The sequence below is a fragment of the Eriocheir sinensis genome, chromosome 38 (assembly GCF_024679095.1).
Source record: "Eriocheir sinensis breed Jianghai 21 chromosome 38, ASM2467909v1, whole genome shotgun sequence".
In the NCBI taxonomy this organism is placed as follows: Eukaryota; Metazoa; Arthropoda; class Malacostraca; order Decapoda; family Varunidae; genus Eriocheir; species Eriocheir sinensis.
Window position 1 is genome coordinate 1,463,677 of NC_066546.1, and position 70,000 is coordinate 1,533,676.

At 44.9% G+C, this 70,000-nt stretch overlaps 1 protein-coding gene and 1 long non-coding RNA gene across 2 annotated transcripts; both read right to left on the reverse strand.

Annotated features, from left to right (window-relative positions):
• Window positions 1-36,187: 36,187 nt before the first annotated feature.
• On the reverse strand, window positions 36,188-41,121 carry LOC127008526 (uncharacterized). The gene is made up of 2 exons (XR_007761125.1): window positions 39,653-41,121; window positions 36,188-39,594 (listed from the first exon to the last, which is right to left on the reverse strand). It is a non-coding gene; the product is annotated as an uncharacterized LOC127008526 (long non-coding RNA).
• Window positions 41,122-41,291: 170 nt separating this feature from the next.
• On the reverse strand, window positions 41,292-46,927 carry LOC127008525 (acyl-CoA Delta-9 desaturase-like). Its single transcript, XM_050880689.1, has one exon. The coding sequence runs from the start codon at window positions 46,731-46,733 to the stop codon at window positions 45,690-45,692; it is 1,044 nt and encodes a 347-aa protein (XP_050736646.1). The 5' UTR covers window positions 46,734-46,927; the 3' UTR covers window positions 41,292-45,689.
• Between the last annotated feature and the right edge of the window lie 23,073 nt (window positions 46,928-70,000).

Below are 70,000 nucleotides of genomic sequence, written 5' to 3' on the forward strand. Positions count from 1 at the left end.
ATAGTGACGGGGCTTTGGTAGAGGCTGTGTTAGTAATTTCATGGGCAGTGTTATGAGTCTTGTGATAGTGACGGGGCTTTGGTAGAGGCTGTGTTAGTAATTTCATGGGCAGTGTTATGAGCCTTGTGATAGTGACGGGGCTTTGGTAGAGGCTGTGTTAGTAATTTCATGGGCAGTGTTATGAGCCTTGTGATAGTGACGGGGCTTTGGTAGAGGATGTGCTAGTAATTTCATGGGCAGTGTTATAAGCCTAGTAATAGTTTGATAATGGCTTATTAGAGATTGCGTTAGTATTTCCATGGTTAGTTTTGTGAGCCTAATGATACCATGAGAAGGCTTTGGGCTAGTATTTCCATAGACAGTTTTATGAGCCTAGTGGTAGTCTGACAAGGCTCCTGCACCATGAACGCTAAAACACTCATGAAAACCCAACTACTCTCCTTTGTGGCCTTTGTAAATAGTTATCGTGAGAGCCGAAAGCGTCTGAGAATACGAGTTTTACGCACCCACATTGGATAAGGCACTACTAGGGGTTGCATTAGTATGTCCATGGACAATTTGTTGAGCCTAGTGGTAGTTAGCAAGAATTCTTCACCGTGAACGTGAAGAACACTCAAGAGAACCCGACTACTCTCCTTTGTGGCCTTTGTAAATATATGCTGTGAGAGCAGAAAGCGTATGAGGAATCAGGCATGATTAAGACTCGTGTGAAGTGAACTTGAATCTACATCAACATGAAAAGGACGGGAGGCTGAGTCAAGCCCTCTGCAGCACGTCGGACAGTGTGAACCTCAAGGTAAAGAGAATTATCTTTACCTTGGGCATTAACATTGCAATCCGGCCTGCGAAACCCCAGGAAAAAAAATGCCAAACATCTGCTGGCAAATAAGTACTGTTTGGCAAGTCTGCGCTCATCACAGCACCCTGCGAGAGTTGCCAGGTCTGTCCTTTTAACGATAGCCTCTCCTTTTTTTGAGATCTGGTTGTACTATTTAATTTAAACAAACAGAACAGGCTGAAACCGTCTTTTTGTGGGGCCGTGCTGTCCCGTATATGCGACCTGCAGTAGGAGATCGCCACTTTCCTCCGTCAGAAAAATCTTCCCCACGCTCATCACTTGACCCGCCATGGCTCGCTCGCCATGGCTCACGGACAGCGCTGCGCATCTGAACGCTCTTAATGTGAAGCTGCAAGTTAAGGACATTCTCCTGACAGGCATGCACGGGCACATCAGTGCCTTTAAGGTTGAGGTTTAGGTGTGATCAGTTGTCTGATGTTAAGTTTGAATATTTTCCTTGCCTTGCTGCATCTACTCTTTTGAGCTGCTCTTCTCCAAAATGAAGGACACGAAGTTTCGACTTAGCTCCCAACTCTCAGGCCTCCACCTCAATGACATTATTCTGCTGTCTACCTCATCCACCGAGTCAGGTATTGAAACACTTCATGGCAAGTAGCACCAATTGTCTCACTGATCTGTGTGTGTGTTTGTCTTTTAACTTTTTTTTATTTTGGTGTTCTCGTTCTGCACTCCGGCCCGCGGCCTGCTCCAGAAAGTTTCATCTGGCCCTCCCTTCGAAAAGTTGCCCACCCTTGCTATAACTGATAAGAAATATTGATAACTGATAAGATAATAGATTAAAGTAGATGCCACATAAAAGACAAATAAAAATCAAGAAATAACAATGGTCAGGACACATGAGCAGGAGAGAACAACAGACGGACAAAGAGCGACAGACTTGGAAATGGCTGACGTGAAAAGGTCGAGGCTGTTTTTTTATTCCTCGCTAAATTGTGTTATTTTCCGTTTTTAAGTTTCCTTGTTTATTTTAGTTTTGGTTTGGCATTATAATTCCTCTTCCTTAGCCTGCTGAGAGCATTTCTTCGTCTGATTATAAAGAAAACGACAAACCGTTCACTTGCGATCATCTGTTTTAACATTTGGTTTATTTTCAAGATTTTTTCGTGAACTTCCATTGAAGTGAAGGTGTCCTCCGTCTGTATGCTCTCAAATTATTGTGGCCATTTGTCCTTCTCGTGACGCATCACACGTTGTACTTAATCACTTCTCTACGGTGTTTAAAAATTCACCTTTTGAAATAAAACATTTGCTCAAATAAATGTTTACATACATAATACAATTCTAATATTCCGCTGGTCAGGAGTTATTTGTTACTCTGAATGGCTCTCTTGACACCAGCAAACGGCTAAATTATCATTCATTTACGACATCTCTCCCTTGCTGGATATACCATTTTTTCCGTATGACAGGAACTGAAGGAATGTCGCGAAGAGCTTTGTCTCGTACGTTGCCGAGGAAATAGTTGCCTTACGCTTCACAGCCGCTTCCAGGCTCCAGTAAGCTCCTTGGTCGCAGTGCTCGAGGACCCTCAGCACCACCGCCAGAAAGAGGAGGGTCCCCAGCACCGCGACGGGGGGTCCATTGGTGGTGGCGGTGGTGGGTGTTGCGTGACCCGTGCGGCGGCGGTGTTCTTTCCTGCGCCGGGGTGGAGGGTGGAGGCGCCGGGAGGGGCGTGGACGCGTGGTGGTGCTTATTGTGCCCGGCGTGTGTGCAGGGCGGGACTGTTTGGCGGGCCCTGACTGGTGACGGCGGGAACTGTGTGTGAGGGAGGGGGGGCTGGAGGACCTCCTGAAGGGGTGTGTTGCTGTGAGGGTGGTTCGCCGCCCAGCGTGCTGAGCAGCCTGAGGTCCTCTTCGTCCAGCTCGTCGTCCCTTCTGATCCAGGGGCCGGGGGCCGGCCACCTGTCGTCGTTGTGGACGGTGTAGCGGCCGATGGTGTTCAAGGGCACCACCCAGCCCAGTCTCGCCCCGGCGAAGCAGACGGCCATCAGCAGAGTCAGGCGGGGCAAGGCCGGCAGGTGGTTCAGGAAGGCCCCGAGCCTCCGGGACAAGCGGGAATGGTCCGCCCGGTGATGCGACCAAACCGTCACCGTCACCACCAAGTCCTCCTCCAGGTGCCGGAACTTGCCGAGGTTCACGGCCACACAGTCCGAGTACTGCTCGAACCAGTCGTCCCTGGGGTGCCTGCTCCAGGCGCTGTTCCTCGGGAACCTGAGGGTGACGATGGTCCTCCGCCGGGAGAAGCAAGCTAGGGAAGTAGGTGAGGGGCTCCATCACGGAGAGGTACAGCTTGGACAAGTGCTCGAGCATGCCCGTGGCGGGCACGCGTGCCAAGCACTGCATGAAAACTACGTCTTGGGGAGCGGCCATTTCCGTATGGCAGATACAGTTACAGGGTGCGGCTCTGGCACGTGACCTCGTATTAAGTCGACGAAGCTAGATGCAGCTTGGAGATGACAATGCAACCTTCGGAGTCTAGAGCTGATGTGTTCCCGACCAAAGAAAAAAATATAACAGAAGTAATGGATGAAGCAAGGAAAAAGAGAAGGAAGGAGAGAAAGAAAAGATTATGAATGGAAGAAAACAAGTAAAGAATGAAGTAATGAAATAGGAAAGAAAGGAAGAGAGGAATAATAAAAGGAGGGACGAACGGAAAGATTAAATGAAGGAAGAAACAGAGAGTGAACTACTTGAATGGAGCAAGAAGGAAAGGCAGGAAGAGAAAGAAAGAAAGAAAGAAAGAGAAGAAAAGAAAAAGGAAAAGAAAGAAAGGGAAGGAAAGAAATGAAAAATAAAGGAAAAAGTGAAGAAAAAATCAAAACAGCCAGAAAGGAAAGAAGGAAAACAAGGAAGACAAATGTTCTTAAAAAAAAATAGTAATAATTGAACGAGTAAGTGAATGAGTGTAAAATATAAATAAATAAATAGACCGATAAATAAATGAATAAACAATAAACAAACAAAACAACTGACTGAATAACCTTAACTTGCGTCCGTCCCAACCTTCGAACACACACACACACACACACACACACACACACACACACAGGGACCAGGACAGGAGGACAAGAGAGAAGAAGTAGAAATGATATGATTGATGGAGGAAGAGGAGGAGGAGGAGGAGGAGGATGAGGAGGAGGAGGAAGAAAGAGGGTGAGAGGAAGAGGAAACGGAGACTGTTTGGAACACTTCATTGTTTGTGATGTGTGTGTGTGTGTGTGTGTGTGTGTGTGTGTCTGTGTGTGTGTGCAGGTCACGTGCCACATACTTGCATATTGACGTCAGTTATGCAGTGGGTTACGTGACTATACTTTTTTTGCCTGTCACGAGAGAGAGAGAGAGAGAGAGAGAGAGAGAGAGAGAGAGAGAGAGAGAGAGAGAGAGAGAGAGAGAGAGAGAGAGAGAGAGAGAGAGAGAGAGAGAGAGAGAGATTAGCTGATTGACTGAGATCAAGGTGTTTTGTGTGTGTGTGTGTGTGTGTGTCTGTGTGTGTGTGTGATGCGGTAGTTCAGTGTAACGCTTTCCGTAGCTAGATTTCAATTCAATAGTAGTAGAAGTAGTAGTAGTAGTAATAATAGTAGTAGAAGTAAAAGTAGTAGTAGTAGTAGTAGTAGTAGTAGTAGTAGTAGTAGTAGAAGTAGAAGTAGTAGTAGTAGTAGTAGTAGTAGTAGTAGTAGTAGTAGTAGTAGTAGTAGTAGTAGAAGTAGTAGTAGTAGTAGTAGTAGTAGTAGTACAGGTAGCGCGGACAGCGGGCGTTCATGGACATCCGCATATTTGACCCGATGGCTGCCTGTCACCGTGAGCTGCCCCTGCAAGCCGCCCGACACAGGAACGAGCAGGAGAAGACAAGGGCATACGGTGAAAGAATCCAACATGTGGATCAGGGCAGCTTCACCCCCCTCGTCTTCACCACATCCGGCGGGATGGGTCCCAGGGCCCAATGCTTCTACGCACGCCTCGCGGAACTAATCTCAGAAAAGAAGCATCAGCCAAGGAGCCACGTTGTCGCCTGGATGAGGTGTCGCCTCTCGTTCTCCCTGCTCAGGTCGGCCATCCTATGTCTCAGGGGCACCAGACACTCTTGCCCAAAAGCCACCAACATCTCCAATATGGACTATGAAGCCACAGTAGTGGAGAGTGACATTAGGGTGGGTCGGGAGTGACTTGAGTAGGGAAGGAAAGGGGGATCTGGACGTAATAGGTGATAGGTGAGTTGGTGCTAGGTAGTATTAGTGATATGGTTGGATGCCACAGTCATTAGCGAAAAGAGTTGGGGCTAATGACCTCCAAGCTATGGAGCCCTCCATGATTATGTGTCGAGAAAATAAACATGGGTGGAGGTATCATGTAGTAGAAAAAAAAGTAGTAGTAGTAGTAGTAGTAGTAGTAGTAGTAGTAGTAAAAGTAGTAGTAGTAATAATAATAATAATAATAATAATAATAATAATAATAATAATAATAATAATAATAATAATAATAATAATAATAATAATAATAATAATAATAATAATAATAACGAAAATAATAAGAATGATAACACACACACACACACACACACACACACACACACACACACACACACACACACACACACACACATATACTTCCTGGAAGCAGCGTCCCCCCGGCTGGTCATCTCTTCCGGCGAAGACTTGAGGCGTAGAAGGGTAAGAAAAGGAGAAAGAAAAAAGATGCAACATAACAATAAAAAGTATGAGGCAAAAATTACAGGACACACACACACACACACACACGTGACCGTTCGAAATGTGTGTGTGTGTGTGTGTGTGTGTGTGTGTGTGTGTGTGTGTGTGTGTATTAGTGTGTGTGTAATTCACCACCATGGCCTAATCACGTATTGGACTCGTAATCGCCAGCAGATACCCTCCTGACATGAGCAAGTGCTCTTTATCGTCGATCTCTGGGTACTGCCAGGACCTCACACACCACACATCCCATCCCCCTTGCTCAAGGGGGGACAGTAACCACTCCTAGTCAACGGAAAGAATCCGGCCTGAGCGGGCTCGAACCGCTGCCTTATCAGGCCGTGAAGACTGGCATCGCAGCGCTCTAACCAGTTGCGGCACGGAGTATGTGTGTGTGTGTGTGTGTGTGTGTGTGTGTGTGTGTGTGTGTGCTATGTGGAGGTCGCTCCCACTCTCAGCACGGCCGCGCACTCTGAGTACACTCCAAGCCGCAGTAAATCCTCTCATGCCTCGCTCCAAGATTTCTCTTCGTTCCTACATACGTGGAGGTTTGCCTCTCACGCCACGCCTCAGCAACATTTATCCGCTGGACACTGTTGGTCACATTCCTAAACATTTCGCCGTCCAAGCACACACATTTGGCAAGGCTTTCGTAAGGGTTTCAGGCATTTCTAGGGATAGTTTTAGGACTCTGGCAGTAGTTTAACCCTTCGTCTGCACATTGATCGCGAAAAAAAAATATAGAACCTCGATTAATCTCCTTTTTGACCTTTGGAAATAGTTGGTGTGAGAGGTGGAGGCGCTGAGAATGCCCGACCTCTACCCCTCTCTTCTGGGCCCAAATCGTACACTCAAGCAGTTTAATAAAGACGAAGAAACTAGGAAACGTAAGTGTGTGAGAGGCAATGATGCTCCGACAATAAGAGAAGAAATAGAATAAGGTTGATCACAGAAAAGGAAGGTTGGGGAAGGTAATGGTGGTGGTGATCGTGATGGTGGAGGTTGTTAGGGTCATATTGTAAAACAGTTCGGCGCCCAAGCTCATCTATTTGACAAGGCTTTCGTAGGAGTCTTGAGCATTTCCAGGGGTGGCTTTATGACTCTGGTGGTGGTCTTATCCTTCTTCTGTACTATGAACCTAAAAAATATAATTAAAATCCTATTGAACTCATATTTTTGGCTTTTGGAAATAGTTTGATGTGCGAGGCAGAAGCGACTGACAAAAGCGCCCTAATTTGTGACATATTTCCAAACAATTCGTCGCCCCAGCTCACATATCTGACAAGGCTTTCGTAGGAGTCTTGGCCATTTCCAGAGGTAGTTTTATGACTGGTGGTGGTCTGATCCTTCTTCTGTACCATGAACCTAAAAATAACGTTAAAATCCTATTGGTCTCCTTTTTTTGGCCTTTGAAAATAGTTTGATGTGCGAGCTAAAGAAGCGTCTGACAATACCGCCCTTAGTTGTGTCATATTCTTTAAAAAAAAAATGAAACCAAAAACAATACCCCCCCCCCCAAAAAAAAAAGACAAGAAAAAAAACGGGAGACAAAAAAAATAAAATACTACTGCTAAACAATTCGGCACCCTAGCTCACAAGGCCTTCGTAAGAGTCTTGGGAATTTCCACGAGCAGTTTATGACCCTGGTGGTAGTTTGACCCTTCCTCTGTGCCATCAGCTTAAAATTATACCCATTGGACCTTGACTGATCTCCTTTTCGCCCTTGGAAAATACTTGATGCTTGAGGCGGAGGCGACTGAGAATATCTATACTTAGTCACTTCCTCTGTCCCTCGCTGTCCGCCTCTCCGTTGTGAAAGCCGTCTCTAGACACCCTACCCAGTGCCTTGATAACGATGGCAAAATAAGGGTGATAAATATGCTTCTTTGGCCAGTCACTTCCTTTCTGTCCTCCATATCCGCTTCTCTGTTGTGTAAAGGGGCTATTACACTGGGCAAATATTCCGTGGACCCTCAGTAAAACCACGATTTCCGCTGGCGTGGTTCTCATTTCCGTGGTTTTCTGGCGTGTCCACGGTCTTCCGTAGCTACGGTAGATCTCACCGAAGGACGACGGTATTCATACTCATCATCATCAGCAATAACAAGAAAAGAGAAGAAGAGGATGCTACACCTTACTGTACCTATACATTCGCTCAGCTATGAGTGTTTTTGCCTGGACCAGGGCCTCCGAGGTCACTTTAATTGAGAAAATACGGGACATGCCTTCCTCGTCTTCTAGACGTAATTTTTGCAGAAGCTGCAAAAGCTGCCCTCCTCTCTTCTTGCAAGCCATTGCCGCCTCCACATTCTTTTCTATTTCCGTTGCTTGTATGAATTGAGTGTCACTTTGAGTGAAAACGGGGGTGCAAACAGGGACGTCAGGCGTCAGTCTTACTTGTTGTTAGAATGTGTCGGTCAAGAGTCAAGACCACGGAACGCCGAGAGCGTGGGGCAAGTGTGATTGGAAGACGACGGTAGTGTGTCCACGTAGGCAAAAATCGAAGATTTATGACTGAAGATCCACGGGAAATTTGCCCAGTGTAATAGCCCCTTTAAGCGCCTCTGGACTCCATGTCTAATGCCTTGATAACGCCAGCAAAACAAGGGTGATAAATATGCTTCTTTGGCCAGTCATTTTCCTTCTGTCCTTGGCTGTCCGCTTCTCTATTGTGTAAGGCCCCTGTGGACTCCCTGCCTAATGCCTTGATAACGATGGCAAAACAAGGGTGATAAATATGCTTTTTTGGCTAGTCACTTCCTTTCTGCAAGCCCATATTCTCAAACCTTTCGGCGCCCAAGCACACATGTTTGACAAGGCTTTCGTAGGCATTTTGGGCATTTCCATGGGTAGTTTAATGACTCTGGTGGTAGTGTGACCCTTCTTCTGTACCATGAATGTGAAAAAACCCTCAAGAAAACCCAATTAATCTCCTTTTCGGCCTTTGGAAATAGTTGATGTGGGAAGTGGAAGCGTGAGAATACCGCCCCTGTCCTCGCCGTCCGCTACTCCGTTGTGTAAGTCCTGGACTCCCTACCGCATTATTTTATACACGGATCCTCGACGTTTTATGGAGAGGGAAAAAAAATATAGATACGTAAAAGAAACACAGCGAGGTCATTTTTTTTTTCTCTCGCACAAGGTTAGATTTTTTTATATACTTTTTCTTTCCGACTCCGAATGGCATTGGCGGTGCGGGTACACACACACACACACACACACACACACACACGACATAATATAAGTTCTTTTCTCTCTCTCTCTCTCTCTCTCTCTCTCTCTCTCTCTCTCTCTCTCTCTCTCTCTCTCTCTCTCTCCTCATTTTTTATCGATATATTTTTTTCTTTCAATTTTTTCTCGGTTATTGCAACACACGTCCAGAAATCATTACCTGTTTTCTTTATTACGGCTGAGGGCAAGTTTTTTCTTTCTTTTTCTTTTCACGCTCGAGTGCAAAAAGAGGGTATAAGAAAATATTAATCTTGCATCACGCCGCTCCACATAAAAGAAGACAGAGGAGAAGCCGAAAAAACACCTTTAGATACCCTTCTTAAGATGCCTAGGTTTGGTTCTCCCCTCTTGAAAGCGTTTAAGTCCTAGGAAGGTGAACATATCATAGGATTGAACCCTTTGCCCGAGTCTGCCAGGGAAAGGGATGAGAGGAGGCGAATGGGAACAGAGTGAAGAGAAAAAGTAAAGGAAGGGAAGGAAAAGGGAGGCAGAGAAAAAGAAAGTAAGGGAGTAAGCAGAATAAAAAGGATAATTGAAGTAAATGCAGAGAAGAAGGGAGTGAAAGGAAGCTGCAAAGTAGAAGAAAAAGAGAAGGAAGAGAAAAAAAAGGAAGAGAAAAAGAAAATGAGGGACGAATGGAGTAAACAGAAGAAAAAAATGATAAAGATATGATGTGCAGAGAAGAATAGAGTGAAGGGAATGAATGAAGGAGGACAAAAAGAGAAGGGAAGGAAAAAGAAGGGAGAGGAAAAGAAACTAAGGGACGAAGGGAGTAAGCAGAGTAAAGAGGATGGGGAAAGGAAGGTGCAAAGAAGAAGAAAAAGAGAAGACAAAAAAAAGGAGGGAAAGAAAAAGAAAATGAGGGAGTAAAGAATAAAAAAAAGATAAAAGAAGGAAGTGCAGAGAGGGAAAGCAAAGAGTAAGGCAGGAAAGAGAGAGGAGAGGAGCATAAACTGAAGGAGCGAAGGAAGCAAACAAAAATAAAAATGATCAAGGAAGGAGGTGCGGAGAGGGAAGAAAGATACCTGTTGACTCTTCCATTAGGGTAGACCGGCAGAGGGATGAGTCTGAGAGGAAAGTCTTGTGCAGGGGGCCGCGGGAGAGGAGCCATACACTTCCTTCGTTATGAGACATAAGAGCTGAAAATAGCGAATAAAAGACACTTTTTTTTTTTTTATCAAGGGTATAGTACGAAGAGGAAGTGGGTTAGTGGTGAGGTACAGGTGGGGAATATGAAAGACGGTAGGAGTGTACAGTTGTGTGGTGTAGGTTCTCAAAAATTGGGGAGGCGGTGGCTGAATGGATAGCGTGACGGCGCCGCGTTCAGGACGACGCGAGTTCAATCCCCGCCCGGTGCCACCAAGCTGGGATTTTTCAGCCGCCGCCGAGTGGTTCAAAACTACCCACATGCTGTCCAGAAGACCACCTATCAACCCGGACTCTTGATTCTAGGATTAAAGATGAGCTCCGGGAGGGTAGCATGAGCCAATGCAAGATGGCGCCACTATAAACACTCGCCTGCGCCAGAACGGGCTGGGGCTTGGGCCGACCGTTAGGATCCACCGGGAAGAAGCCTACCGGCGCAATAGGCCACGACGTAGAAAGAAAAAAAAAAAGAGGACTGAAGGGGCTGAAAATTGGCTGTAAGAGGAGTTAAGACTATTGGCATTTGACCCTTGTGAGGTTTGTACCCATGGCAAGGTTGTACCCATGGCAAGATTGTACCCATGGCAAGATTGTGCATATGGCAAGATTGTACATATAGCAAGATTGTACCCGTGACAAGATTGTACCCATGGCAAGATTGTACCCATGGCAAGATAATGCAAAATTGTACTCATGGCAAGTTTGTATCCATGCCAAGATTGTGCATAGGGCAAGATTGTACCCGTGGCAAGATTGTACCCATGGTAAGATCGTACATATGGCAAGATTGTACCCATGGTAAGATTGTACATATGGCAAGAATGTAGGCTACCCATGGCAAGTTTGTATTCATGGCAAGATTGTACATAGGGCATTATTGTACATATGGCAAAATTGTATCCATGGCAAGTTTGTATCCATGGCAAGATTGTATATGGGGCAAATTTGCACCCATGGCAAGTTTGTATCCATGGCAAGATTGTACATAGGGCAAGATTGTATTCGTGGCAAGATTGTACATGTTGCAAGACTGTACATATGGCAAGATTGTACCCATGGCAAGATTGTACATATGGCAAGTTTGTATCCGTGGCAAGTTTGTACATATGGCAAGATTGTACATATGGCAAGATTGTACACATGGCAATATTGTACACATGGCAATATTATACCCATGGCAAGATTGTACATATGGCAAGATTGTACCCATGGCAAGATTGTACACATGGCAATATTATACCCATGGCAAGATTGTACATATGGCAAGTTTATACATATGGCAATATTGTGCATATGGTAAGTTTGTACATATGACAAGTTTGTACATATGACAAGTTTTTACGTATGGTAAGAATGTACATATGACAAGTTTGTACATATGGCAATACTGTACATATGGCAAGATTGTACATATGGCAATATTGTACATAGGGCAAGATTGTACACATGGCAAGTTTGTACTTATGGCAAGATTGTACGTATGGCAAGATTGTACATATAGCAATAATGTAGGTATGGAAAAATCGTACATATGGCAAAATTGTACAAATGGCAAGATTGTACCCATGGCAAGTTTGTACCCATGCCAAATGTATGTGTGTCAACCTTGAATGGCAAGTTTCAGGGAGAAGAAGGGTGGCCGAATCAAAGGTCGAGGGAGTGCTGGCCTGTGCTCGAGATATCAAAGCTCTGCACCAACTCAGAACAAAGAATGAAAAAAAAGAACGAAGGCAGAGGAGGAAGAGTCTCTGTTTTGCTTTTCAAGTGAAAACATTCCTTTGTTTACTGGAACACACACACACACACACACACACACACACACACACACACACTCCGGTAGCTCAGTCGGCTAGAGCGCCGCGCTGCAAGGCTTCACGGCCAAACGGGCGGCGGTTCGAGCCCCGCTCAGGCCGGATTCTTTCCGTTGACTAAGAAGGGTTACTGTCCCCCCTTAAGCAGGGGGAGGTTGGGACGTGTTGTATGTGAGGTCCTGGCAGTACCCAGAGATCGACGATAATGAGCGTGCACTTGCTCGTGTCGGGAGGGATCCTGCTGGCGAAAGCGAGTCCAACTCGTCATCAGGCCATGGTGAATTACACACACACATATACACACACACACGGACGCACGCTCCCACGCACACGCAAATGACGATAATAATAATAATAATAATAATAATAATAATAATAATAATAATAATAATAATAATAATAATAATAATAATAATAATAATAATAATAATAGTAATAATAATAATAATAATAATAATAATAATAATAATAATAATAATAATAATAATGATAATAATAATAATAATAATAATAATAATAACAATATGGCTACATGTAACAAGGAAAAACTAAACGTCATGGAAAGGGAATATACAAAGGAGGAATATATTTTAGCAACCACTGAGAGCACGAAATGGACTTTGCCAGGTTATACCACGCCTAGAAATAGTAACTGATGAACACCCACAGTAACAGAGTGACCATTAGGGAACTCTTGAAGTCAGACGGAACACCGATAGAGAGTTGAAATAAGAGCCTTTGCCGGAGGATGAGGGAGTACATAAACACCAATGGAGAGATGAAATTAATACCTTAGCCGGGATATAATAGAGTACACCAACAACAGACAGAGAACCAGGCGGAGAAATTAAATTAGAACCTTAGACGGGATAGAATGGAGTACACTAACACCAGACAAAGAACCAGGTGGAGAGATGAAATAAGAACCTTTGGAGGGGTAGGATGGAGCACACTAACACCAGACAGAGAACAAGGTGGAAAGATGAAGTTAGAACCTTTGCCGGGGTAGGATGGAGTACACTAACACCAGACAGAGGGAGGCGGAGGGCGAATGGGAAAGCCTTAGTTCTGTAACACTAATAATGGTAGATGATGGTCGTGACTAATAACTGGGGTACGAACTTAACTCTTTTTTTTTTTTATTCTCATGATGTAAAGAAAGAGAGAAAAAAGTCATTGCAAGGAAAATTGAGATCACTGAAGAAAAAAGCTAAATTGCCGGATAAAGAAAAACATATTTTGAAGGGTTATTTTCTGGTCACAGTGAATTGGAAAAAAGTGAAAACAAGAAAATAATGAAAATTGAAAAAGAAAAAACTCGTCTTTCTGGCGCCGCAAGAACAAGCAAAAAAATAAAAAAAAATATATAAAACCACCAGTACCAAGAGATGAAGAAAATGACAAAGAAGAAAAAGAAAGTAAAGAGCAAACAACAACAACAACAACAACAACAACAACAACAACAACAATATTGGAGGAACGAGGAGGAGGAGGAGGAGGAGGAACCATGGAGAGTATGGAAATGCAGGCAACAGAAAGCCTATTGGCTCATTACGAGGTTGCCCGCTCTGGTGATTTAATCTGCTCGACAGGCACTTGGTGCCCGCAGAGCAGATGAAAACATCTCGGTATTTAATTTACTCCTGTCACAATTGAATGATGGTCGATTTGATTTTTAAAGGAGTTGATGGTATTCGCATTTACTCCTTCTGAGGGAAGGTTGTTCTAATAGCGGATGACTCGGTCTGAGAAGAAACTCCTAATGTCTGTATTACATCGTCTCGCTAGAATACGTATGTAGACCGTTATTTCTAGTTCTTAAGTTAGTTTGAAGCCCAAAAAACTTGGAGTGGTCGACGTTACTGAAGTTCTTCAGGGAGTAGGTAAGGAGCCACCTACCGAAACGGGCGCAAGCCACTCCCGGTGAGGTATATACGGGAAGCGAGGAGGGTGCTGCAAGCCCTCCAAAGACCCTTTCCATGTCCTCACTTTCCGTTTCCCTATTGTCTCATCTACAACAAAGAGTAGTTCAACATGCTCTCTAAAGCCAAACCCTCTTACTTTCCACACGACACTGCATACACGCAACACACACACTACTTCCCCAAAATTTTTAAAAAATTCAAAATAGCTATCCAAAAACTTGCCTCGCAGTCCCCGTCTGGGAGGGGGACCACAAATGCCCCCAGAACAGACTCCACTGTCGGCCTTCGAACTAGGAGGTGTCTTGATACCTCCTTCAACTTTCTTTTTATTAACTTCTGCAACATTCGCGGTCTTCGCTCTAATTTTCATTCTGTGGAACACCATCTCTCCTCCTCTTAACCTCACCTTCTCTTCCTCACCGAAACACCGGTTTCTGAGGCTACTTACAGCAATCTCTACTCTGTTCCCTCCTACTATTTCTATCCTAAATTCTAATCCAAAGCTGGATGTTGCGCCTAAGTGCGCAACGACATCACTTGCTCTCGTGCCCACGACTTTGACTCTTCAGAGTTTTGCACTATCTGGCTAAGACTTCATTGTCATTCTATTACTAAATACAGCTGTGCTGTGTATCTCTCATCTAACTCTACTAACTATGTAAAATTCTTTGACTACTTGAACTCTAAAGTGGAGCACATCTTGACCCACTCTCCTTTCGCTGAAATCTCCATCTTAGGAGATTTCAATGTTCACCACCAGGTTTGGCTTTCATCCTCTTTCACTGACCAGCCTGGTGAACAAGCCTACAACTTTGCTATCCTCAATGATCTTGAGCAGTTGGTTCAGCACCCTACACGTATTCCCGACCGTCTTGGAGACAGGCCCAACATACAAGAAATGTATAACCGTTTCACTGCACAAATCTCAGTGAGCGTAAATAAATTCATCCCATTTAAGCCACGAAGGACAGAGAACCACAAGTCGTTGTGGATGACTATTTCCCTATAGAAAATCATCGTCGAAAAAAGAAAACTGTATAAGAAATATAAACTGGCACACAATTCACAGGATCATACTAATTATATTAATATCAAGAGAGAGTGCGAAAGGAAAATCAGAAAACAGAAACACGAGTATGAGATGAAAATATCACTTGAGGTTAAGAAAAATCCCAGGTTATTTTTCAGTTACATTAGAAAAAAAAATGTTAAGAATAATATCGGCCCACTATTAGAAAATGGCAAAACCGTTAGCGACGATAAAGGTATGGCGTCGGTCCTAAATTCAACCTTTAGTAGCGTATTCACAAAAGAGATCATGACATCGATCCCCGCCCCGAGGAATATTTTTCAAGGCCCTGAAGAACATAAGCTTGCGTTGACCGAAATTGATATCAGTGAAGTGCGTGCGCACCTGCAAAAAATAGATCCAAATAAATCTCCGGCACCCGACAATTTATCTCTTAGCGTGTTAAGAGAATGCAGTCAACAGCTAGAGTTACCCATAACGTCAATGTTCAACAAGTCATTAGCACAGGCAAGCGTGCCCCTTGCGTGGAAAAGATCCAATGTTACCCCGATTTTTAAAAAAGGAGATAAAAACAAGCCAGCAATTATTGTCCTATCAGCCTTACGTCTCTCATAAAGTTATCACGTTCCTCGAAACAAATGATTTGATAACTGATAATCAGCACGGATTTCGTAGTAATCGATCTTGCCTTACCAACTTATTAACTTTTTCAACGACGTTTATTCAAGTTGGGACGCCCGAGCTCCATATGACGTAATCTACCTAGACTTTCAGAAAGCGTTTGATAAAGTTCCCTACGTTAGGCTTATTTCAAAACTGCGTTCCCACGGTATAAATGACCATCTGTGCGCGTGGATTCATGACTGGCTCACAGACTGAGAACAGCGTGTAGTTTTTAATGGTGAAGCATCCGATTGGCAACCCGTAACCAGTGGCGTGCCCCAAGGATCGGTCCTGGGGCCAACACTATTCATAATTTACGTGAACGATTTAGAGACTGATATCCTATCAAAAGTAGCCAAATTCGCCGACAACACCAAATTAGGAGATTTAATAAGACTTGCCGACTGGAGCGAAAAATGGCAAATGTGTTTCAACGTAGATAAATGTAAAGTAATGCACATAGGTGAAAAGAACCCTAACTTTAAATATCAGATTCAAGGACATGAGCTCAGCGAAGTAAAACAAGAAAAGATCTTGGTGTCATTATCAGTAACACTCTTAAAATGAGCGATCAATGTACTGCGGCGAGTAAAAAAAGACAATATGATGTTAGAATTAATCTAAAGAAACTTTGATTATAAATCACCCGAACTTATGAAAAGATTATATTCAGCATTTGTAAGACCACACCTAGAATTCGCTGTTCAGTTCTGGTCACCGAATTATATCAAAGATCAAGTTTTGTTAGAAAAAATACAGCGACGAGCAACCAAACAAATTCCAGCGCTCCGTAACTTGCCGTATGACGAGCGTTTAAAGCGATTAGATATGTTTTCCTTAAAAAAGCGAAGGGTAAGAGGGGACTTAAATCGAAGTGTTCAAAATCCTTAACAGATTCGAAAATATTAACCCAGATAGTCTATTTCAGAGACACCCCAACACAATAACACGCAGCAACGGTATGAAGTTAAAGGGAAACAGATGTAGCACATTGGTGCGCAGAAGTTATTTCAATAATAGAGTCGTCGATCACTGGAATAGACTCCCACCGTCAGTAGTTAGCGCACAGAGTTTCAATAGCTTTAAGTCTTCATTGGATAAGTACTTCAGGGATAAAAGATTTTACTGACCCTTTTTCGTATGTTTCAGGCACACTGCAGCCAGGCTACAACCTGAGGACTTTGTTAATAATTTCCCCCACAGCTTAAGTCACCAGTAGCGTAAGTTAAGGGTAGTAATTTCCTTTTATTTCTCTCTGTACGGTAAAATTTCCATGTCCCTTTCTTCCTTAAATTAGTACCTTTGTTATCCTATGGAAATTTCGAGCTGATCAGATGAAATGAAAAATTAAGAATTATTTTTTGTTGTTTTTATGAAAAATTTGAATTAATTTTTCTCAGACATTTTTTAACTGACTTTCTTGTGACATGCACATCTGATAATTCATTGTTATTCTAACAATTTGTCAAGCTGATTTTTTGAAAACTGTTTTTGTCAATCTGTAATAATTATTTTTTTTATTTGTTTTGGGAACATTTTCCCATATATTGAAACTATGCCGTTTTTCAAAAAAACATCTTGACAAATTTTACTACGATATATGATCTTGTATGTCCTAAAGTTCCATGAAAATTGTGCAGAAAGTAAAACCAAAAAATAATTTTATGTTCATTTTTTACTAGTTTTGAGAAAAACGCGATTATAGTTTTGCTAAACTTCGGCCCAGTGAAAGTACTACACTTTCAATGCTACTTTCATATGAGTTTTATGGGATCAGTAATCACATATCGGTGAGTGCAAAAAAGGATCAGGCCCCTTGTCCCCCCCTTATAAAGATATTAATCACTGAAAGGCAAGGGTGTCAGGGAGCGCCACGCCCCTCAGTGTTGCAAGGTTCGATCAGTACTCTCCAGGTGCATAGTTATTGGTTGGAATTCCTTTGTCTGTCTTCCTCTTCTTCTTTATTGTCTTCTTCGGTATAATTCTTCTCTTTTCTTTCATTTCAAATCTTTTTTCTATGTATTCACTTGTTCCAAACATTTTTGTGAGCAGGTTGCACTTTTCATATGGTATTCGGCCCCAGCCCGTCATGGCGCAGGCAAGTGTTTTATAGTGGCGCCATCTTTCCTTGACTCATGCTCTCCCAGAGCTCGTTCTTGATTTACTTAGACGATTTCCTCTAGAGTCCGGGTTGATGGGTGGTCTTCAGGGCAGCATGTGAGTAGTTTCAAGCCTCTCGGCATGGGTTACAAACTTCACCCTGAAGATTGCTGCATGTTTGGTTTTTCAACATTTATTCCATACTTTGGCATACTGCGGCTAATGCGCCGCAGTCAGCGTGCCACGCCCACGCAGTAGCCATTTAAATCTCCTCGCTATTGGCATTTAAATCTATGTCTGACTTTAAAAAAATCTCCCATTCGAAAGCCAAAGGAAAGGATGTTGCCATAGACCATATAACTCAATTTCGTATTTCTTGAAAATTATTTTTATAATATTTTCACGGAGGACTCTTCCCTTAAAGGCACATGGTGTTCTCTTCTAACTATTTCCTGCCGGCTCGTTGCCGGAAGGAGAGATGGGTGGGGAGGAGCCTTCATCTATTCTATCCTGTCCTACCACACGTAGATTACTAGTAGTAACGGTAGTAAACAGACACCCTCGCCATAGACCGCCAGGTCTTCTGGTGTCTGTTCTCCCTATGTATTCCTATGTATTCCTCCTCCTCCTCCTCCTCCTCCTCCTCCTCCTCCTCCCCCTCCTCCTCCTCCTCCTTCTCTTAATTGTGTCTGCACCTGTTTTAATCATCTTTTTTGTCCTCGTCCTCCTCCTCCTCCTCCTCCTCCTCCTCTCCATCACCACCACTATCGCCTCCTCATGCTCCACCACCACCACCATAACCACATCCTCCTCCTCCTCCTCCTCCTCCTCCTGTTCTCTCCCCTTTAAAACAAAACTGGCTCGGTCTGGTAATGTATCAGACGCGCACACACTCACACACACACACACACACACACACACACACACGCCTATATCCTTGAAGGTAATGTAGAATGCTGGAAAAACCAACAACAGACGAGGATGCAGCCTTCCGTCAAACCAGACGGCCAAAGTGACGTCCAACCCCTGGTTTGTTTCGGATGTAGTAGTAGTAGTAGTGGCAGCAGTAGTAGTAGTAGTAGTAGTAGTAGTAGTAGTAGAGTGTCCAGCGCATCACAGAGGTGATTGTCTCTGGAATGGAGGCACACATTCCACGTACTTTCTCTACTCCTCATGCTAAAAAGCCTTGGTTTAATCACGCTTGTTCTCGTGCTATCAAAGAAAGAGAGGCAGCTCACAAAAAGTACCAGAACCTTTGCACTCCTGCTAACCAAGATCTTTATATTTCTGCCCGGAATCGTGCCAAATCTATTCTTTGACTTACCAAAAGCTCTTTCATTAATAAGAAATATCAAAACCTTGCTTTTTCTAATTCTTCCCGGGACTTCCGGCATCTAGCCAAAAATTTCTCTAATTTCATTTCTTCATCTTTCCCTCCTCTCCTTACCCCGGCGGCAGCACCGCCGTCTCATCTATCTCTAAGGCTGAACTCTTCTCTCAGACTTTCTGTAAAAACTCCACTCTGGACGATTCTGAGCTTATTCCTCCTACTCATCCCCCCTCTGACTCCTTTATGCCTGTTATTAAAATTCTTAAGAACGATGTTTTCTATGCCCTCTCTGGCCTCAACTCTCGGAAGGCTTATGGACCTGATGGAGTGCCTCCGATTGTTCTTAAAAACAGTGCTTCCGTGCTGACACCCTGCCTGGTCAAACTTTTTTCCTCTCTGCCTATCAACATCTACCTTCCCTTCCTACTTTTCCTTCCTGCCTTCATACAGCCTGTGCCTAAGAAGGGTGACCGTTCCAATCCCTCAAACTACCGCCCTATAGCTTTACTTTCCTGTCTATCTAAATCTTTTGAATCAATCCTTAACCTCCTCGTGACGTAACAGAGGGTATAAAAGCAGCAGAGCGGGGCAGCGAGTTGGCAACTTCATCAGGCACACTCACACGGGATGTTATCCTCTCGCTGTCTTTTAACTGCTCTCGTTCCCCCACATTCTCTCTCTCTCTCTCTGTCTCTCTCTCTCTCTCTCTGTGTGTGGGGGGGTGTGTGTGTGTGTGTGTGTGTGTGTGTGTGTGGAGAGAGAGAGAGAGAGAGAGAGAGAGAGAGAGAGAGAGAGAGAGAGAGAGAGAGAGAGAGAGAGAGAGTGTGAGCAACCCCTCTGAGGAGAGTGATGGAGTGATGTGGCAGAAGCGGTCTCCCTAAGCCGTGCCTAAATGCTCAAGTTAGAGTCGATACAGTATAGCAGTTGTCGGTTTGGGGATAAGGCTTTGCAGCGAGCAATCAATAAAATCTATGGCTCTTTAGGTAACAGCATGGCACCTGTGATGAAGCTGGCCAAACTCTTCTATTTTGCTCGTGACGTCACTGCCGCGTCAAAACTTTTGGACGTGAACTAGACTCCTAAAGGCTTTATAACATTTTTTCTACATTACACAGGACCCAGTGAAACTCTAGGAAGACATCCAACACTAGCTCAATCGTACCAGGACAACAAGGTGGACATTACAGAAGAACTATCCAGCCGCCACAGGTGGGATTTTTCAGGCACCGAAGAGTTTTTCTGTAATGTCCACCTTGTTGTCCTGGTGTGGTTGAGCTAGTGTTGGGTGACTTTCTCTAGTTTTACTGGATCCTGTGTAATGTAACAAAAATGTTATAAGGCCTCTAGTTCATGTCCAAGAGTTTTGACGCGGCAGTGAAGTCACGAGCAAAATAGAAGAGTTTGTGCTTCATCACAGGCGCCATGCTGTTACCTAAAGAGCCATAGATTATTGACTGTTCGATTACTGTGTCTGTGAGGGTCTAGGACAGGGCCACTCAACTATTAGGAGCAAAGGTCAAGTTAGACCAGTGGCTCCCAAACTTTTTTACATGATGCCCCCTATTAATTTCTAAGAAAACCTCACGCCCCCCATCCTTTGTTTATATATATATATATATATATATATATATATATATATATATATATATATATATATATATATATATATATATATATATATATATATTGAACCTCATGCGAGGATGATTCAAACAGTGTTACTCCTTCACGTGTGTGTGTGTGTGTGTGTAATTCACCTCTTGGTCTGCTGCGGGTCTCTCTCGAGACAGCCAGCCGTTCCCCTACGGAAGAGCACAGAGCTCGTAGTACCGATCTCTGGGTAGGACTGAGACCACTCACACACAACAACGAGGTCACAACTCCTTGCCTGACGTCGCGTAATTTCTCACTGCTAGGTGAACAGGGGCTACACGTGAAAGAAGATAAACCCAACTTATCTTCACCCGGCCGGGGAATTGAACCCTGGTCCTTCTGGTTGTGAGCCAGACGCTCAACCCCTGAGCTACCGGGCGTGGTGTGTGCGTATGTGTGTTTATTTCTTGCAAAACTGCAATTTTTGGCAGACGGGATGACGCCCCCCCAGTTTGGGAACCACTGACTTAGACAAATGTATGCATCGGTCCGGATATCCTAGCTGGACCCCAAGCTCCAGTAGTAGAAAAAAATTCGTACATAACATGAAGGTCCTGGCAATGTATTCTTGCAAGAGTTTCCTCAACTGACTGTTGCCTCTACAGTCAGGTGAAGGCGATGCCGGGACACAGGAGAAAGAGAGAAGGAAAAGAAAGAGAGTCGTGTCGTGATAATCTCCCCCGCCGTTGTGACTCGTATTTCGTTTTTTTTTCTTTTCATGCAATCATAAGAAAGCGTTTAACCTTTTTCCTTCCCTTTATAGATATTGATGTGAGCAGAAAGCGACTAAGAGTACCGGCCTGTGTCTCCCCCCTTCACTGTTTCCCATCTAAGGAACAGCTGCAAGTTTTCTCTACTTCCTTCCCTTGGGTTTCTTCCTCCCTTCTGCTGGCCATAAAAATGTCCATGAATGTTCCCGCTTCCCTTACTCATGGCTGTCCCGCCTTCTCACTCAAACCGTGTCCCTTTCCCTCAGTGTTTCTCATCCTAGGACAGCTGGTAGTTTTCTCCCTCTTCCTTTCCTCATGTTCCTCCTCCCTTCTACTGGCGACGAAAACAAACATGGCACGCGACCGGAGGCGGAGAGAAATAAAACTGGCAACAGGGCGCCGGAGAAGCGATGAAGGCCGCGCCGAACTGGAGCTGTGGCCGCAGGGAGCAAGAAAGGCGGGAAAAGGTACTGGAAACAAAGATGAGTGCTTTTAGGGGAAGCCGAATTCTGGCTACAAGAAAAGTGATAAATAGATGAATAGATAGATAAATAGATAGATATAGGTAGGTAAGCAAGTAGATAGAGACAGAAAATTAGATAGCTTAGCAGATGGATAAATAAATAGATAGGTAGATATATACATTTTTTTCTTATGTTTGGGCAGTAGCGCTGATAGACTTTCATGACGGAGCCTGTTGGTCGGCCCCAGCCCGTTAGTGTCGCAGGCAAGTATTTAGAGTGGCGCCATCTTACTTGACTCATGCCGCCCCCCCGGAGCTCCACTTGATCAAGAGAGAGAGAGAGAGAGAGAGAGAGAGAGAGAGAGAGAGAGAGAGAGAATATGGACATGCATCTCTTCCTTGAGATCTTGAGTGGCGGGAGACAGAGGAGGAGGAGGAGGAGGTGGAGGAGAAGGAGGAGGAGAAGGAGAAGGAGGAGGAGGAGGAGAAATGTGAAGAGCAGGTTACGAGCAAAAAGAGGAGGAAGAGAAAGAGGAAGAGGAGGAGGAAGAGGAGGAGGAGGAGGAGGAGGTGGAGGAGGAGGAGGAGGAAAAAGTACAGAAGTTATTAAAGAAAAGAAAGAAAAGTAGTGAGTTAAGGGTGGAGACGCTAAGGAGGAGGAGGAGGAAAAAGTAGAGAAGTTATTAAAGAAAAGAAAGAAAAGTAGTGAGTTAAGGATGGAGACGCTAAGGAGGAGGAGGAGGAGAAGGAGGATACGTGTCAACAGAGTAAATCAACTTATTAACAACGTGTCTAGGAAGAAGAAGAAGAAAAAAGAAAGAAGAAGAAAAAGAAGAAGAAAAAGAAGAAGAAGAAGAAGAAGAAGAAGAAGAAGAAGAAGAAGAAGAAGAAGAAGAAGAAGGAGGAGGAGGAGGAGGAGGAGAAAGAAGAGAAGATATTTGATTCTGAGAGAGAAAAATGAAGCAGAAGAGAGAGAAATCTTTTTTAGCCAAACCCTTCCCTTCTTTCCTTTCTCTATCCTTCCCTTTCTTTCCCTTTTTTTTTTTTTCCTTTCCTTTCCAATCTTTTCCTTCTCTTATCATATTTTCTCTTTCTTTTTCTTTCTTTCCCTTCTCCTTTTCTTATTTCCCTTACCATGTCTTTTCTTCCCTTCCTTTCCCTTCCCTTCCCTTCCTTTCCCTGCCGTTCCCTTCCTTTCCACTTCCATTCCCTCTCCTCCATTCCTTCAATATTCTTTCTTTCTCTTCCCATCCATTCCTTTCCTTCCTTTCCTTCCCTTCCCTGCCCTTCCTTCCTTTCCTGCCGTTCCTTCCTTCCTTCCTTCCTTCCTTTCCCTGCCGTTCCTTCCTTTCCACTTCCATTCCTCTCCTCCATTCCTTCTATATTCTTTCTTTCTCTTCCCATCCTTTCCTTTCCCTTCCCTTCCTTTCCCTTCCCTTCCCTTCCCTTCCCTTCCTTTCCCTGCCGTTCCCTTCCTTTCCACTTCCATTCCCTCTCCTCCATTCCTTCAATATTCTTTCTTTCTCTTCCCATCCTTTCCTTTCCCTTCCCTTCCTTTCCCTTCCCTTCCCTTCCCTTCCCTTCCTTTCCCTGCCGTTCCCTTCCTTTCCACTTCCATTCCCTCTCCTCCATTCCTTCAATATTCTTTCTTTCTCTTCCCTTCCTTTCCTTTCCCTTCCCTTCCTTTCCTTTCCTTTCCCTTCCCTTCCCTTCCCTTCCTTTCCCTGCCGTTCCCTTCCTTTCCACTTCCATTCCCTCTCCTCCTTTCCTTCAATATTCTTTCTTTCTCTTCCCTTCCTTTCCTTTCCCTTCCCTTCCTCTCCCTTCCCTTCCTTTCCCTTCCCTTCCCTTCCTTTCCCTGCCGTTCCCTTCCTTTCCACTTCCATTCCCTCTCCTCCTTTCCTTCAATATTCTTTCTTTCTCTTCCCTTCCTTTCCTTTCCCTTCCCTTCCTTTCCCTTCCCTTCCCTTCCCTTCCCTTCCCTTCCCTTCCTTTCCCTGCCGTTCCCTTCCTTTCCACTTCCATTCCCTCTCCTCCTTTCCTTCAATATTCTTTCTTTCTCTTCCCTTCCTTTCCTTTCCCTTCCCTTCCTTTCCCTTCCCTTCCCTTCCCTTCCTTTCCCTTCCCTTCCCTTCCTTTCCCTGCCGTTCCCTTCCTTTCCACTTCCATTCCCTCTCCTCCATTCCTTCAATATTCTTTCTTTCTCTTCCCTTCCTTTCCTTTCCCTTCCCTTCCTTTCCATTCCCTTCCCTTCCCTTCCCTTCCCTTCCTTTCCCTGCCGTTCCCTTCCTTTCCACTTCCATTCCCTCTCCTCCTTTCCTTCAATATTCTTTCTTTCTCTTCCCTTCCTTTCCTTTCCCTTCCTTCCTTTCCTTCCTTCCCTTCCTTCCCTTCCTTCCTTTCCCTGCCGTTCCCTTCCTTTCCACTTCCATTCCCTCTCCTCCATTCCTTCAATATTCTTTCTTTCTCTTCCTTCCTTTCCTTTCCTTCCTTCCTTTCCCTTCCTTCCCTTCCTTCCCTTCCTTTCCTGCCCTTCCTTCCTTTCTACTTCCTTCCCTCTCCTCCTTTCCTTCAATATTATTTCTTTCTCTTCCCTTCCTTTCCTTTCCCTTAACTTCCTTTCCCTTCCCTTCCCTTCCTTTCCCTGCCCTTCCTTCCCTTCCTTCCTTTCCCTGCCCTTCCCTTCCCTCTCCTCCTTTCCTTCAATATTATTTCTTTCCCTTCCCTTCCTTTCCTTTCCCTTCCCTTCCCTTTCCTTCCCTTCCCTTCCCTTCCCTTCCTTTCCCTGCCCTTCCCTTCCTTTCTACTTCCCTTCCCTCTCCTCCTTTCCTTTAATATTCTTTCTTTCTCTTCCCTTCCTTTCCCTTCCCTTCCTTTCCCTTCCCTTCCTTTCCCTGCCCTTCCCTTCCTTTCTACTTCCCTTCCCTCTCCTCCTTTCCTTCAATATTCTTTCTTTCCCTTCCCTTCCTTTCCTTTCCCTTCCCTTCCTTTCCCTGCCCTTCCCTTCCTTTCTACTTCCCTTCCCTCTCCTCCTTTCCTTCAATATTCTTTCTTTCCCTTCCCTTCCTTTCCTTTCCCTTTACTTCCTTTCCCTTCCCTTCCTTTCCCTGCCCTTCCCTTCCTTTCTACTTCCCTTCCCTCTCCTCCTTTCCTTCAATATTATTTATTTTCCTTCCCTTCCCTTCCTTTCCCTTCCCTTCCCTTCCCTTCCCTTCCCTTCCCTGCCCTTCCCTTCCTTTCTACTTCCCTTCCCTCTCCTCCTTTCCTTTAATATTATTTCTTTCCCTTCCTTTCCCTTCCCTTCCCTTCCCTTCCCTTCCTTTCCCTTCCCTTCCCTTCATTTCTACTTCACTACCATCCCCTCCTTTCCTTCAATATTATTACTTTCCCTTCCCTTCACTTCCCTTCCTCCCTTCCCTGCCCTTCCCTTCCTTCTACTTCCTTCCCTCTCCTCCTTTCCTTCAATATTATTCCTTTCCCTTCCCTTCCCTTCCTTTCCTTTCCCTCCCCTTTCTTTCCTCCTCTCCCTTCCCATGTCTTTCTTTCTCTTCCTTTCTTTTTCATTTCCCTTCTCTTCCCTTCCCTCTTCATCCTTTTCCCTCTCCTGGCAATCCCTTCCGTTTCCTTCGCTTCTCTTTCCTTCCCTTCCTTACCCTCTCCGTCATTTCCCTTCCCATCTCTTCCCTTCATTTATCTCGTTTTAGCTTCCCTTCCTTTTCCTTTCTTTCCCTTCCTGCCCTTCCCTTTCATTATTTTCCTTACTCACTTTCGTTCCTTTCTCTTCCCTTTGCTTCCTTTTACTTCTCTCTTTTCCCTTCCATTCCTTTTTCTTTTCCCCTTCCCCCTTCTTCTTTTTTTTCTTTTCCTCTCTTCTCTTTCTTTCCCTTCCCTTCACTTCCATTCTCTTTTCTTTCTTTTCTTTCCCTTATCTCCCCTCCCTTTCCCTTCTTTTCCATTACCTTCCCTTCCCTTCCTTTCCTTCACTTCCATCCTTTATTTTTTTTCCCTTCCCTTCTCTTTCATTTCCTTCCCTCCCCTCCTATTCCCTTCTCTTCTAATCCCCCTCCTCCCTCCCCTCCCCCCCCCTTCACCATGCCACAATCTCACACGGGTCGATAGCTTTGGGTGAGGGAAGGTTCTGGGCGTGGTGAAGGGAAGGGAAGGAAAGGGAAGGGAGGGGAAGAGAAGGGAAGGGAGGGGATGGAAGAGGAAGGGAAAGGATGGGATGGAATGGGGTGGGATGCGATGGGATGGAATGGAAAGGGAAGGGAAGAAAAGATTGGGGAAAAGAAGGGATGGGAAAGAAAAAGGGGGAATGAAGGAGAAAGACAAAGGAGGAAAGGAAGGGAAAGGAAGGAAGGGAAAGGAAGGAAGGAAGGAAGGAAAGAGGAAGAAGGGAAGGAAGGAAGAAAGGGAAAGGAATGGATGGGATAAGGGAGGAAGGAAGAGGAAGGAAGAGGAAGGGAAGGAGGAAGAGGGAGGAAAGAAGAGAGGAGAGAGGAGAGAGAGAGAGAGAGGAGGAGAGAGAGGAGAGAAGAGAGAGGGAGAGAGAGAGGAAGAGGAAGAGAGGAGGAAGAGAGAGGGGAGAAGAGGGAGAGAGGAAGAGGAGAAGAGAGAGAAGGGAGAGAGGAAGAGAGAGAGAGAAGAGAGGGAGAGGAGAATAAAGAATAAAGAGAGAAGAGGGAGAGGGAGAGGGAGAGAAGAGAGGGAGGGAGAGAATGAATAAAGAGAGAGAGAAGAGGGAGAGGGAGAGGGAGAGAAGAGAGGGAGGGAGAGAATGAATAAAGAGAGAGAGAAGAGGGAGAGGGAGAGGGAGAGAAGAGAGGGAGGGAGAGAATGAATAAAGAGAGAGAAGAGGGAGAGTGAGAGGGAGAGAAGAGAGGGAGGGAGAGAATGAATACAGAGAGAGCGAAGAGGGAGAGGGAGAGAAGAGAGGGAGGGAGAGAATGAATAAAGAGAGAGAGAAGAGGGAGAGGGAGAGGGAGAGAAGAGAGGGAGGGAGAGAATGAATAAAGAGAGAGAGAGAGAGAGAGGAGAGGAGAAGAGAGGGAGGAGAGAATGAATAAAGAGAGAGAAGAGGGAGAGGAGGAGAGAAGAGAGGGAGGGAGAGAATGAATAAAGAGAGAGAGAAGAGGGAGAGGGAGAGGGAGAGAAGAGAGGGAGGGAGAGAATGAATAAAGGAGAGACAAGAAGAACGAGAAAAAAATAATCCCTCCATCTTCTTCTTCTTCTTCTTCTTCTTCTTCTTCTTCTTCTTCGTCTTCTTCTTCTTCTTCTTCGTCTTCTTCTTCTCCCTCTTCACCCTCCACCACCAGCACCGCCATCACCCCCGCCCCCTCCCCCACCCATCCCACCATCACCACCACCTACTCTTCCTCCTCCCCTTCCTCTTCCTCACTCTTCTCTTCCGCCCCTTCCTCCTCCTCCAACTCTGCCCCCTCCTCCACATCATCAACATCCTCCTCCTCTACTCCCCCAGCCAACCCCTTCTTCCTCCTCCTCCGCCTCTGCCGCCTCCTCATACATTTCTTCTCCCCTCCTCCACATCCTCCTCCTCTCCTCCCCAGTCAACCCCTACTGCCCTTCCTCCTCCTCCGCCTCTGCCCCCTCCTCCACATCCTCAACATCCTCCTCCTCTACTCCTCCCCAGTCAACCCCTTCCTCCCCTTCCTCCTCCTCCGCCTCTGCCCCCTCCTCCACATCCTCAACATCCTCCTCCTCTGCTCCCCTGCAGTCAACCCCTTCCGCCTCTTCCTCATCTTCCCTTGGCTCCCCCTTGTCCCTCTCCTCTACCAGCCCTCCTAACGCCTCCACGTCCAGTCGCCACCACACTCCCCCGCCTCACTACTCATCCATTAGACGCCACAAGACCATTCTTCCTGCTGTGGTCTGCGTAGATCAGACACAGTTTCGGGGCACAGACAAGCTGAAAACATCTGTTAGACTTGTAGGGGACTCGCTGGTTAGAGGTCAACTAACGGAATTCTGCGGCAGGAATACAGAGACGCGGAGGCGTTATTGTATTCCGGGAGCCAAACTGGACGACATTACTTCAGCTGTCGATGCTGTCACGGAACTCGCGAAGGAAGACACAGTTTATTTGATTCACGCGGGGACAAATGACGTTCAGTCTACTCAAACTCAGGCCCTACTATCAAAATACCGTCAGGTCATTCGGCGTTACAAGACCAAGTCCCTCACGTCATTGTCTCTGGAATTCTACCCAGAATCAGCGCTTACGCCGGCTTCAACAGCAAAGCGAGCAACATCAATACTAGTCTGAAGGAAATTTGTGACGACGAAGGCGTGGCGTTTACAAACGCCTGGCACCACTTTCTTGAGCGCCCAGACTTGTTTTGGAACGATGGACTACATCTGAATGAGGTTGGATCGGCGCGTTTCGGGAGGCTTCTGGACGAGGCAGTGAAAAGCTTTTCGAAAAGCCTTTCAAAAAACGGCGGGCGAGGACGGGGCAAAGGCAGCCCTTGATCAACCAACCCGTAGCGTCAGTGCGACTCACAAGAAACTGTGTAACTAACCACGCCTCCGACAAGCGAACTGGTACAACTCGTCACGGCCACATTTCTATCATGTACACAAATGCACGTAGTTTAATACCCAAAAGGACGAAATTAGGGCGTATATTGCAACAGAGAAACCAGATGTGGTAGCCATCACAGAGACTTGGGCCAACTCTACTCATCTAGAATCCGAAATGTCATTCCCTGGGTGCGAAAGCTTCCACAAAGTCGAAAGCACAAGAAAGGAGGAGGAGTTTGCTACGTAAAAAGTACACTCACTGACATAAAAATAGACAAACAGGACGCAGAGAAATACGATTCTGTCTATGTGGAAATAACCGCAAATAACAAGAAACTAACACTTGCAACCGTATACAGGCCTCCGAAACAACAGGCAGCCGATGACACTGCCCTCTACGAAGAGATTCACTCTCTAACACAAAGCAAGGAAGCAATTATAATTGGGGACTTTAATTGCCCTAACATTGACTGGGGACTGATGACTGGAGATCAAGAGGGTAACAGGCTTTTTAGAAATGGTGGAGGATTCGTTCCTCACTCAAGTTGTAACTCAACCAACAAGAGAAAACAATCTGCTGGATCTGGTATTAGTAAGCGACCCCGACCTCATTCGCGACTGTACAGTTGGTGAGAAACTTAATGGGTGCGATCACCACTTAATCCGTTTTAATATCAACATATGTCACAAACTCGTAGATAATCCATCAGTGATACCAGATTACAAAAAGGAAATTTCAACTTAGCCCGTGCACTGCTTTCCCCTCCGACCTGGGACCAACTTGGCATCACCGACAATACAATCGACAACGCGTGGAACGTCTTCAAAGATAAGCTGTTGCAAGTAGAGAAGGCTACAGTGCCTACGAAATCCAGGCGAGTAAATGGGGCCGTAGATCCACCGTGGATGACCAGAGAAATAAAAGGGCAGTAAACCTAAAAAAGGAATTATAATTTGATGAAAGAGAATGCTACGGCCGAAGCCAGCACACAGTACCACAACAGCCTCAGAGCTTGTCGCAGCCTTATTCGAGTAGCAAACGCAACTATGAAAAGCAAATAGCGCGCGAAATCAAAACTAACTCCAAGAAATTCTTCACGTACATAAGATCGAAAAGAAAGTAAAATCCAATATTGGTCCCCTGACAGACGAGACTGGATCTGTAACTCAGGACAGTAAACCGATGGCCAGAATCCTCAACAGTAACTTCGCATCCGTATTCACAGTCGAGGACATCGAAACCATTCCCGAGAGCCCTGCCCCGCCGAGTGAGATCACGCCGCTGGAAATTGACTCAATATGCGACCAAGAAGTAAAAAAGTACTTGGACAAACTCGACACGAACAAGTCAACGGGACCCGACAGTTTGTCCCCGCGGTTATTAAAAGAGCTTAAACAAGAAATACTTCAACCACTCACTACCATATTCAACCGGTCAGTTCAACTAAACAAGGTCCCGGAAGACTGGAAGATGGCGAACGTAACACCGATTTTCAAAAAAGGAGACAAAAGCGTTGCATTAAACTACAGGCCCATAAGTTTGACATCAGTGGCAGGAAAAATACTCGAAAAGATTATTAGAGATAAACTTGTTAAGTTTCTAGAAAACAATAATGTAATCTCCGACACCCAGCATGGCTTCAGAAACAAGCGCTCCTGCCTAACGAATTTATTAGACTTCTTCCAAGGTATATATAAGAACTGGGATGCCCACATCCCCAGTGATGTTATATACCTGGACTTTCAGAAAGCCTTCGACAAGGTACCGCACGAGCGACTCCTTAAGAAACTGCACTCGGCGGGCATCGGAGCCAATCTGATCGCGTGGATAAGAGATTGGCTCACCGACAGAAAACAACGAGTACTACTCAACGGACAGCCTTCCGATTGGCTACCAGTCACTAGTGGAGTGCCTCAAGGGTCAGTGCTGGGACCCATCCTCTTTATCATATATATCAACGACCTAGAATCAGGACTGAAATCCACAATATCGAAATTTGCAGATGACACTAAGGTGGGTGGAGATGCCCTCACAAAGACCGACTGCGAAATCATTCAGAAAGACCTCAATCACATTATCGAATGGTCGGAAAAATGGCAAATGTCTTTTAATGTTGACAAATGCAAAGTCATGCACATTGGGTCCCAAAATAGTAACCACACATACATCATGAATGGGAGACCTCTGCAAGCGATGCAGGAGGAAAAGGATCTTGGAGTCACTATCAGCAGTGACCTGAAACACGCGAATCACTGTAAAAAAGCATACAACAAGGCCAACATTATGCTCGGGTTCATAGCGAGGAACTTCGAGTGTAAAACACCAGACGTGATGCTATCCTTGTATAATTCCATGGTAAGACCGCACCTCGAGTATGCAGTGCAGTTCTGGTCTCCCAATTACAGAAAGGACATTGCTTTACTGGAAAGGATTCAACGACGCGCCACAAAGATGATTCCAACCTTAAGGGCTCAACCGTACGAGGAACGACTCAAGCGACTCAATCTCTTTACATTGGAGAAAAGGCGCCTACGAGGGGATATGATTCAAGTCTTCAAGTATCTAAAAGTTCAATAACGTCGATTACTCCAAATTCTTTGAACTGCAAACCAACTCAAGAACTAGAAATAACGGTTTACCCATTCAGTCGAGTCGATGTAACACAGACATTGGAAGGAGTTTCTTTTCTAACCGAGTCATCCGCCACTGGAACAATCTTCCCTCAGAAGTAGTAAATGCGAACACCATCAACTCCTTCAAATATAGAATCGACCGTCATTTCGCTGCGTCAGGAGTAAACTGAATAACGAGGGGCTTCCATCTGCTCCTCAATATCGAGGTGCTTTCATCTGCTCACCAAGCCCCAAGTGGCGGTCGAGCAGATTAAATCACCCAAGCGGGCGACCTCGTAATGAGCCAATAGGCTTTCTGTTGCCTGCATTTCCATGTTTCCATGTTTCCATGTTTCTCTCCCTTCCTTCTTTTCTCCCTCCTCTTCCTTCCTCCTTCCCTCCCCTTCTCCCTTACCTTCCTCCTCTTCCTTCATCCTTCCCTCCCTCCTTACCTCCCCTCCTCCCTTCCCTTCCTCCTCTTCCTTCCTCCTTCCCTCCCCTTCTTCCTTCCCTTCCTCCTCTTCCTTCATCCTTCCCTCCCTCCTTACCTCCCCTTCTTCCTTCCCTTCCTCCTCTTCCATCGTTCTTCCCTCCTTCCTTCTTATCTCCCTTTTCTTCCTCCTCTTCCACCTCCCTACCTTCCTTCCTTCGCTTCTTTTCCTCTCTCCACCTTTCCTTTTTTCCCTCCTCTCCTCCATGATTTCTCTCCCTTTTCCTTCTTCCTCTCTTTCCTCCCTTTTTTTCTTTCTTTCCTCCTTCAGAAAATCAACAAATAAATAGGTAGATAGATAGATAGATAGAGATAGAAAGATAGATAGATAGACAGAGAGAGAGAGAGAGAGAGAGAGAGAGAGAGAGAGAGAGAGAGAGAGAGAGAGAGAGACCCCCTTTAAAGTCGCGCAGTTTTAATTCACAGTGACCTCTCTCTCTCTCTCTCTCTCTCTCTCTCCTTTCATCATTCTCTCTATCTTCTCTCCCTCCCTACTCTCCTCTGTCTCCTTCTCTCCCTCTCTTCTTTCCTCCGCCTCCTGTCCCTCCCTTCTCTCCTCTGCCTCCACCCTTCCCTCTTTCCCTCCTCTCCCTCCCTCCCTCCCTTCTCTCCCGTCCTCTGAAGCTAATCAATATATTCTTCGGGACAGTCTCAGTCAACCCAGGTAAAAGTCTATAATTCCATTGGTAATCGAGAGCCTGCTGTCATTGCACACACCAATCAGTACATCGATCAATTATGTTGGCCATAATATCACGCCAGGCAACTCACGTTGAAATTCTAGGGGCTTACACACCCACATTTCATAAGGCTTTGGTAGAGGTTGTGTAGTGGGTGTTTCCATAGGTAGTTTTATGAGCCTAGTGATAGTTTAAACAAGTCTTCTGTACCAACATTTGATAACGCTTTGGTAGAGGTTGTGCTGTGGGTACTTCCATGGGTAATTTTGATAGTCTAGTGATCGGGTGGCAAAGCTTCTGCACCTACATTTAATAAGGCTTTGTTAGAGCTTGTGTTGTGGGTGTTTCCATAGGTAGTTTTATGAGCCTAGTGATAGTTTAACAAGTCTTCTGTACCAACATTTGATACGGCTTTGGTAGAGGTTATGGTGTGGGTGTTTCCATGGGTAGTTTTGTGAGCCTAGTAATTGTATGACAAGGCTTACACACCCACTTTTGATAAGACTTTGGTAGAGGTTACGTTGTGGGTATTTCCATGGTCAAACTCTTTCGCCTCTGCCTGTTAACATCTACCTTTCCTTCCTGCTGGAAGTACGCCTTCGTACAGCCTGTGCCTAAGAAAGGTGACCGCTCCAATCCTTCAAACTACCGCCCTATAGCTTTACTTTCCTGTCTATCTAAAGCTTTTGAGTCAATCCTTAACCGGAAGATTCAAAAGCACCTTTCCACTTCTAACCTTCTATCTGATCGCTAGTATGGATTCCGCAAGTGGCGCTCTGCTGGCGATCTTCTTGCTCTCTTAACTGACTCTTGGTCATCCTCTCTTAGCTGTTTCGGTGAAACTTTCTCAGTTGCGCTAGACATATCCAAAGCTTTCGATAGAGTCTGGCACAAGTCTTTGCTTTCTAAACTGCCCTCTTTCGGATTCAGTCCCTCTCTCTGTTCCTTTACCTCCAGTTTCCTTTCCGGCCGTTCTATCTCTGCGGTGGTAGACGGTCACTGTTTTTCCCCTAAACCTATCAACAGTGGTGTTCCACAGGACTCTGTCCTATCACCCACTCTCTTCCTGTTATTCATCAGTGATCTTCTCTCCATAACAAACTGCCCTATCCACTCATACGCTGACGACTTCACTCTGCATTATTCAACTTCTTTCAATAGAAGACCCTCTCAACAGGAATTACATGACTCCAGACTAGTGGCTGCAGAACGCTTAACCTCAGACCTTGCTATCATTTCCAATTGGGGTAAAAGGAACCTTGTGTCCTTCAATGCCTCAAAAACCCAATTTCTCCACCTATCAACTCGACACAATCTTCCAAACAATTATCCCTTATTCTTCGATAACAATCAGCTGTCACCTTCAACACTAAATATCCTTGGTCTATCCTTAGCTCAAAATCTCAACTGGAAACTTCACATCTCTTCTCTCACTACATCAGCTTTCTCGATGTTGGGTGTTCTGTATCGTCTCCGCCAGTTATTCTCCCCCGCACAGATGCCTTCCATCTATATGGGCCTTGTCCGCCCTCGTATGAAGTATGCATCTCACGTGTGGGAGGGGCTCCACTCACACAGCTCTCCTGGACAGAGTGGAATCTAAGGCTCTTCGTCTCATCAGCTCTCCTCCTCTCACTGAAAGTCTTCTACCTCATAAATTCCGCCATGTTGCCTCTCTCTCTTCTATCGATATTTTCATGCTGACTGCTCTTCTGAACTTACTAATTGAATGCCTCCCCCCCTCCCGCGGCCCCGCTGCACTCGACTGTCCAAATCCCTAATGCAAGAGTTAACCAGCATCTTCACTCTTTCATCCCTTACACTGGTAAGCTATGGAACAGCCTTCCTTCGTCTGTATTTCCTCCTGCCTATGACTTGTCCTCTTTCAAGAAGAGTGTATCAAGACACCTCTCCATCCGAAATTGACCTCTCTTTTGGCTACTCTTTATTTTTTACTTTTGTGGGAGCGGCGAGTAGCGGGCTTTTTCATATATATATATATATATATATATATATATATATATATATATATATATATATATATATATATATATATATATATATATATATATATATATATATATAATTTTTTTGCCCTTTTGTAAGAAAAAAAAAGTCAAGTGATCGTTTGACATGGCTTCTGCACTCAAATTTGTTAAGACTTTGGTAGAGGTTGTGTGGTGTTAGTATTTCTATGGATAGTTTTATGAGTCTAGTGATAGTTTGACAAGACTTACACACCCACATTTGATATGGTTTGATAAGGTAGAGGTTGTGTTGTGGGTGTTTCTATGGGTAGTTTTGTGAGCCTAATGATCGTTTGACAAAGCTTTTGTACCTACAATGATAAGGCTTTGGTAGAGGGTGTTAGTACTTCAGTGGGTAATTTTATGAGTCTGGTGATAGCTTAATATATGTCGGTCTGGTGATAGTTTAATATATATCGGTCTGGTGATAGTTTAATATATATCGGGTTTCTGTACGATCGCCTTTGTGACTTTGGGAAGTATATGCTGGGAGAGCCGAAAGCGTCTGAGAGTTCCGGCCCATAATACTCTCAAGCATTTCGGGGCTCACACACCCAAGTTTGACGAGGCATTGGTAGAGGTTGTGTTGTGGGTATTTCCATGAATAGTTTTAAGAGCCTAGCGATCGTCTGGTGAAGCTTCTGTATCTAGGTTTGATAAGACTTTCGTAGAGGTTGTGTTAGTAGTTCCATGGGTAGTTTCAAGAGCCTAATGGTAATCTGACAAGGCTTTTGCACCATTAAAGCAAAAAAACACTCTTGAGGACCCGATTAATCTCCTTTGTGGCTTTGGGAGATGTATGTTGTGAGGGCCAAAAGCGTCTGAGAATACGAGTCAAGGCCACACAGGAGGTTAGTCGGGTTCTCATGATTATTTTTTTTACATTCACGGTGCAGAAGCCTCGTCAAACTATCACTAGGCTCACAAAACTACCCACGGAAATACTATATCATACAACCTCCACCAAAGCCTTATCAAGTGTAGATGTGTAAGCCCTGAAATGTTTGGGAATAAGGGACATAATTTTTTAGGCCTTTATGTATTGTAGACAGACCAGCGTATTAACTTTGGTGAACATGTTGACGAGTGAGGAGTAAAGTTGTGGGGGCAGTGAGTGGTCTGTGAAAATCGTTGACGTATTGATTTCCAGAAGCCAACTCGCACGGCCATGATTATGTCCCTTGTGTTGAGCTCGAGGAATCGCTGGGCAGGAGGTGGGGATAACCAGAGCCGTGGATAAGAAAGTGTGGCCACCTTCACCACAGGCGCCATGTTGTCACCCAGAGAGTCGCACGAAATTCAAATGCTGGTACAATAGTTTTTTTCACGCTCCTTGGATTGAAACCCAGTATTCTATTTGCGTGATCCTTCCCCTACATGCATTGAGTTCTTGAACGGAGACCAGAGCTCACTAAGACTGCTTCATTCCTTTCACACCTAGATCTACTTAGATGGGCGGCATTCAAGGGATAATTACGTTAAGGTTATACTGCTTCAACTTAATACATCACGCTTACCGACATTGAAATCCATCTGCCACTTCCCCGCCTAATCATACAATCTATCAAAACCGTTTAATGAGCCCTCTTGATTCTTCCTTCTTGAGAGCGTTCAAGTCGTAGGAAGGAGGAAGTGCAGACGAAGGAAGGCTGATTCGGTTTACCAGTAAAGAGATGAAAGGCTTAAGATGCTGTTAATTTCTTTCTTTACCTTACTTTCTCCTACTTTACTGACTTTACTTTTCTCTTTTCTTCCCCAGTCTCTCGTAATCCTCCTCCTCCTCCTCCTCCTCCACTACCTTTTTTTTAATCTCTACCTCCTCCTCCTCTTCCCCTCTCTCTCTCTCTCTATCTCTTTCTCTCTCTCTCTCCACACACACACACACACACACACACACACATACACTGGTTAGAGCACTGCGCTACCAGGCTTTATGGTCTGACAAGGCGGTGGTTCAAGCCCGCTCAGGCCGGATTCTTTCCGTTGACTAGGAGTGGTTACTGTCCCCCATTGAGCAAGGGGGATGGGGTGTGTGGTGTGCGAGGTCCTGGCAGTACCCAGAGATCGACGATAAAGAGCACTTGCTCATGTCGGGAGGGTATCTGCTGGCGATTACAAGTCCAACACGTGATCAGGCCGTGGTGGTGAATTACACACACACACACACACACACACACACACACACGCACAAGGGTCAGTAAAACAGCGGGGCACACACGGTCTTGTTTTATTATTGACAGACCACCACAGTTTTGATGTTACTCACCCAAGGAGGACTGGTCGCCTTTGTCAACTAAGAAGATCAGACAAACAAACAAATAGACAGACAAACAAATACACAAGGTTAATTTTCAATATATATCAGGAAACGACCCAAGCATTGTTTTTATCCGGTACTTCAAACTTCATTTTTTTGCCCACCTTGATTTTTTTTTTTCTTTCTTTCTAGGTTTTGGGAATGGAAATAATATAAAAAATAATCTTTCTGCTGATCCTATGAATTTATCTATATTATCATTATTATTATTATCAGAGCCATAACAAAATAGGCAACCTTCCATGGTAATCAGGTTGTTTTATCATTAGCATTATTATTATCGTTATCTTATAGTGTACAGAGGTTCCGGGGAGAGGGTTTCGAACTGGAGGCCAGACCCGAGCTGTCCAAGAGTGTGCCAGACGTGGCCTTCCCCAACGTACTCGTCAGGACAGAGAGGCGGAAAGCACCTCAGTGAAGCTTCATTCTGACCCTTCTGTGCACTTGCTATGAAGGGCGAGGTGGATAACTGAAGAGAGGAGGAGGAGGAGGAGGAGGAACAGTGAAGTGCTAAGTGGTAAGGAGGAATAAGGAGAGAAAGAGGCAGTTATGATGGTGGTGTGCGTGTGTGTATGTGTGTGTGTGTGTGTGTGAGAGAGAGAGAGAGAGAGAGAGAGAGAGAGAGAGAGAGAGAGAGAGAGAGAGAGAGAGAGAGAGAGAGAGAGATGTAGGGGAGCGTAAAAAGTAACCAATGAAACAAAAAATCTTACATATTGACAAATAATACTGATAAAATAGTAGTAGTAGTAGTAGAAGTAGTAGTAGTAGTAGCAGCACTAGTAGTAGTAGTAGTAGTAGCAGCAGTGTTGAGGCCCCGGTAGGTGGCTCGGATCTGGCCTCGCCCCGCGTCCCGCCCTGCCCCGGACAAGGGTTGCATTGTGGTACATATCACAGAAGATTCATGGTTATAATATATACTTTTAAAACTGTTTTCCTCTACTACGACACGCACATCAAAAACCGTGAATGGTATAACCAGCGGAGCTAAAAGAGGAGGAGGAGGGAGGAGGAGGAGGAGGAGGAGGAGGCGGAGAGCAGGGTGTGAAAGGTGTATGACAAAGGAGTAATCACATGAAAATATAAACCTCATTTACTATAATAGGTTCATACACTCCGTTGACGCTAAGGTGGCGAGTAAGCCCCGACCACCATCCCAGGATCCACCAATACGATTCAGCCCGTCCCGGCATCCACCAGTAATTGTTCCCAGGCAGAGTTTGGGGGGCGAGACTTGCTTGTGGAATTGCCAAAGCTATATTCTTTGTGGGCAACGGGGAGGGGCTTACCTTATGCCCAAGCTAACGTGTACAGAGCGCACGGGGTGACCAGGAGTAGTGGGTAGGCGTTTAGAATAGTGAGGTGGAGGTCTACACGTGACGGTGCCTTGGTGTATGCCTTGCTATAGTGACCTTGCGAGACAACGGAAAGGACATTGATAACAGCTACGGAATCCAAGGAACTCAGGTGCTAGGGGGAGTGAAGCAACAGCGGTTTTTAGCAACACACACACACACACACACACACACACACACACACACAGGTTAGCCTCTAGTGAGTTTACATAGTGAGGCGGAATACATTAGACCTCTCAGACTCAGTTCACAACCCAACACAGATCCTAGGCCAATACTACACACTTACACTGGTTACATCACGGGCCGCTAGTAAGAATACACTGAGAGCTGGAATACTGCAAGGCTTTCAGAACCAAACACCGATCATAGCAAACACACGCTGGCTGACTCATCGGCCTTTGCTTACATTATGCCGAAGCGAACACCGTAATACTTCCAGCCGTTCTCCTCACAACCAAACGCTGTGACTAGACAGTATAAGAACACAAGCTGGTTACACTGTTGATCAATGTCTGTAGTATGTGTATTCACAACTGTACTTGCAATCTGTACTTCCAAACTCATATGATAACGTTAAACCTACAATCTTTCTCTTCACAACCTAACACTGACGCTAAGCCAATATAAGAACACAGGCTGGTTACAATATTGATCAATGTCTGTAGAATAAGTATTATGGATGTAGAAGACTAAAACTGTACTCACAACTGTATTTACAACTTCACTGTTCACAACCCCACACTGACGCGAAGCCAATACAAGAACATTAGCTGGTTACACTCTTGGTCAACGCATGTGCTATGTAATATGGATGTGGTCTCCCTAACCAAAACAGGTCAAGTAGTAATATGTATACACCCACAAATAGGTGAATAATCATTGTATAGCACAGCACAAGTTAAATTAAGGTAAAACATCTTGTACGAGCTTAACATAATCAACATCATCATCATCATCATTATCATCATCTTTTGACTCATCTGCCTGTCCGGTAACTATTCACATTAGAGAGGCAGAGAAGCCCCGCCCACACCCGCCCAGCAACGGCCAATAGGAGCTGACCTTTCCCAGCATCCACCCGACAGTCAAAGGGGGTGAGGGAGCTCGTGGATTGGCCAATGATACTTTAAATAGGGGAGGGGGCGGGGCTTGTCTGCCTAGCTAACGTGGATGGAGTATAGTGATCTGTGGGTGGGTGTGATGTGGATGATGTGGGAGTGGTCCTCTGGTGTGTGTGTGGGTGTGTAATTCACCACGGCCTGATCACGTGTTGGACTCGTAATCGCCAGTAGGTACCCTACCGACATGAGCAAGTGCTCTTTATCGTCGATTTATGGGTACTGCGAGGACCTATGTGTGTGTGTGTGTGTGTGTGTGTGTGTGTGTGTGTGTGTGTGTGTGTGTGTGTGTGTGTGTGTGTGTGTGCGATCTAACCAGTGGGGTCACAGTCATGGCTTCAGGATCATGATTGGGGCGGCAAGAAAAGAAAGGTTGGGAATCACTGAGTCGTCACAGCAAACTCCACTAACGGTTCCCTGCTGTCGTGAAGCCGTTAAAACTCGAGAAAATAAATCATTGTAAACCTAACATTCAAATTCATCAAAGAAATCAGTGGAAGATCCTAAGGGCCATATTCTTAGAAGAAAAAAAAATCGGCTTTCGCAGGAGTTTTGGGCATTTCCATGGGTAGTATTATGACCCTGGTGGTAGTTTGACCCTGCTTCTGTACCATGAACCTAAAGAAACGCTCATGAGAACCCGAATGATCTCCGTTTTGGTCTTTGGAAGGAGTTGGTGTAAGAGGCAGAAGCGTCTGAGAATACCGACCCGGCTGTTCGTTCCTGCGGCCCACTCGCCCGCCGCGGTGTCTTTAGCTTCGTCAGTGCACCTTTAAATTAGTTCTGGAAGCCTTAGTCTTTGTTAAACTTTGGAAATATACCTTGAGCCTTTCTTCTTTATCCCTGCAACCATTATTTTCTTTATAACTGGAAATATACCTTGAACTTTTCTTCTTTATCCCTGCAACCATTATTTTCTTTATAACTGGAAATATACCTTGAACTTTTCTTCTTTATCCCTGCAACCATTATTTTCTTTATAACTGGAAATATACCTTGAGCTTTTTCTTCTTTATCCCTGCAACCATTATTCTCTTCATAGCTTTGGAAAGATACCTTTTTTTAAGTGTCTTCTTCCTTGCATTGTTTCCCTGGAAGTATTATTCTTTCCCTACAGCTTTGGAAATATACTTTTCTTTACTTCTTCCTCCAAGCAGGTGTCAGGCAGGTGTTATGTATGCCATGTCCTTGCAAACTTCACATTCACTCGTACTCGCTCCTTTTATTATCTTCCACCTTTGTGAGCAGGTGAGTTAACAGGTGTATAACAAGGCAGGTGTTATGTATTCCATTGCCTTGCTAGTATTGAGACAAACTTTACATTCATTTGTCTTCACTCCTTTTATTACCTTCTACCTTTGTGAGCAGGTGTACGTAGGTGTGCTAACGGTGTAGAACAAGGCAGGTGTTATGTATTCCATTGCTTTGATAGTATTATGAGAAACTTTACTACATTAACTCATAATTATACTCTCCTTCTGTTATCTTACTCCTTTGGTCCATAGCCTTCACCAGGTAGCTATAGAATTAAGTAAAGAATCAGGCAGGTGCTATGTACTCTATATTTCCTGTTAGTATTATGACAAACTTTACATTTCCTCTTATACACTCCCTTTGTTATCTTACTTTCTTGATCCACAGACTTGGCCACATATACAACTGACAAGCATACTAGATCAAGCAGGTAGGCATTTTATTTTCCTGCAGGCATACGACACTTTGTATTTACTCTCATCCACTCCTTCCGTTTCCTATACACCTAGGGTCACATTCTTAAACATTTCGGCGCCCAAGCACGCACAGATATTTTACAAGGCTTCCATAGGAGTTCTGAGCATTTCCATGGGCAGTGTTATGACCCTGGTGGTAGTTTGACCCTTCCTGCATCATGACCATAAAAAAACTCATTAAAACCCGCCTGGTCTCCTTTTCGGCCTTTGTAAAGGATTAATGTGAGAGCCGGAAGCATGTGAGAATGACAGCCTAATAGAACTCTCAGAACCCGCCTGGTCTCCTTTTCGGTCTTTGGAAATAGTAGATGTGAGAGCCGGACGAGTCTGAGATTGCCTTGGTTCGTAGCCGTGACCAGGTCGGCGAGTGCGTGAACAGGTGCGGAAAGAAGCATCTAAGTCAGTGGAAGACCTTTCTCTATGTATTTTTTTCAGCAGGGAAGTCAATCCGTGGAATAAGTTTGTATATCTATTTTTTCAGCAAGTGAATGGGATACCTTTCTATATGTTCTTTTTCATCAGGCAAGTCAATCATTGGAACGCCTGTCTGTATATATTATTTTTCAGTAGTAAGTCAATCTGTGGAATAACTTTCTGTACATCTATTTTTCCAGCAGGTAAGTGAATATATATATATATATATATATATATATATATATATATATATATATATATATATATATATATATATATATATATATATATATATATATATATATTTTTCATCAGGTAAGTCAATCATTGGAACGCCTTTCTGTATATATTATTTTTCAGTGGGTTAGTCAATCCGAGGAACAATTTTTAGTATATATTTTTCAGCAAATACGTCATTAGAACACTTTTTTATATATTATTTTTCATCAGGTAAGTGAATCATTGGAACACCTTTCTGTATATATATTTTGTCATCCTTGCATCATAACAAACCTAACAACTATCCCTAAACATAGAAACACACACTCCATAATATAATACTCTCGTCTCGTCCCATAACCACGCCCAGGTGAGAATATATTTACAAGTGCAGACTCAGACAGGTGTGTTAATTAGTGGCAGGCGAGCCCCAGCACCGGCCAGCACCTCCACGTCTGATGTCACTCGGTACAAGAAAGTCATGTTTTGTTCATTAGGAGTCGCCTGTATGGTAACACTCGCTTGCAAGGGTTCGGGAGTGAAGACCAGCCCCACTAGTTTGATCATTAGTAGTAGTAAGGAGTGATAAAGACCATCTATAAGTAGTCCGTGAATGGGGATGCTAATAACAGCTTGCAAGGGTCTGGGGGGAGTGAAGACCAAACCCACTAGTTTGTTCTTTAGTAGTAGTAAGGAGTGTTAAGGGGCAGTTTAGTAGTCTGTGTAGGTGAATGGTTATAATGGTCCTTTATTGATAAAACTGTGGCATGAGGAAGGCAGTTTATATAGTAAGGGCTCGTGAAAGAGATCTGTAATTTGTTTTTTTTTAATTCTCCTGTACTTGAACATGTGCTTATAATGGACCTGTATAAAAAAAAGCTGTACTCTGAGGAAGCCAGTTTCTATAGTAAGGGGATATAAGTACGGTACTGAAAATATAAAGATCTGTTGTTTGTTCTTTATATAAGTCTACTGTACTGGATCACGTGATTATAATGGTCCTACAGGAACAAGGATAAACCACATTCATTTGATCAAGTCATCTGCATAGTAACACGTGCTCATATGGTCCTCAGGTGACAAATAAGAGCTCAGTAGTTTCTCCACTGCCAGTCGTCTCTAGTGACACTGGCTCGTCATGACGCTGCTGTAACAAGGCCAACGGTTCCCACACACAAACGTCCAATATAACAGCGAATTATACCAAGATGAACAAAGGCTGCACCCTAGATGGGATATTGTCAAACACGCTACACCACCGTCCCTACAGCTGGAATAGTGTATTTTTACAGTAAATACACTGAAATGCGGCACACACACACGTCATCCAAAACAAAACACAGAAGTAAATAACAAATTAGCGAGGGGCGGGCAGGCAGGCGGGCAGACAGCCGGGTAGGCATAATCAGCTGATCCAAGTAAACAAACCCACGTGACCCGGTGCCCTGCCCACCGCCTAGCCCCTCCAGTGTCACGTTCACCTTCAAAGCATTACCATAGATACTCAATAAGGGAAGGCGTACAGGGACGGGGAGGAAAAGGGGAAGGAAGGGAGGGTGGGATATCTAGGGCTGAACGTTGCCAAGGGACGGAGCGAGTTAAACAGGAAGGGGAGAAGAGTGGGGACTGACGGAGCAGTAGTATGATAAAGGGGTATAAGGGGAGGGGGGAGGAAGGAGGGACATGTAGGCCTTAGGATGGGCAGGGGACGAAGGGAGCCAGACAAGGAGAGGGAGGCGTTGGGACTGACGAAGTAGCAGAAGTAGTAGTAGTTGCAAAAGGAAAGATGTAGAGAAACTACAGAGGAAAAAGGGAGGTAAAGGTAAAGGAAGGGTTGGAAAGGAATGGGAAGGGAAGTTAAAGGAAGGAGAGGGGAGGGGCAGGGAGGGGAGGGAAGGGAAGGGAAAGGAAGGGAAGGGAAGGGGAGGGGAGGGAAGGGAAAGGAAGGGGATTGTTATAAGTGGTCGAGATTTCATTAGTAAGTGACAATGACTAGACTCACTGGGACCCTAATAATAGTGGTAATAATAATAATAATAATAATAATAATAATATAATAATAATAATAATAAAAGTAATAATAATAATAATAATAATAATAATAATAATAATTACAATAACATTAAAAATCAAGTAAAAAGTTTAAATTGTATCAGTAAACGTAATGACCAATAATGCATAATAATAATAAAAATAATAATAATAATGAAGGCTTAAGGAACAATACATCAACACAATATAGAGGAAAAAACAACACTCGCAACACAACTCTTCAAGTAACAGCACAACACAACACACAGAGGACTTGGATGACCACACTTTTAAACATTTGTCCCCTCACTCTTTTAATAGTCTCTCTCAAAGGTTCAAATACACTCAATTGTTTAAGGTTTAAGATTTAGAGGAAGTTTTGGTTTGAGTTTCTCTGTCAATGTTTATCTTAATGTTTGTTTTGTTTATTTGTCTTACTAGGCAACAAACGTCTTTTCACTCTTACTGTTGTCTCTTAGAAAGGTATAAATTCACTCTTGTTCCAGGTTTAGGAGGCAATTTTGGCTTGTTTTTTTTTATTATTCGTCTTGAAATAGATTAATACATGCTTCTCTTCACTCTTTTAATAGTACTCTTTCAAGGTGTAAATTCATTCTCTCTCGTTACAGGGGAGTCGATTTTGGTCTTATTTCTTTCCTTTTTCGTCTTGAGCTAAAAAAAATAACATACATTTACTTCATTCTAATTTATCAAAACATAACTATTTTTGAGTTTGTGACAGATTGAGGCAAATTTATTTTTTTATTTTTTATCTTGAGGCAAAAATAACACACCTCTCCTTCACTCCCACTTATCAAAACTTAACTATTTTTGAGTTTGTGACAGATTGAGGAAGCAAATTTAGTCTGAGGTTTTTTGTTCGTCTTAAAATTGGCAACAACAGCATAAAGCTCAACTATTTCTTCCGTGTTTGTGACAAGTTAATTATATTAAGTCCTTTTCCTTCTTTCTAAATGGCCAAAACTTTACTATTTCTTTGTCGTAAGTGACAAGTCAATTATTCTTACTGATTTTTCCTCCGTTTTTGAAGTGGTTGATCCTATGTATTTTTTTTCCTTATTTTCTTTTCCATTCGAACATTCATAAAGTTAAACATAATTATTGTTCTCCAATATCTAAACGATTCATGATTTATCTCCTCTACCCCTTGCGTCTCTCTCTCTCTCTCTCTCTCTCTCTCTCTCTCTCTCTCTCTCTCTCTCTTTGGCACGATCAGTCATTTCCTGACCTGAAAGTTAACACTATTTTTTTTTCTGCCATGATACGCTTGTTTTCGCGTTTGTTTTTGTTCTTATTAAGTGCAATACTGTTTGTTTCTGCTTGTCCTAATACTGACAACCATAATTCTCCCTCTCACCCCCCCCCCTCTCTCTTTCTCTCTCTAATATAAAGATAACATTAACATTACTTTCAATATAAAGTAAAAAAATTATATTCTTTACCGCGCGTGCCAACAGAACGGTTTTCTTCAGATTATGTAAAGAATAACATATCCTGACGTAACAAACTTGCTGAGAAAAGTAACGGGTCTCTCTCTCTCTCTCTCTCTCTGGAAGTGCAACACGTCCTCACGCACACACACACACACACACACACATTGATGCAGGTGGCGGCCAGGTGTGTGTGTGTGTGTGTGTGTGTGTGTGTGTGTGTGTGTGTGTGTGTGTGTGTGTGTGTCAGTGTGTGTGTGTGTTTCGTCATGACAAAACTCAGGTGCTCAGGGGGTTCACGACCTTGAGAGAGAGAGAGAGAGAGAGAGAGAGAGAGAGAGAGAGAGAGAGAGAAGAGAGAGTTAAAATCAGCCAATCTTCCACTCCCTCTCCTTCTCTACATCTAATCAATGGTTGTGAAAGACTCGAATTTTAAGGAAAAGCTTCAGAAATTGCTTGAGACACCACATCCTTCCCAGCTACGTGTGTGTGTGTATGTGTGTAGCCACTGTAAATGTGTGCGGGTATATATCAATAAGAGTAAGTAATGGGACATCTATGTATACAAGTATATGAGTGTGGCGGTGGTATTAGAAGTAGTAGTAGTACTCACGAGTAAAAAATACACTCCGTTCCCTACACGGCGTCTGCAGACACAAACACTATAGACGCATCTTCACAGTCACCTACCAACGTCATAATTTGTGAATAGAAGGCAACGGATCGTGTAAATGCAGCACTCTTCACTCGCTCACCAGACGGCGACCTACGGCACACGGGACATGAGGAAACTCAATCATTTTCACGTTGAGGGGAACGGTGGTCACTAGGAGGGGGAACGGAGGAGTCCATTGAGTGTAGGGGAAGCGAGACACATTCACGTCATATTACGTCCTACCGGGTTATTGTGCTTGTCGAGACGGGGAGTGGAGGTGGAGGGGGTGACGGGAGGAGGAAGAGGAAGTGGAGAGGGCCGTGCGTAGAGTTGTTGGTTGTGGTCGTGGAGGAGAGGGACGGGGAGGGACCGGGGAGGCCTGGGGTGGCACTGGCAGGGAGGGAGGTCTGTCTGTCTACCCGTTTACTTGGCCTTGGTCTTGGCGTAGAGCGGCACGTAGGACGTGTCGCCGGTCCTGTTGATCCTCTTCTCGATCATCTCCGGCGAGACGGTCCGCAGGTCGTAGGCAAGGCCCAGTTTGCTACACGCCTTGATGGCCAGGCCGGTCATGTTGTAGTTGATGAGGCCGCCCAGCTCGGCCGCACGGTAGTCCCATGGGAAGACGTGGTGGTAGTTGTGCCAGCCTTCGCCCATGGTGAGGTAGGCCACCACAGAGTTTTGGGAGGGGTAGATGTTCTTGTCGAAGGGCTTGGAGCCCACCCAGTGCGCCAGCGAGTTAACGAACCAGGTGACGTGCAGCACGACGGTATAGCGCAGGAAGCCCGCCACCATGAGCGCCGTGATGGGGTGCTCGCCCCAGCCCAGCCAGGGCACCACGGCGGGCATCACGAAGCACGTGCCCACCACCAGCGGCACGTAGTACTTACGCTGGAACATGACCACACCGTCCTGCTCCAGGTCGGTCAGGTCCAGGCGCTTGCCCTTCTCGATGACGTGGGGGTGCTTGCGGTACATCAGCCAGCCCATGTGCGAGAAGAAGAAGCCGCGGCGGGCGTTGTGCGGGTCTGCGTCCGTCTCGCTATACTTGTGGTGCACCCGGTGGTCCCGCGCCCACTCATAGATGTCGTTCTGGAAGGCGATGGTCTGACACACGGCCAGGGCCACGCGCAGGGGCAGCCGGGCCTTGAAGGAGCGGTGGGACCACAGGCGGTGGGCGCCCATGGTGATGCCCAGGGCGGCCATGAAGTACAGGATCAGGGTGAAGCCTAGGGTGGCCCATTGGGTGGCGAAGACGGCCAGGTAGGCGCCGTACACAGAGTAGACGTGCAGGAGCGAGAACAGAATCACGTTTCTCCACACCACCTTAGAGTAGTCCAGGTTGCGGAGGTCGGAAATGATTTTCTTGATGTCAATATTAATTTCCCGCACTTCCAAGACATCGTGGTGCTCCTCCTCACCCTCCCGCAGGTCGTCCTTCAGCTCCTGTTCTGGGGCTTGCGGGGCCATGGTGGCGAGTGTGTGTGTGTGTGTATGAGAGTACCGGCACTGACAGTCTCCAGCTAATGAGGGAGCGGGGCAGATGAGGGGTGAGTGCGGTGCACTACGTACTACGATTCTCGTTGGACTGACTGCAGGGAGCCGCGCGCCAGTATTTAGTCACACCGCCCGGCAGGGCGGAGCCTAAGCCGGGGCGCCGAGTTTCCCCATGATTCTCAACTCCCCGTGTTTGTTTAGCAGTTAATACGCCCCCAAATACGCCGATACCCCTGGGCAAGCTGCCCTACATCCGGGGACACAGGAGGGCGGGCTGATGTGCTTGTACAGGCCAGCGTGTGCTTGGAGGCCTACCCAGACGAGGCTGTTTTGACGGGGTGAATCACATCGATTTGCACCACCAACCAGCGGACACGGCCAGGGTGACGTCTCACACACACACACACACACACATTTACACAACAGCCGGGCCACGCATGACAGCAACAGGAAGCTCATATAGTGACGGGGTCCAGTCCATTCTGGAGAGGACAGATGAGTAGTGATAAGGCGATGGTAAACCCTTGCCACTCCCCCTCTCCCCCCGCCACGCCACTGTGTGTTGCAAGCACCTTAACCCACCTCATACTACGCCGCGCCCCGCCACGCATCCCGTAACCCAGCGGCTCCTGAAGTGGGCGGGCGGTCACCTTGGGGCGGTGGAAAGGTCTAGGGGGGCGGTGAGGAAAAAGAGGGGGTTAGGGGAGCGGCAGGAGGCATTAGGAGTAATTAATAACTGTTTTTTACAAAATGTGAATGATAAAATCTGTCACAAACACTGAGGCGAAGTGTTTCATCTTGTTGTCAATCTGCAGCAAACCAAATACCGAGAGGTGTATGTTCGCGTGTGTGAGGGGGAGGGGGGTGCTAGGAACTCAACCTGGAGACAAGGGGGCGCCAGCCTGAAAAAGTTTGGGAACCTCTGCTGTAACTCAACGGCGCGCACACCCACGCACCCGCACGCCCTCCCCCCCCCCCCCCCCAACACACACACACACACATGAACACGTATGAAGAACACGGCGACTGCCAAGGTGCAAGATGAGAAAGGCGTAGTCTTACCTAAGTGCTCCAACCTGATTGTGTGTAAGGTAAGAATGGGAAAGGTGTGTGTGTGTGTGTGTGTGTGTGTGTGTGTGTGTGTAATAATAATAATAATAATAATAATAATAATAATAATAATCGGTTTATTTAGTTACGGCAGCCGTTAGGTCAGATGATGATAATAACAACAACAACAATAATAATAATAATAATAATAATAATAATAATAATAATAATAATAATAATAATAAACGGTTTATCATCAACTGTAATGAGGGGTTCAAAATATTGACGGAGGGATATCAAGCAAAATGCAACCAGTCATCTGAACAATAAAGTACAAATAGAAAAGTACAAATAAGAGAATTGCGCGGAAAACAAACAAAAAAAATAAAATAGCCAGGTGGTAATTGAGTTTCAGACCCCACAAAAAAAAAAAATACTTCTGGCCACTCATTTTGATCTCTTTTGTGGACTTTTTTATGTTATTGCTTTTCGTTGTTGTTGTTGTTGTTGTTGTTGTTGTTGTTTTCTTTTTGGCCCTCGAGCTGCTTTCTTTGCTTTATTGGTTGTTTCTTGTATTCCTTTTCGCTGTTGTTCTTTATTTCTTTTTTTTTTTTTTTTTTTTTTCCCTTGAGTTGCTTCCTTTACTGTAAAAAAAAAGACAAAAACAAGACTGACACCATACAAATCGGACTGATCACACGTTCGAATCCGGGAAAGTGTCATCACAAAAACAACGAGGGCAAAAAAAAGAGGGGGGGGGGGGGGGGAGATCTCATCGAAAATACTTCCTACAGAACAAATACTACACTTTAAACATCTAATCAGACACTCTTTAAGCATTGAAGTGAGTTGGGATAATTACTGTGGGAATTATGTTTCTTGTATAACGTTGTGGTGATGCGGGGGGGAGAAGGAGAGGGACGGGGAGGAGAGGGACGGGTCGGAGCAGAGGTCTAGTCGGGACGGGTAGGAGGTTATGGAGGAGCTGAGGTCGAGTAGGGAAGGGACGGTGAGGGAGGGGGAGGAGCTGGGGGAGGCAGGGTGGAAGATCAGAGAGGAAGTGGCGGGTATGGACGGGAAGGAGAGGGACGGGGAGGAGCAGTGCGGGGTGAGTAGGGACGGAAAGGGTTGGGGAAGGTTGGGGAAGGGATGGGGAGGGTCGGGGAAGGGCGGAGTTGGGCGGGGAGGGAAAGGAAGGGAAGGAAAGGATGAGGAGCAGGGCGATATAAGTAGGGACGGGGAGGGTTGGGGAGGGGCGGAGAGGGGCGGGAAGGGAAAGGAGGAGGAGCAGGAGAGGTGGGTATGGACGGGAAGGGTTGGGGAAGGTTGGGGAGGGTCGCGGTAGGGCGGAGAGGGGCGGATCGGAGAAGGGAGGGGTTCGGGAGGGTCGGAGCACGGGGCAGGGCGGCAGGAAGGTGTGGGCGTCTTGACTGCATACGACGTGGACACCAAATATGCAGTTGCTATCTATGGAGGCCGGGAGCGCCATATTCCCACTCTCTCTACGAGTGGTATGTGGTTCCCGAGTGAAGGCGTTCGGCTGCAGCTCCGAAGCTAACTTCAAGACATTCTGAAAAATCCTCCTCCGTGATTCCCACACAAAGTTACCTGTATCAACTTCATGTAGCCTTACCTATTCTAACCTAATCTAACGTGGCCTGATCTATTCAAGAGTGGGCGCCACGTACCCGTATAGTGAAAGGAAATACGCTGCCGGGGCAAGTGTCGAGGTTTAGTTGGTTGGTCCCTTCTTGGTAGTTAGTGTTGTCTGGCCTGTGAGGGGAGGAGTAAAGGGTGTCTGAAGGTGGCTTCCGTTTGCTTGTAGACTATATGAAGTGCTGTTTCACGCCTCCGTTGGCGAGTGGTTAGCGTGCCTAGCTACGAATCCGCGGGCTCGAGTTCGAATCCCTCCGTTGGAGGTGTATATCAATGTGGTCAGTTTGTGGCTGTCTAGTTTGGGTACGGGACGTGGAATTGGTCTATAGTATTTCCACGTGAAACTGGCCGATGGGGTAGTGGTGGTTGCGGCCCCGCTCCGCACCCGCACTTTGCCACACACTCTCAACACCTCTCGTTTCCTCTCATTTGTCAGCTATTTGCTACCTTTAAATGAATTTAATTAAATTGGATAATCCAATAAGGTCATATTGTAGGTATTTATACAAAATCTTTATCATCTTAAAAACGAAACAATCTTAACACTATATGACCGTATTGGATCATCCAATTATTTAATTAAATTCATTTAAAGGTAGCAAAAATAGCTGACATAATTATGAGAGGAGGCGAGAGGTGTTGAGAGTTTGTGGCAAGGTGCGGGTGCGGAGGGGGGACGCAACCACCACTACCCCATCGGCCAGTTTCACGTGGAAATACTTTAGTAGAAGCTATGGGAAAATGCATAACTAGAGTCTCCTTCTGGCAAGTTGATGTGGTTTTCTTAGGTCCAGGTTAATACAGTGTTTAGGTTGTTTTGCGTGGCGGTGAAGTCCGGGGAAATGTATACTGTTAGGGTTAGTTTGAGTACAGGAGTTGTCAGTGATCCAGAAGCAAGAGTAAATGCATAATCGAAGTCTTCTAGTTAGTTGTGATGTGGTTTTCTTTCTTACTGAGGTAATTTTCTGTGGCGTCTGTTGGAGAAGTACAGTGACACACTCAAAAAAGTATCGTTACAGTGGGGTCCGACGAGTTTCACGCTGAGCAACCCGGTAATCTCGGCAGGGTTGGTAAAAGTGCGAACACCCCCACCACCTCAGCGCTGGGGGGGAGCAGGACAGGACCCCCGTAAGGGAGGGATAGAGAGAAAGGGAGACTGTGATACCAAATATCACCATAATATAAACGGAGTAATTTTAGTGCCACTTGTTTAAGCTTTATATTCACAAATTATAAAACAATAATGTTCATATGATATACGTAACAGCAGTGGGTAGAAGTATTGCCTCATGTCAAAGACAAAAACATCAATCATCATCAACGCATGTCAGATATAGATCAGTTCAAAATGTGCCATCCTGGAACTAATGCTTCCACTGAACGTATCTTTTCTCTCATGAACAAGCTCCGGGCATCTGAAAAAAGAACACAACTTCAAATTGCAACGCTAAAAGCATTGCTGGTAAGAAAGATAAAGCCTAACAATAACGCAAGATGTTTATCATATTGGCTCCTAAATGGACGAAATTTTAACTATTCACTTGTGCGTGAAATGTTAAAGCATAATTTCATCACCCAAACACGACAATATTATAGTGGTATACATGCAACACAGATCAAGTCACTTCGACTAAGACTCCACCTGTATGTTTCATGAAGCGTTATTGTACTACCAGCTCAAATTCTACTGCTTCATTTACGAGTCCCGCTCACTTGATTCAGGCAGGTGAAGCCACACCCAACACACGCAGTAATACCAACATGAGTAGCATGTTATCTTTGGACTCGTCCTTGGCGTCAGTTTGTATCGTGCTGAATGTGTAACGATACTTATTTGAGTGTGTAGTATACACTCTCCACAAAAAGTTCTCGAACACATGGGCACGATGTATGTGAAAATGAATCGATCGTGGCTGGTCGCCTCTGAATGATTGGTACCCCTGATTCTGATGACGCATCTGAATCCATTACTGTATATGATACGTTTCGAAACAGACTTAACAGTAAAATCGGCGCAGGCGGTGCTTACACTCATTATTATATAAACGCCTCCCCTCCTCATATATGTTATACCTAACCAATCTATCGCAGTATGTGGTTTACGTATTAATTTTGGCAGATATTTTAATTTTACATACTTTTACTGGCAGTTATACTTAAACTACCACCTGGAATTATCATTCCCTCATTTGAATAGGAATGACGTCAGTCACAGCATTTAAACTGACTGATAGTCCTCAAGCGGAATGGGTTACAAAATTATTTTATTCACTCGGTGGTACTAAATTAGCACCAGAATGACATAAATCTACAGACGAAAAAACACCCTTGTGACGAGGAATTATCACCGCAACCAATGCTTATACTTCGGTTACATAAGACATATTAATTTCATCGAGATCAAGCGACAAGGCTGATCAGTTGCGCATGTAATACGTACTGAGCCACTGGTAACTCACTCCTTCACACAGAGCATGTGTACAGAACGGGTGGTAGGAGTGTGTACACTGTACACACTGCTACCACCCGTTCTACACAGGGAGAGGTGTCTCAAAAATTTTCGTCCGTGTATCTCAGAATGCATGGTGCTTAAATCGTTCGAGAACTTTGTGTGGAAAGTGTACATTTGTCGGGGTTAGTTTGGGAGAAGGAGCTGGGGTTGGTCTAGAAGAGGCTATGGTAGACTGCATAACTAGTCTTCTGGTTAATTATGATGTGGTTTTCTTGGGTCCTGGTTAATAATTTCTTTAGGCAGTTTTGTATGGCGTGTAGTCTGTTGGATGTATATTGTTGGGGTCAGTTTGAATGCAGGAGTTGCCATTGGTCCAGAAGAGAGTAAAATTAATAACTAAAGTCTTTTGGTTAATGATGATGAGGTTTTCTAAAGTCCCGGTTAATACATTGTTGAGGTTGCTTTGTAAGGCGGTGTCGTACTGGGTAAGTTGATGTAACACTGTAGTGGTTATTGTTGAATCATCGGTATATTTCCATGGTAAAGATGTGTTATAAAGCACCATTTACTAGAATGAGGAAACAAAGCGCCCATCCGTGTATACCTGGGAAGCCAGAGATAGGTGCTTGTGGGGCAGACGTGCGTCTCTGAAAGCTGTTCGCCTGTTGACCGTTGTTGAGAGGTGATAGCAGTCACCAGGGAAAGTGATCACGTGTGTGTGTGTGAGTGTGTGTGTGTGTGTGTGTGTAGGGGGAGGAGCGTGAGGAAGCATAAGCAAGAGGGGATCAAAATGTGTCCAAAGTCCGCATGACATGACGAAATCCAAGCAAGTGTTTCATGCAGAGGTCAAGAGTGTGTGTGTGAGAGAGAGAGAGAGAGAGAGAGAGAGAGAGAGAGAGAGAGAGAGAGAGAGAGAGAGAAGCTTTTCCACTCTGTAGTCCTCCTAACCAAGAATTAAAGACTACAAGGATAGCTCACTGAAACGTCGTCGATGACGTCATGACTGCGTAATGGTCATCTGGTTCACTCTCTCCATATAAAATTTATTAGGAAACCATTACATATTAATCTTGTCACTCATTCATAGTCAGATTTTGCGCTATTTTGATTGCTAAGGATATATAATTAAATTAGGCAGCTGTTGAGTTGGCAAAATAAAACTACTTTTTCTTGATAATCTTAAGGAGTGGGAAGGCTGTCACTAAGTGTGGTGATTTCGGAGTTCCGAGGTCAAGTCCCGCCGGGGTTGACCATTTTTTAAGCTGACGTCGAGTGGCGGAATACCCACTTGCTGCTATGAATAATGTCTGATAGCGAGTGAATCAGAGAGCACGGAGGGCGGCATGAGCCTCAATAGGCGTCACTTAAAAAATCCTGCCTGCGCCACCAACAAGCTAAGGGACATTCACCAACAGCCCCCTAAAGCTGAAGTCAAAACAGGCAACAATAACCTCTGCCTAAAAACAAAAACATTTTTTTTTATTTTATTTCTCAGTTCCCAAAAATTCTCGAAAATTCCCGAAAATTACCAAAATTCCCCAGTTCAAACTTCTCGATAATTTTTAAATCCTAATGGGACTACTGAGTAACGAAATAGCATCCGAGCGCGGGAGTAAACAAATAGGAACACATAGATGAAGAGGTGTTTGTGGGAGCTCCGAGGGAAGGAAAACTATCTAAAAGGCTTGAAAGTTAACCAAGAAAAACCGAAGGTGAAGAGACAAAATAAAGAGAGGAAACAGAAGAAGAAAAAGAAGAGGAAAAAAAAAGAAGAAGAGGAAAAAGAAGGAGGAGGAGGAAGAGGAGGAGGAGGAGGAGGAGAAGGAAAAAAAGAAAAGAAAGAGTAAAAGAGAGAGACAGAAGAGGAGAGAAGAAAAAGAGAAAGATTACCTTCCCCAGGTTTCCCAGGTATACCTATTCATCGACCAGCCCGAAAGGGAGGATGAACAGCTGGGTGAGTTGCACGCCGACTGCCCGAATCAACCAGTTAGTAGTAACCCATACAGCCAGTCAAGTTAATCAGCTAGCCAGTAAGCCACACAGTCATTCAGTAAGCCAGCCAGTCGGTCAGCCAACCATCAAGTCTGTCAGTCTGATAGCCAATAAACTAGTCAGTCAGTCAGTCAACCAGTAAGCCACCCAGCAAGTCAGTCAGTAAGTCAGCCAGTCCCACCCAGTCAGCCAGCCAGCCAGCCAGCCAGACAGACAGACAGACAGACAGACATACAGTCAGCCAGCCAGCCAGTCAGTCAGTAAGTCAGCCAGTCCCACCCAGTCAGCCAGCCAGCCAGCCAGCCAGACAGACAGACAGACATACAGTCAGCCAGCCAGCCAGTCAGTAAGTCAGCCAGTCCCACCCAGTCAGTCAGTCAGTCAGTCAGCCAGCCAGCCAGCCAGTCAGCCAGCCAGCCAGCCAGCCAGTAAGTCAGCCAGTTCCACCGAGTCAGTCAGTTAGTTAGCCAGTCAGCTAGTCAGTAAGTCACGCAGCCAGATAGTCATCCAACCCGTCAGTCAACCAATCACCAGTCAGCCACCCATCCACCCACCCATAAATTCAGTCAGCCATCCAGCCAGCAATCCATCATTCCATCCATCCATCCATCTAGTCGGCCAGCCCGCCTCTCCTGCCGGGACAATGTTATCGCCGGGGGTCGCGGTATCTGTCGAGTGTCGCCAGCCGCTCGGTGATTCACGGGTCGGCGGCGGAACGTAAAACTATGCACCGCGTGACCGCCGGGCACCTGTGCAACTCCCGCCGTCTGGACCTCCGTCGCACGGCGTGGAGAGGGGCGGAAGAGTAGGTGTGTCCGATATATTTTTTTTTAAACACACACACACACACACACACACACACACACACACACACACACACACACACACACACACACACACACACACACACACAGCTTTACCTAAACATTGTTCCCACCTTTAACTTCCTCTTTTTCCTTTTCTTCTTCTGGCCATCATCCTCATCGCCATTCCCTTTCTTCTTCATCCTTCTTTGCTTTTTACCATCTCGCTTATGTGATTGATAAATGACACACACACACACACACACACACACACACACACACACACACACACACACACACACACACACACACAGAAATAGAACACAAAAGGTAAACAGCAACAAAAAAAGAATGAATGGCAACATCCTTTTTAATGGGAATTGCAATGATCATTTCTCTCTCTCTCTCTCTCTCTCTCTCTCTCTCTCTCCTTAATCCTCCTGTCACCGTTTCTTATGACTTGAGCCTCCTTTTCCATTACTCCTCCTCCTCCTCCTCTTCCTCCTCCTCCTCCTCCTCCTACTCCTCTTCTTCTTCTTCTTCTTCTTCTTCTTCCTCCTCCCTTACATACTCCTCTCACCTCTTTCCTTCCTCTCTTCTGCTCCTCTGTAATCTTCTCTTTTTTTTCTCTGCTTACGTTCTCCTCCTCCTCCTCCTCCTCCTCATTCTATCACCTCTTTCCTTTCTCTCTTCTCTGCAAGTTCTTTCTAGTTCAAGTTCTAATGTTCTCCCTCTCTCTTCTCCTCCTCCCTCTCTCTTCTTCTTCCTCTTATTATTATTATTATTATTATTATTATTATTATTATTATTATTATTATTATTGTTGTTGTTATTATTATTATTATTATTATTATTATTATTATTATTATTATTATTATTATTAATATTATCCTCCTCCTCCTCCTCCTCCTCCTCCTCCTCCTCCTCAAACGGTCCGTCCTTCCGTCCTTGCTTTCGTCAATTACACCGTTACCAGGCCGGAGAGAGAGAGAGAGAGAGTGTGTGTGTGTGTGTGTGTGTGTGTGTGTGTGTGTGTGTGTGTGTGTGTGCAAAAACAAGAAGACAAAATGAATAGTAGTAGTAGTAGTAGTAGTAGCAGTAGTGGCAGATGGCGAAATAGACCAAAGTGAAATAAGAGAAATTAAAAGAAGAATCTCAGAAGAAAGACACCAGTCCCAAAAGGACGAGCTGGACCGTCTAACACACGACCTGTCCACAGAAATGTGTAGAAAAATCCACACAGCACAGGAGGCAGGCGCCTCTAACTGGCTAACGTCACTACCAATCAGAGCAAAAGGCTTCAGCTTCAACAAACAAGAATTTGTCGGCGCCGTTGCTCTGAGGTATGGCTGGCCGATTGAGGGGCTGCCTGCTCACTCTGCATGTGGGTCCCCGAATGATGTCACTCACACCATGACATGCAAGAAGGGAGGGTTCGTCTGTATCCGACACGATGAGGGGAGGGATCTGACAGCCAGCATGCTCGGGGAGGTATGCCAAGACGTCACTACCGAGCCGGCACTGCTGCCCCTGGACGGCGAACACCTTAGATACAGGACGGCCAATACTTCACATCAGGCACAGGTTGATGTAAGTGCCCGCGGATTCTGGGTGCCGGGACAGAGGGGATTCATGGACATCCGCATATTCAACCCGATGGCTGCCTGTTACCGTGAGCTGCCCCTGGAAGCCGCCCACCACAGGAACGAGGAGGATAAGACGAGGGCATACGGTGAAAGAATCCAGCATGTGGATCAGGGCAGCTTCACCCCCCTCGTCTTCAGAAAAGAAGCATCAGCCAAGGAGCCACGTTGTCGATTGGATGAGGTGTCGCCTCTCGTTCTCCCTGCTCAGGTCGGCCATCCTATGTCTCAGAGGCACCAGACACTCTGGCCTGTAACCCACCACATTTCCAATATGGACTTCGAGGCCACAGTGGTGGAGAGTGACATTAGGGTGGGTCGGGAGCGACATGAGTAGGGATGGAAATGGAGATCTAGACGCAATAGATGATAAGGTGTTATGCATAAATTTAGTGCCAAGTAGTATTAGTGATATGGTTGGATGCCACAGTCATTAGCGAACAGAGTTGGGACTAATGACTTCCAATTTATGGAGTCCTCCTGATTATGTGTAGTAGTAGTTGAAGTCGTGGTTCCCTGGCGAGCAATAAGCCTGTCACTGGGTACATGGTGGCAGAGTTTGTGTCGTGGTTCCCTGGCGAGCAATAAGCCTGTCACTGGGTACATGGTGGCAGAGTTTGTGTCGTGGTTCCCTGGCGAGCAATAAGCCTATCACTGGGTACATGGTGGCAGAGTTTGTGTCGTGGTTCCCTGGCGAGCAATAAGCCTATCACTGGGTACATGGTGGCAGAGTTTGTGTCGTGGTTCCCTGGCGAGCAATAAGCCTGTCACTGGGTACATGGTGGCAGAGTTTGTGTCGTGGTTCCCTGGCGAGCAATAAGCCTGTCACTGGGTACATGGTGGCAGAGTTTGTGTCGTGGTTCCCTGGCGAGCAATAAGCCTGTCACTGGGTACATGGTGGCAGAGTTTGTGTCGTGGTTCCCTGGCGAGCAATAAGCCTATCACTGGGTACATGGAGGAAGAGTTTGTGTCGTGGTTCCCTGGCGAGTAATAAGCCTGTCACTGGGTACATGGTGGCAGAGTTTGTGTCGTGGTTCCCTGGCGAGCAATAAGCCTGTCACTGGGTACATGGAGGAAGAGTTTGTGTCGTGGTTCCCTGGCGAGCAATAAGCCTGTCAATGAATGTATGGAGGCCAACAATTCGCACGCTGACCACCACCACGCCACAGCCCAACGCTTGTCATCGCGGCGGCCGTCGAGCTGCAAAGAGGTCATATTCTTAAACATTCGGCGTTCAAACACACACATTTAACAAACTTTCGTAGAGGTTTTAGGCATTTCCATGGGCAGCTTTATGACCCTGGTAGTAGCCTGACCATTTTTCTGTACCATAGACGTGGAAGAAACACACTCATCAGAATTCGAGTAGTATCTTTTTCGGACTTTGGAAATAATTGATATGAGGCGGAAGCGTCTGAAAATACCGACTCTGTCTGCAGCTTCAGGGGGTTCGTTCCTCCCAAGAGCTCCTGTGCCTGCACTTCTGTGCCTCTTGATCTACACAAGGAAGAGATTGCTGACATGTTGTTGTTGAAAGTGGAGGTATATAATCATGTCGTAACCACAACATTCTTCACTCTCGCGCTCTATTACATTCCTATGGCAGCTCGTATGGAGTATGCTTCTCGTGTCTGGAGGCGCTGCGCACACACAGCCCTCTTGGACAGTCAAAGGATCTTCATCTCATCAACTCCACTCCTCTTGCTGACAGTCTTCTGTCTCTATAATTCTGCCGCAATGTTGCATCTCTTTCAGTGTTCAATCGAAGTTGTCACGCTGACTGCTCTTCTGAACTTACTATCTGCATGCATCCCTCCCCCTCTGCGGCCACGCTGCACACGACTTTCTGCTCTAGTTCATCCCTATACTGTCCAAATCCCTTATGCAAGAGTTAACCAGCACCCTCATTCTTTCATTCATTTCGCTAATAAACTCTGGAACAGCCTTCCTTCGTCTGTATTTCCTCGTGCCTACGACTTGACCTTTCAAGAGGGGAGTATCAAGACACCTCTCCACACGAAACTGACCTATCTTTTGGCTACTCATCTTTACTTTCTTTATAGGAACAGTGCTTAGCAGGCTTTTCTATTTACTTTTTTTTGCCCCTGAGCTGCTTCCTTTACTGTGAAAAAAATCAAAGACAATTGGACATGTGTGTTTCATCATCCTGTCTTGCGGCTTATGTCGGTATTGTCAGACGCTTCCGCCAATCACATCAACTATTTCCAAAGGCCAAATTGAAGATCAGTCAGGATCTAATAATGGTTATTTTAGGTTCATGGTACAGAAGAAGGGTCAAACTATCACCAGGGTCAAAAACTACCGCTGGAAATGACCTAAACTCCTACGAAAGTCTGGTAAAACATGTGTGTTTGGGCGTCGAAATGTTTAAGAATATGGCCCTCAGCCTCAGGTCAGTATTATAAGACACTTTCGCTTCCCACATCAGCTATTTCTAAACACCGAAGAGCGGGTCAGTCGGGTTCTAATGATTGATTTTTCAGGTTCATGGTACAGAAGAAGGCTCACACTACCACCAGTCATAAAACTACTCCTGGAAATGCCCACAACTCCTACGAAAGCCAAATCAAATAGGTGTTTTTTGGACGACGAAATGTCTTATAATACGACATAATAATAATAATAATAATAATAATAATAATAATAATAATAATAATAATAATAATAATAATATTATTATTATGACTATTATTATTATTATTGTTGTTGTTGTTTATATCAGTAGTAGTAGTAGTAGTAGTAGTAGTAGTAGTAGTAGTAGTAGTAGTAATCGTATTAGACATATATCTAATGACATTACCAGGATTTAGTTATTATAATTCCTGAAACTTAATTGTGAACATAATTCTTGCACAGACTATTGCCATGGGTGAAACAATAAACCCAATTACTGTGTGTGTGTGTGTGTGTGTGTGTGTGTGTGTGTGTGTGTGTGTGTGTGTGTGTGTGTGTGTGTGTGTGTGTTGCCGGTGTGGTGTCATGAGACAGCCGCTATAATAAGACATCCCATCCTGATCTGCGCATGCGCGGGCTTTGTTTACAAACAGAGGGTGGATGAGCTATGACACGGTACCGTGTCTTTTGTCGACTGCCTATCATGAAACGTCCCACCTGTTATTCTTTATCTTTTTGAAAGTGATAAATGAGATAACCTACACCCTTTGTATTTCAGTAAATGATAAATGAGGTAACCTACACCCCTGTATGTCAGTAACTGTGATAAATGAGATAACCTGCACCCTTGTATTTCAGTAAATATTCTCCCGCTGTCTTCTCAGATTTCTCTTCTCATTGACAGTCATGTTTCTTGAATACTCTCCATTTAGTAGTATCTGAATAATAGGGTCCATGTCATCCTTGAATTTGGCCATTTTCCCTCAATAGCTGCCATGGTGCCTTGTTGCCATCTTGCCTGGGACAAACGACGATATCAACACTCTGTGTTTGTAAACATTGGGTTCCGCGCATGCGCAAATCAGGATGGGATGTCTTATTATAGCCGGATGTCTCATGACACCACACCGGGCTCAGCAAGGAGCAGGGATGAGTGGGGGTTTAAGGATGCTCAGGCTACAAAGAGATTTGCGCATGCGCGGAATCCAATGTTTACAAACACAGAGTGTTGATATCGTCGTTTGTCCCAGGCAAGATGGCAACAAGGCACCATGGCAGCTATTGAGGGAAAATGGCCAAATTCAAGGATGACATGGACCCTATTATTCAGATACTACTAAATGGAGAGTATCCAAGAAACATGACTGTCAATGAGAAGAGAAATCTGAGAAGACAGCGGGAGAGGAAGTTTTTTTTTTTTTAACGTTCCCGGTATGGCGCCGGTAGGCATTCTTGGTGGACCCTGGTGGTCGGCCCCAGTCCGTTAGGCGCAGGCAAGTGTTTTATAAAGGTGTCATGATTGACTCATGATGTCCCCCAGAGCTTATTCTTGATCCTCATTTTTAGATGGAATCTAGCGCCCGTGTTGATTGGTGGTCTTCAGGACAGCATGTTGGTAGTATGTTGCCACTCGGCGATGACTGAAAATTGTCAGCTTGTAGAGGCGGGCGGGGGCTCGAACCCGGGTCCTACAGGACGCGCGTGCCCGCACGCAGACCACTCAGCCACCGCGGGCTCGGTATACGTTAGGGTTGCACAGGTTAGACTACAGTAAGTTAGGTTAGATATTTTGAGGGTGAACAGCATCGTGACGGGCTTTGTCACGGCTCTCAAACGTCTCCTCCGCAAAATAAACATAGAGAAATAAATAAATAATACCATCCTACCTTTCTATAATGGGCAGTTAGGAGAAAGAGGTGTAGCTTGTAGCTCATGTCAAGGTGTGTAAGAGTGCACGGATAAAGGTTTCCACAGGTATACGATACATAGGTTGGGAGGGAAGGCGGTGCAGGCTGAGTCAAGGCCTGTAACGACCCTCACATTCAGGTTTCATGAGAACGGGAGCGGAATGTAGGTAGTGCTGCTAACTGCCTGTCTACCCACCTACCCTCCTACCTACCTACCTACCTGCCTGACTAACTACTGACCTACCTACCCACCTACCTAGCAAACAGCCTGTACACACACACACACACACACACACACACACACACACACTGCAGTTCATGAATTTCACCCTCAATCCCACCTCTCTCTCTCTCTCTCTCTCTCTCTCTGGCCAACAACCCCGCTCTCCCTCCCCATCCCTTCCTTCCCTTCTCTTTCCTCCTCCCCTCCTTCCCTTCCCTTCCCATGCATTATTTTCTTTCCTTACTTCTCTCCCTCCCTCCCTTCCTCTCCTTTCTTCTCCTCTGAACCTGTTTTCATTTCCTTCTTTACTTTCCTCCTCTCTTCCCTCCTCTTCCTCCTCCTCCCTCCCTCCGCCTCATTATCCCATCTTTCCGTCGTTAATCATTCCTTCTATCATTCCTTCCTTATTTTCCTTCTCTTCCGATCCTATTTTCTTACTCTTCCTTCATTCTCTTCTATTCCTCCTCCTTTTGCTCCTCCTCCTCTTCCTCCTCCATCTTCACTCCTAAGTTCCTTCTCTTACATACCTATAATCCTCTTCCTCCGCTTCCTTCCTCTCCCAGTAGCTTCCCTCCTGCCCTCTCTCCTCTCCCCCTCCTCTTCCTCCTCCTTCTTCCGTGGCCAATAACCTCTCATGCTCTCACTTTTTTTCACTTATACCTTCCTCTCCTCCTCTCCTCCCCTTCCTTCAATTGCTCTCCTCTACCTCCTCCCTTCCCTCCCATCGCTCTCACTTGCTGTTTCCATCCCCACTCTCTCTCTCTCTCTCTCTCAAGGTCGCCGCTGTTCAGCCAAGCAACAAGCACTTGTCAGGCGCGGAAAAATATACACACACACACACACACACACACACACACACGCTCTCTCTCTCTCTCTCCACAAACCCAACTCATTTTTTTCGTAACTTATTTCCGATATCTGCTTTTTCATTTTTTTATCTAACGATTGCCTAGTATTCAATAAACCATATATCTATTATACAATCTCTCTCTCTCTCTCTCTCTCTCTCACACACACACATCAATAAACAGTCATATTATATCAACGTATAAATTCCAAATCCTGATACGAATCTTGATATTGACTTCCGATTCTGTGGATGTTTACCGAGGTGTTGCCGTCCCCCGCCCTCACCTTGTCTTCAAATCTAACCTTACCTAACCAAAAACAAGCCTAACCTAACCTTACTTCACCTAATCTAAACCTAAACCTAATCTTACATAACCTAAACCTTGCATAATCTAACCTTACCTAACCTAATATAAATCTAAACCTAGCCTAACCTTACTTTACTTAACCTAACCTTACCTAACCTATACCTTGCATAATCTAACCTTACCTAACCTAATATAAATCTAAACCTAGCCTTACTTTACTTTACTTAACCTAACCTTACCTAACCAATACCTTGCATAATCTAACCTTACCTAACCTAATATAAATCTAAACCTAGCCTAACCTTACTTTACTTACCTAACCTTACCTAACCTAAACCTTGCATAATCTAACCTTACCTAACCTATTATAAATCTAAACCTAGCCTAACCTTACTTTACTTACCTAACCTTACATAGCCTATACCTTGCATAATCTAACCTTACCTAACCTAATATAAATCTAAACCTAGCATAACCTTACTTTACTTAAACTAACCTTACCTAACCTATACCTTGCATAATCTAACCTTACCTAACCTATTATAAATCTAAACCTAGCATAACCTTACTTTACTTAACCTAACCTTACCTAACCTATACCTTGCATAATCTAACCTTACCTAACCTAATATAAATCTAAACCTAGCATAACCTTACTTTACTTAAACTAACCTTACCTAACCTATACCTTGCATAATCTAACCTTACCTAACCTAATATAAATCTAATCCTAGCCTAACCATACTTTACTTAACCTAACCTTACCTAACCTATACCTTGCATAATCTAACCTTACCTAACCTAATATAAATCTAATCCTAGCCTTACTTTACTTAACCTAACCTTACCTAACCTAAACCTTGCATAATCTAACCTTACCTAACCTAATATAAATCTAAACCTAGCCTAACCTTACTTTACTTACCTAACCTTACCTAACCTATACCTTGCATAATCTAACCTTACCTAACCTAATATAAATCTAATCCTAGCCTAACCTTACTTTACTTAACCTAACCTTACCTAACCTATACCTTGCATAATCTATTCTCACCTAACCTAATATAAATCTAAACCTAGCCTAACCTTACTTTACTTAACCTAACCGTACCTAACCTATACCTTGCATAATATAATCTTACCTAACCTAATATAAATCGAAACCTAGCCTAACCTTACTTAACCTAACCTTACCTAACCTATTCCTTGCATAATCTAACCTTACCTAATATGAATCTAATCCTAGCCTAACCTTACTTTACTTAACCTAACCTATACCTTGCATAATCTAACCTTACCTAACCTAATATAAATCTAATCCTAGCCTAACCTTACTTTACTTAACCTAACCTTACCTAACCTATACCTTGCATAATCTAATCTTACCTAACCTAATATAAATCGAAACCTAGCCTAACCTTACTTTACTTAACCTAATCCTAGCCTTGCCAAACCTAATCTAAACCTAACCTAATCTAATCCAACTAGCCTAACTTTGTCCTTGCCTAACCTAAACCTAGTCATGCCTAACCTTACCTAACCTAGTCTAAATCTAACCTAGTTTAACCCAACCTAAACCTAACCTAACCTAATTTAAATCTAATGCGACCTAAGATACATTCAGACTCCCTTGTGTTAATTCTTTGTCCTATAACCCGAAGACAAGGTTGGGAGAAGTATTGAACCATCCTCTCTGGGCTCTTCATTAATGCTCCACTCCTCTGTGTCGGCAACAGCTGCGTGGGTCACATGCAATGTTGCACTATCCTGCTTGGGCGGACGAGGCCCTTGTGTAATGTTAGCATGGGAGAGGGAAAGAATTGGTAAAGGTAAGGTAAAGTTGGGGGCTTACGCTACAACTGCGTGTAGCTGTGGTGCTCATCTCCGTTGCATTGGCCCTTAAGCCTAGGGTGGGTAAGTACCCATTACCCCGGAACACAGGGCCAGTTTAAGCCCGGGTTACCACCAGGAACCCATTTACCCGAAAGGGAGAATAAACACATGGGTGAAGTGCATGCCGACTGCCCGGACCAGGATTCGAACTCAGGCCCGTGGATTCGAAGTTAGGCACGCTAACCATTGCACCGCGGAGCCTGTGGTGACGATAAATAACGCCTAGCCTCAAGGAAGATGACTGAGAAACAGAGATGTGAGTTTTAGCAACAGAGAGATGTGACATGTGTTTTTATCGTATAAACTAAAGAAGGAATACAAATACTAAACTATCTGTCCTCTGAAAGTATTGATAAATAATGCTACAGTTTTTTTAGTTGATGTAAATTATAAGTTAGTTAAAAAGCCTCAGCTTACAAAACGGCTGATCATGGTTCACATCTCCAGGGGTTCCCAAGCATTATTTACCCAACACCCCATTTCCCACGCCTCCCTTCACCCATCACGCTCATTGCTCACGCTTCCACAATTACATTTTAGCACCCTATCTTGAAAACTTATTAATAAATTTATATGTGGTATATTAGGCAGAGGTAAACAGCTGGAATATAAAAGGGCAGAAAAGGACCTAGTCAGCCTGTCCTAATATGAAGCCTAATGCAATGGATATGAATTTATATGTGGTATATTAGGCAGAGGTAAACAGCCGCGGAATATAAAGGGGAAGAAAAGGACATACTCAGCCTGTCCTAATATGAAGCCTAATGCAATGGGTATGAATTTATATGTGGTATATTAGGCAGAGGTAAACAGCCGCGGAATATAAAGGGGAAGAAAAGGACATACTCAGCCTGTCCTAATATGAAGCCTAATGCAATGGATATGAATTTATATGTGGTATATTAGGCAGAGGTAAACAGCTGGAATATAAAAGGGCAGAAAAGTACATAGTCAGCCTTACCTAATATGAAGCCTAATGCAATGGGTATGAATTTACTTAGATTATTTTCTAGTTTGCTCTCTCCTTTTCCATTACCCCATAGAAAAAAAAAACAGGTTGCACTAGTATTATTATTATAAGGAAACTTTTGCACGTTATTATGATCATTAGTTAATGTTTCAATGTTACAAAAATGTTGCAAATGTTAGACAAGCGGCACAACCTGCCTGGCGCACAATAACATGACGCACCGACGCTTTCCTCGCCTCTCTCTTCCCTGTCAGTCTCAGTATATTAAGGTTACTATAATTCACAGTCATGCTTTCATCCCGTACACTTTCCTATGAGGCGACACTTTCCCCTTCTCTCTCTCTCTCTCTCTCCTATCAGCTTCAGCATATTAAGATTACAATATTTCACAGTCATGCATGCCTCGGCCTTTTCTCAGATAATTTCAGCTCTCATAATAAATATTTCCAAAGACCACAAAGAAGATTAGTCTGGTTTTCACTACGGCCATATTTTTATTGAACACCTCAGCGCCCAAGCTCACACATATGACAAGGCTTTCGTTGGCGTTGTGGGCTTTCCATGAATAGCTTTATGATCCTTCTGACAAGCGGCCTAGCCTTGTCCCCCTCGTCCATACCTCTGTCTATGGCATCCGTTTAATTAAACTATCAATCGTGTTTGCATGAATCACACAACTATACACTTGCTGATGTGTTCCTTAAGTGTGTGTGTGTGTGTGTGTGTGTGTGTGTGTGTGTGTGTGTGTGTGTGTGTGTGTGTTCCTGTATGTCTTTGTTTGTCTATCTACCTGTCTGTAAGTCTCTCTCTCTCTCTCTCTCTCTCTCTCTCTCCTACTTAGCTTGAGTCACATAAGATAAGACAACAATATTATTATCTTTTATAAATGTACATATTTTTTTTCCGGACAATCTCTGTACCTAATTTAAACACCACTTCACTCTCCCTTAAAGACGCGGAGACCCCTCCTCCCCCAAACACCCAACCACACGCTTTTGTCCTTGTCCATTCGTCCCTTTTGTCCTCAGTCAATAGTTGCCGTGGGAACAAGGCACACTATTAGACTTTTGCAATCCCGTCGTAGAGCACCTCAGAAGAAAACGAGGGTACAAAAAAAAAAACACTTCAGAGGCCACGTTAATCACGATCCCATGACCCTGATTAGTAGGCCTCTTCACATTGTGCCGATTCGGGTCACGACAGCCACGACTCCAGGGTACAGAAAGTCTTGGTTGGTGATGCATGTGAAAGGATCGCACATGTCTGAAAGAAGTCTAGAAACGATCGCCGGATGCTGAGCGGACGTCGGGAGGAGAGTGTGGGATCGCGAGGGGGAGAACGAAAGAGAATTCAATGCTAAACTTCCACGACAAGAGTCGGCAAGGGTCTGGACAAACGGTCATTTCCAGTTGAGGTCTGGGGGAGGTTGGGGACAGTGGCTTGTCATGAGACAGTCGTGAAGACTGTCGGTCCCATTTTTTTTTTTTTTTGACGGATTCCTATCGGCACAGTCGTCGGTGCCGACTGCTTAAGAAAAATCATGGACTGTCGTGACGACAGTCCTCGTCTAATGAAGGACGTTCGTAACGACTGTCGGCTCAAAAATATTGGCTAACACTTTCCCGGGATGGTGGCGGGATACTGCTTGCCAAGTTAGCAACATGTCCCAAGACTAAAAAAATTTAGACGGCGATCGTCCGCCGACCACTTGGCAGAGTGTCGGCCATTTTTTCTTGCTGGATGTGGAGTCCTCTTGCTCCATTTCGGCCATTAATTTATAAAAATGACATACTGCGTCCTGTGGAGCAGCCAGGGGCGAGTCCACATGCGTCGCTGCAGCCTTTTCTTCTTTTTGTTCATTCTCCTACGAGCCTCGTCTACCTGCACTGCGGATATCAGGAGCTTCATGTTTTCATTTTGCAATCGCAAGCACAACTTCTGGGCATGGCTATGTTTCACCCGCATAGATTTGGGAGTCATCACAACATGCACACACTCCTGCTGCCTATCCCTAAGGTTGAATAACAGAACGAAAAGTCGCGGCCCTATATATATATATATATATATATATATATATATATATATATATATATATATATATATATATATATATATATATATATATATATATATATATATATATATATATATAACCCAGGATCCATGAAAAGGAGAGTGCTAGGCAGATGTCTATGGCCTAAATACCCTTTAATTAATCATTCTGGGTAGAATTCGACGACAGTTGGTAAGGCTGCCGCCAAGACAGTCGGGGAAACCGTTGGGAAGGCCGTCGGCCTACTCCTTGGCAACTGCTGGCCAGCTGGTCGCCCAATCAGTTCACAGACAGTCTTACCGAGAGTCGGTGACAGTCTGCCATCAAGACCGTCTGCGACTGTCGGCCAATCGGTCTGCAGTCATGGTTGTTGTAGACACAGTGCCTTTTCAAAAAATGACGGTTGAGACTCGTCTCGAGAATAATTCTCAGCATGTCACCGACATGGTAGCAACTAGTTAGCTGAATGTCCCAGACAGGCGACGACCGCCGGCAGTCATTTTAGCCGACTTGCCGACTTACCAGATCCAAAAGTCGCAGGGTTGTTGTGGCCCAGCGACTTTTGGATTCAACAAGTCGGCTCGCCCAACACTCAAAGAGGCTTTTTTTTTTCGGGGGGGGGGGAGGGGGGGGGGGCCGTGGTGTCGGTTAGTATGATTGCCGACGGTCGTCGCAAGTCTCGGACATTCGGCCAACTAGTTTCCAGAATGCCGGCGACATGCTGACAATTAGTCTCAAGACGAGTCTCAACGAATGGCTACGACAACTATGACTGCTGACCGATTGATCGACAGTCTCAGACGGTCTTGACGACACTCTTGCAGACGGTCGCCGACTCTCAGCAAGATTGTCTGTGAACTGGTTGGACGACCAGCTGGCCGACGGTCGCTGTCTAAAAATATTTAGTCTCGGGACATGCTGCTAACTTGTCGGCAGTCAGTATTCCGCTAACATCCCAACAACGTGTTAGCTAATATTTCTGAGCCGACAGTCGTCACGAACGTCCTTCATAAGACGAGGAATGTCGTCACGACAGTCCATCATTATTCTTAAATAGTCGGCACCGACGTCTGTGCTGACAGGAAACGGTCAAATTTAAAAATAAAATGGCCCTGACAGTCTTTGCAACTGTCTCAGGACAAGCCAAGTCCATCGGGGATAGTCAAGACTGTCCTCCACCTCCCTCAGACCTCAGCCAGAAATGACCGTTGGTCCAGACCCTTGCCAACTCTTGTCGTGGAAGTTTAGCATGGAATTATTACCTCTCGCGATACAACACTCCCTCCCCTACGTCCGCTCAGCATCCGGCGATCGTTTCTAGATCTCTTTCAGACCATCAAAACCCAGGACCTCATATACCTTAGGTTGCGTTGCCGAACTTGCCGTTTACACCAAACGAGTCGAGTCGCGTCAAGTCAAGACGATTCATCACGCGTCATGATTCGCCACCCCAGTTTAACATTAAAGTGTTTGGATCTTTGAAAGAAAATGTTCACATCGGAAGAGTCGAGTCAATTCAAGTCACGGCGCGTCGCGTCGCGTCGAATCACATAGGGGACTGGACCCATTTTCTACATCATTCACAGCGAGTCCGCAGTGAACTTAGCATCATGCAAGTAGATATCCTCATCAATTTAGTTCGAGAGCGCCCCGCTATATTATGATCCCAGTAGTTAGCCTGTAGTTAGTTTTCATTTTCTTTATGGAAGATCCTGTTAACTCCACAAGCTTCTTAAAATTTTCATGTCATCCTCTAGAAGTTGTAGATTTTTTTCTGGATGGTTCACCAGGTCTGGGAATAAATGACAGAAGCTTCCAAAATCTGGCCTCTTGGTGTTCAGTTCATGTATCCACATTCGTGTTCTCTTCTCACGTCTACGACGACGAAGCCATAATGAAATCAGACTCACTGAATACTGACTTAACTCGGGTTGACGAAGTCGGTGTAAATGGAGATGAGTCAAAATGAGGCAAGTCAAATGACTCTCTTTACTTGACACGACTCGACTCGTTTGGTGTAAACAAAGCAGTTAGGCTGGATTCACACGAGCCACTTTTTAGTGGTCAGTGGCCGCCACAAAATAATAGTCAAAATAGAACACACATCTCTATGGGTGCATGCACACGGGCCACTTTTTTTGTGGTCGCCACAAAACAGTGGCGAGTTGTGGCGGGCGGAGCCATTTTTTCCGACCTCACCACTGTGGCCAGGGATAGATACCGTTGTTTCAAATGGCAGCGTGCACACGAGCCACTATCGGTGACCACCACCCTGCCACCGCCGCTTTCCCTCTGTCTTGACACTTGAACAGCTGAATTTTAACTGTCATAATGATGTATAAGTATGACCTTCACGCATAACTTGTGTTCAGGATATAATGGATAAGCTCTTATATGCTTTCAGAACTAATGTTTCATTTCGTTTCAAAGTTTTGCATATTAATTGATTATGGTATGGATTAATTACTGAATGTGGTAGTTTTATTTACCCGGAAGTAGAAAGGGGAAAATGTTATGTAACCGCAAAGACTGCTGAATTATGTCAATAAATTACATCTAATGTGATTTAATATTCTTCATGTTCAGTCTTATATTAAAATTACCGCAAGTCTCTCTTCTACTGGGACACAATTCCTCATGTTGATGTCTTGCCGTGTTATACGTGGACCAATTATTGTCACAAGATGATTAAACCTATCCTGTGACCTCCTGAAGTAGTAAAAAATAATATCGTGTTATTTTAGCTCTGTAAATAATGTGTGGAATGCTATACGCAGTAGTCTGTTGCTAAGTATATATGAGGTGAACCCATGGCAGTACTTTCTTCAGCGCTTTTTGCAAAGAGAGCACAGACAGCTGCTGCCTCTACGAGATCCATAACGCCACGTACTGACCTCATTAGTGGCTGCCACCAAGTGGCTCATGTGCATGGTGCACCTACCCACCATTTTTCGTGGCGACCATTTTTTGTGGTGGCCACTGACCACTAAAAGTGTCTCGTGTGAACCCAGCCTTAGAGTCGCGGC

Bases quoted from the DNA above. Each gene is read 5' to 3' on its own strand.
- LOC127008525 (XM_050880689.1), bottom strand. From the start codon at position 46,733: ATGGCCCCGCAAGCCCCAGAACAGGAGCTGAAGGACGACCTGCGGGAG.